Consider the following 70,170-nt stretch of genomic DNA (forward strand, 5'->3'; position numbering starts at 1 on the left):
CGTTGATTTATTTCTTCTGGGTTTCATGTTTTATTTTCTGCACGTTTGTTAGCAGCTAAAACCTTAAAACCACCTTTATACTGAATCATAAATGAGCTGAAGTACCTGTAACCTGTATATGAATATATATATATATATCAGGTTGAATCTTACTTTTTAATACCTTATTTATATTTAACACTTCACCTTCTTTCTTATTATTTAGTTAGTTTTTGACTTTGTCTAAAGTACAAACTGCTCTGCAACATGTTTTATTATATTCTCACAAAATAAAGTCTAAGGGTTTGGTGTCTTCCTCACAGGGCCAGAGCTCAGGAGAGGCCCTCATCAGTGCTAGATCCATCACCTACATCGTCGTAGCAACCGTCTCCTTCTTCCTCGTCGTCGTCAGCATCCTCGGCTTCCTGGTGTGGCGCCGGAGGCGGGGCTTCAACCTCAGCGGCAAGCTGGGACTGGCCAACGTGATCGCTCTGGAGGACCTGCAGGACCCGGAGAGGAACTGCGAGCTGCTGTCCTCCATCCGGCGCAGCAGGCGGCAGAACCTGCCGAGCTCCAGCTCCGAGCAGGACGTGACGGACGGCGTGTTCCTCATGGTCTACCTGCCCTCGCCGTACGAACAGACGCTCACCAGGATCGCCAGAGCCGCCAGCACCAGCAGCTCCAAGGACTTGGAGCTGCCGCCGAGTCCGGGGCCGGAGACGGGCAGCGGGGACGGAGACGAAGAGATGAGGAGGAACGGCAAGACGGTCGGAGAGGAAGAAGTCATGGACTGAATCAGCGGGAGAGAGGAGAAAAGATATCCAGCTGTTTCCAGCTGATGAAACCGTAATCTGTCCTTCTTACCGACCGAGACGAGAACGAACATCAATCAAGAGTTCAAGAGATGCAAAAAATCTGAAAGAAACCTCAACCGTAATGAGAAGAGACCCCGCCCTCTCCTGCTGCACCAACATCTTTTTATACATGTGATTTGCTTGACTGGAATCCAGAAGACGTTGTCCGTCTTTCAAACCTCCGTCTGGATGAATCCTCCGTCAACCTCCTTCTAACGTTTCAAACCGCCGAACGCTCACGACTCCGACGCAGAAAGGTTGTTTTCAGTTTGTCCTCTTCACAGCGATGGTCCCCGCTGCCTCGCCACCGCATTACACTTCAAAATAAAGACCGAATAAAAGGAGCACAATCAACTGAAGTTAACACGAGGTGTGATTTTTAAATTGTAAAAAATGTACATTTGTATTGAAAACACTATTTTTTACTCTTCTTGTTATCTTCTTGTATTTTACCCATGTCGTCCTTTAACAGTCGTATTTTCCCAAGTGAGCGTCAACAATAGCTTCACCTCCCTTTATAATAACAAGTCTTTGATTATTTGTATTCATTTTTACTGTGATACTTGCAGTATATTTTTGTCTCATTGTTTGATTTCTGAATACAATGACTGACAATAAAGTGGGGAGTTCTTTAATAGTGTCCCACAGTATTTTTTTTTTATCCTTAAATGTTGTGCAATCAAAGTTAAAAGAAGATTTAAAGAACTGTTGTTTTTTTTTTAATATAAATGTGGGTTAATGTAATCTCTAATAATTCCTTCATGACCACAGCCAGAGCTGAAATAATCTGCTCTAATTCGAGTGTTTAACATTTCTGAACTACAGACACACAAAAATCATGTAACAGGGTTTTTATCCTTTGCAATTCATACAAGATATTCCAATAGAAAATGTGCATTAATACCAGGTAGAAATGGAGCAGAATCACAATCAGTGGCTGTTGAATTGTTATTGATCAGTAGTTTGACTGTTTCTTAATGTAACGTGGGCGATAAAGATCAACAGACTGAAGCAGAGACTTCAGAATGAATCTGGACCATCTGGTTTTGTGGAGTTTTGTTGATCTAAACTGATGAAAGAAAAACATGAACTGACTTGTTTTTTTAGACACGTTCAATGCAGCGAAACGTGTTTCACCAAACACAACTGAACAAACAAAAGCTCCAGAAACTCCAGCATTCAAAGGATGATGGGCATGTAACAACAAGGATGTAAAAATAGAAAACAGGTTCTTGATCACTTATGAGAGAGGCAGTCATTTTTTGTTGTTGTTATTGGTGCTTGGAACTCAAGACGATTTTTCAATAGGTAGGTATGTATGTGTGTATATATGTTGATATATATATACAGTTGAAACCAGAAGTTTACATACACCGTGCAAAAAGATACATAACACTTTTTTTCTCACTGTCTGAAGTTAAATCAGACTAAACCTCTCCTGTTTCAGGTCCGTTAGGATTACCAAAATTATTTAACTTTTGCTAAATGTCACAATAATGAGAAAGATAATTTCTTAGAGAATTTTATATTACTTTCTTTGAGGTCAAAAGTTTACATACACCAAAAGTATTATGTCTTTAAATAACGTGGGCAAGCCCAGATGATGATGTCATGGCTTTTGAAGCTCCTGATAGGTTAACTGACAACATGTGAGTTAATTGAAGGCACACCTGGGGATGTATTTTAAGGCCACACCTCAAACACTCTGCTTCCTTGTTTGAAATCATGGGAAAGTCAAAAGAAATCAGCAAAGAAATCAGGGAAAGAATCGTGGCGCTCCACAAGTCTGGTTCATCCTTGGGTGCAATTTCCAGATGCTTGAAGGTGCCACGTTCATCTGTGCAAACAATTATACGCAAGTATAAACATGGGAATGTCCAGCCATCACACCGCTCAGGAAGGAGACGGGCTCTGTGTCCCAGAGATGAACGTGTTTTGGTTCGACATGTGCAAATCAACCCCAGAACAAAAGCTAAAGACCTTGTGAAGATGATGGCTGAAGCTGGTAAGAAAGTGTCATTATCCACAGTAAAATGAGTCCTGCACCGACATGGGCTGAAAGGCTACTCAGCAAGAAAGAAGCCATTACTCCTAAAGAAACATAAAAAAAAACCAGATTACAGTTTGCAAAAAGACACCAAGACAAAGACCTTAACTTCTGGAGACATATCCTGTGGTCTGATGAAACTAAAGTGGAGCTGTTTGGCCATAATGACCACCGTTACATTTGGAGGAAAAAGGGGGAAGCTTGTAGACCTGAAAACACCATCCCAACTGTGAAGCATGGAGGTGGCAGCATCATGTTGTGGGGCTGTTTTGCTGCAGCAGGAACTGGAGCTCTTCATAAAATAGACAGCATCATGAAGAAAGAACATTACCTGGAAATATTAAGGCAACATCTCAGGACATCAGCCAGGAAGCTAAAACTTGGGCGCAAATGGGTCTTCCAAATGGACAATGACCCTAAGCATACTGCCAAAATAGTTAAAAAGTGGCTTGAGGACAACAAAGTCAATGTCTTGGAGTGGCCATCACAAAGCCCTGACCTGAATCCCATCGAAAATTTGTGGGCAGATCTGAAAAGGCGTGTGCGAGCGAGGCGGCCAACAAACCTGACTCAGTTCCACCAGTTCTGTCAGGAGGAATGGGCCAGAATTCCAGCAGAGTACTGTAAGAAGCTGGTGGAAGGATACCCAAAACGTTTGACCCAAGTCATGCAGTTCAAAGGCAACGCTACTAAATACTAAGGAACTGGATGTAAACTTTTGACCTTGAAGAAAGTAATGAAAAATTCTCTAAAATATTCTCTTTCTCATTATTGTGACATTTAGCAAAAGTTAAATAATTTTGGTAATCCTAACGGACCTGAAACAGGAGAGGTAAGTCTGATTTAACTTCAGACAGTGAGAAAAAAAGTGTTATGTGTCTTTTTGCACAGTGTATGTAAACTTCTGGTTTCAACTGTACATATATGTGTGTATGTGTCTACATGAACAGTGTCTGTGTAGAGTGGTGCAGCTGCAGCCCGGTGATGTCAGGGAGGTCCTTTAACCCCGCCTCCTTTTTCCTGCTTTGTGCTGGCGGTAGTGCAGACTCCACAGAATCCTTAGGAAGTAGCAGCCCGGCCTGAGGTCGCCACAGCAGCCACAGAGCAGCCACACCCACTCTGCTTAACGACAATGGGCGTGATACCAGTGATTGAGGTTGAGCAAATATCAATTGCAGCCTGCACTCTGCTGCTCTCCTGAGAACCGTCTGCATGGCTCTCAACATCCCCGGGCTGGTAGCCACCATCATATTCTACCTGCTGGTGCTCGGCATCGGCATCTGGGCGTCCATCAAAGCCAAGAGGGATGAAAGCAGGACACGGGCGGACCACGCGGACATGGCGCTGCTGGGAGACAGGAAGATCAGCTTGGTGGTGGGCATCTTCACCACAACAGGTCGGTCCTTTATTCACATCAGTCTGCAGCATTTTTTTTTGTGCAAATTTATTACAAATAGAAAACAGAAATATCTCATTTCAAACAGTTTTTTTTTCATGAAACCTTTTTGACAGCATGGATTCTTGTCTGCTGGATTTTGGCAATTTATCCTCTCGGGCTCCATCAGGGGAAAAAACACTCATTTTATTCATTTAAAATAAGAATCACAGACAACAACTGGTGAACGGGTCTGTGTTCTTTCTGCAGTGACTATGTGATTATTATATTAGTTTGATTTCCTTTGTTATATATATATATATATATATATATATATATATATATATATATATATATATATATAACCTGTGTGAGGTCAGCATACAACACCACTCACCAAGAGATATCCCGTTTCTGTGCGTTTTGTCCTGATTTGGCACAAAGGCACAGCTCCCTTAACGCAGGTCACGCGGTCGTTATTGTTGTCGTCCCACTGCCGTTGATCAATAATGCATTTCCCTCCCTCTGCTTGATATTGCCCGATGTGCTCCGTGCAGCCACGTGGGTCGGCGGGACCTTCATCATCGGTACTGCAGAGACGGTGTACGACCCGAAGCTGGGGCTGATCTGGGCCGTGATGCCGCTGGCGGCCACGTTGGCCTTTGGCCTCGGTAACAAATGATGTTTGAAGGGAGCTGCTTCCTGCCTGCTGTCAAACCTCCACTGATACTTCAACTCCTCCAACAGAATACAAATGTTTTGCTATTTTTCTAACCCCCCCCCCCTCCAAAAAAAAAACAAAACAGGTTTCATACTACAGAATGGCAAAATTCATGAACAACACCTCACAGGACCAAAGCTACAACTACGGAACCACCACCAGCTTTTACGAAGATGATCATATCGACGACATCGATCAAAACCAAGGATTCTTCTGTTATACAGTCGAACTTGGATACATCAGATATGTGCTGGTATGGTTCATCGTGAGCGTCGGCTTTCCTTTGATCCTTGTGGCCATCTTCGCAGTTTATTCTCTGGTGTGTGCATTCAATTTATTTTTTATATTGTATGTGTTGTGTACAGCCTTCCCTTAAACTGTTAATGGCACTTAATTATGAAGTTATTTTTGTGTCTTTATTATGCAAGCAAAAATTTTTTTTGTATCATCTAATATTTTTGTCAGCACCAAGTAGTTTCATGAAAAATGCACAACTCCTTTTGCACTTTCCAAGCAGAGCAAGATGGCATGTATTGAAGAGAAGTTCAGTGGATGTTAAAACCTCTTTGTCCTGGTTTTCCTGCAGGTGCGCGATCACGTCGCTCCGATCTACGTCATCAACCTTCTCGTTTCCGACCTCCTTCAGCTCTGCTGCATGCTTGTTTGGGTGGCGACCAGTTACCAGACGCTCTGTCAAATATCCACTTACCTTTACACTGTCGGTGTGATGGCCAGCGTTGGCTTCATGGTCTGCATCTCCCTGGAAAGGTAACGATCTGTCTCACCCAGTTTGTGCGTAGATACTTATGTGTCTTACCCTTTTTTATTGGTACACAAACTGGTTCTCCTCAGAGACCATTAAGCAAGTCTCATCTTTTCAGGTATTTGGTCGTGGCCTGGCCCTTGTGGTACCGCTTCAGACGACCCTACAAGGTTTGTTTGGCAGTCTGTGCCGTGGTCTGGACCCTTCCTCTCTTCTATCTCCTCACTTTCTACTTCTCGATTGACTTTAACATCACGGAAACTATTGGTATCGTCTTTATCCTCCTTCCCCTCCCACTTCTCACGTGCTTTCTGTGTGGGACGGTTAAAGCCCTGTCCACCACCCGCAGTGTCTCCCTGGATGAAAAACGCAGAATCGTGGCCATCTTGGTCACAGTGCTGCTTATTTACATCCTGCTCTTCCTGCCCCGTGTTATTTGGTCCCTGGTAGATGGAAAGAAAGTCTTCCTAGATGTGAGTTTAATTTTTGTGAACTTCAGTCCTCTTGTGGATGTGGCTCTCTATGTGTTCATCAGGAAAGGGACTGTGGACAAGTTTCTGGCCTCTCTGTGTCGCTGCGCAATGGGCAGCGATGATGTCAGCACATCAACAGTATGAAACATTACAGCATATACATGGAGATGCATTTTGTTCAACTTCAATAAAAAAATAAAGTGTAAATAAAGTGCCCATCGCTACTTTGTCTCTTTCCCTTTTCTTGGTTGTCGTGCTGCAGTTCCCACTTCAGGGACATTTTTGGGGGCCGGTCCAGGATACATTTTTCTTGTGCTGCAAGGTAACCAATATTACTGAAACAATGTAATGTAAACATGCCTTTTTTCTATCACATACTACAGTGATAGTGGAAAAATTAAATGAGTTAAAGGTCCATACCTATAAGCCTGATGTATCTTTTGAAAATGCTCATGATTGATGTGTGTTTCCCCTGTTTTGGGTGACATTGATGAGATTACATCTCTTGCAGGTTATAATTAAACTCTTGAGTCTTCGTTTTGGAGTCACGAGGGCACACACTGTAAATGAATGCCTGTTTTTGTTTTAATTTTAAGTGTTTTATGTCATTCAGGGCATTAATGAGGAAAACATCTTTCACTGAGGCCCTTATTCAAGCTTAATGGTGAAACAGTTTTGTTCATATTCAGTGGAAATATCAGAGGAAGAGCTGGGTGTGATGAAACCACACGTCAACTGACCATTAAAAGCAGGAAATGTACATCATATTTCCCCAAAAAACTTGAACTCTGATAACACTTGTCTCAATATAGATCAAATATTATGTGATGTTTTCACATTGGGGATAAATACACATTATTTCTAACACAGTTTTTTAAGTTTTCATTACTGGAAACCGTCACTGTGGCCACTACACCAATAAAAGGAAGACGAATAAGTCCTCATTGGAATTTTGGTTTATTTTCAGAATTAAGGTAAATTAGTTTCAAACAACAACTAGTCCAGTCTGCTGCAACACAGAAATAGCATATGAAAACTTACAGTCACAGTACGTAGATATATAAAACACCTTGAGTATGAAAACTAATTGACTCGCCTCAGATACAAAAAATAAGTGTTAATTGTGGAGAGGAATGGGAAGAGGGAGAGGAAGCTGAGTTGAGCAATGTTTGTCCCCGTCACAGCTGTTCGGGGCTGTTTGAAAGATGATGATGATATGATGCAATCACTTTGCACAGCAACACCGAACTGGTACGTTTTATTGTTTTATTACTTTACTTTGTAGCATCAATGATGCTTGTAATTTAACCTCTGCAGGTGATGTTTACATATCCTGCGTAGAAATAAAACCTTGTTTCTATGTTCCACTTATAAGTAAATATGTAATTTGATCTGTTCCACGGATGACAGTAATTTAGTGTACATGTGTCGTTTTGCTTTCTATGTATTTCCACTCAAAGTGCATGTTTTCTTCTGTTTTAGTGTCACGTCTGCTGCTCTTTGTTACGGTGTAAATAGTGATTTAGGTAAAAAGGAAAAAAGGGTGACACACCTGCTCTTTTGTTTTCTATAGGTTACCCTGAGAGGAATGGATAACTCCAGCGACGACATCTACTTCTGGAATGACACCTTTTACTATGATTACAACGACTATTATGATTATGAATATTATACCATCTTCCAAAAGTTTAACATTTACGGTTTGACGAATGATCTTCCAGCCTTCTCATACGTGATTGCATGGACTGTGATCTGCGTTGGTTGCCCGTTGACCTTTTTGGCCATCTATGCTCTGGGCTCACTGGTAAGTAAAGAATGAATCATCTTTCCTGTATGTAGAAATCTGCATCAGAGCAGTAACTGTTGCCGTTCACTCGCCGAAAACTCTGTGTGGAAAATGTTTGAGGATGATAGACAAATCACTCTGCATGCAACCGAGTATCACGGCAAAACGTGAAATAGGCACACGGGTCCACTACAGAAAAACATGAAATAACCACGCTTTGACCTGTCTGAGCTACCCGTCCTCCCTCCTAATACCGCCCAAAGAAACTCTTTTGTTTCCTCTGTTCTTTGGTAGAAAATGTGCAACTACCACGTGTGTCTATTTCACATTTTGCTATAGTTTACCTGCGTGTCTATTTCACGCTTTACCATGATATGATGTGGCTTTATACTCCCTGCTGCTTTTTTTTTCTCATCAACTGCAGGTACGCAACGACCATGTTGCACCGGTCTACGTCATCAATCTCCTGATGTCCGACTTCATCCAGATTTTCTGCAATGGGATCTTCTTGGCAAAGCCCAGCAACCTTGTTCTGATCCTTGTCACTTCACTTATCCACTACTTGGGTGTGATGGCCAGTGTGGCCTTCATGGTGTGTGTCGCCCTGGAAAGGTAAATGTGCAAGGACGCCTCTAAACAACAACAACAAAAAAAAAAACCATTGTAAAATTATATTCTGACTGTCCTTTGTTGCAGGTATTTGGTGATCGCCTGGCCGCTGTGGTACCGCTTCCGACGAAGCATCATGCAATCTGTGTTGGTCTCCGTTACAGTCTGGGCCTTATGTTTCATCCATTTCCTCGTTACACTGCTAAACTCTGACTTGCTCTACAGATGTATTAGCAGCTTGGTCTTCTTCCTCCTGCCCTTCCCCTTGCTCCTCTTCTCCTTAGCCGGGACCCTCAAAGCTTTATCTGCTGCCATTTCCGTCTCTGTGAAAGAAAAACGCAGAATTGTGGGAACTTTAGTGGTGGTGCTGTTCTTACCCACGGTCCTTTTCCTCCTGCACGTGTTACGCACACCTAGAGATTTATTTTTTATATTAGAACACGCTAACAAATTAGCCTTATCGTTCCTTCAGTTCAGCCCTCTTGTGAATTTGGTTCTGTATGTTTTCATGAAGAAAGGGGTTGCAGACAAGCTGCTCGCCTGCCTGCGTTGTTGCATTACGGCAAAAAAGGACGAAAACGTCAAAGTCCGCACCGACACGAAAAGAAACACTGAAGACGTCAGCTCGGTGTGAATACTCTGCCTCTCATTTTACGTGTATTTAAAAAAAAAAAAAAATTAGATCCACAATATCCATTTCATGTTTACATCCATTGTTCGAACATTGCAGTGAGGTAAACAAACTCCCACCTGTGTTCCCTCATATAATGCGATCATGAGAATCCTTGAGTCCTTCGGACCGAGTGAACGTTGGTGCCAAACTTGAAGAAACGAAGGTGTCACTGAGATATCGCATTTTACAGAAATAGGATGGAACGTAAGGCTTTGGCTATCGCCGTCACGCTGACATAAAAATATGTGAAAAGAGTTATAATGGAAGAACCTCCTATTGGAAGAATGGAAGAGACGACATCCCTCTTAAATTTCACTGCACAGCTACGTCTGTAATTTTGCAATTTTAAATTAAAACTAATATCAACAAGGAATCTAACAATTCATATTTGTCAGTGTCCTTATTCTATAACCATATTTTTCTATCGAAAGTAAAATCACCGCCTCAGTGGTGGAACGATGGAGTCGAAGAGGCCGAGAAGTTCAAAGAAATATTAGACGTTTATTTTCTATCTTTAGTTGCACGACAGATACAACGGTCTTCATTTTTTTACTGCAGTTGATGATAAACGACAGGATGTTTTTTATACATTATATATAATGTGCACAGATGTGGTTCAGCTGCTGCTACTGGAGACTTAATAGAAGAAGGGGATGTCATTCATGCAGAAGTCGGGCTGCAGGCTCTCGAAGGTGCAGTCGGACGTGTCCATGGCGCAGCGCCCGCAGTGGCAGCTCGTGGCCACCGGGTAGGTGACGCTCGGGTCCACGCCAGGCGGACAGTCGGGCAGCTCAAACGTCTTGTAGTGCACGTCGCGGTACGTGCACACATGCTGGTACACGTTGCTGAACGGTATCTTGAAGATCGGGTCCTGCAGAGGAAGCCCAAAATAACGAGGTTTCCGAAACGTGATTGATATCGTGCGATACTGCGATACGAAGAGTGGGCAACATCAGGCCTCAAAAAGGCCAAATATTTGGCCAAACGTCAAATGAACCCAAGAAAAATGTCATTAAATGAGAATGTCAAAGCCAAAACAGAACTTTATAAATAACATGGATTAAATGATGGCTGAATATTGTAGGGTGAGTTTTTTTTTTGGTAAATCCGCAGTGGTGCATTGTCGCTGGACGGTTGCTATAGCAACACAAACTCATCTGACAGATTTTACCGATGCCGATAAAAAAAAAAAAACAGGAAACCAGACTGCTGCTTATCTTTTCACTGAGAACTGAAAGTGTGAAAATACAATGACATAATAAACGTGTGAATAATAGCACGATTTATTAGATATATTAGGTTTAATTAACATTCAGCCCATTAAATAAAGTGTTTTTATTTGGTTAATATTTCTATAATGTTCTTATCATTCAGAGGAAATACAGACTTTACAAACAGCATCAATATTTCTTTATCAAGTGTAAAAAACTCTTAATGCTCTTAATGTGTTATCAACAATAATACTTCCCCACACAGTCGAATATTTTATTTTGTGTGTCATTACCCACAATACCTTGGTGATGCAGTGTCCGCTGCAGATGGTTGTCTCCACCGGGTGACACCTGGGGCAGCCCTCCTTCTCCAGAGACACCGTCTGGTTGATGAGCTGGCAGGGCGGCAGCTGGAAGGCAGCTGGACACGAAGGTGTTGATGGTTAATATTCAACATTCAGAGTCCCTGGTGACGAATTAGCTCCAGCTGAAGAGCTTCTGCTACTTTTTTTTTAATGCTTAATGTTTACTTGCATTTCTTCTTTCAATGTCATTTCACATTTTTGATATTATAGTTCATACACAACATGAAAAGAAGCTATTTATTTCACATTTAGGAAAATTAAATATCTTAAACATTTTTAAAAGTGGCTTTTCTTTAATAACAAACGGCCCTTTTTGCCATAACTTTCCATTAAAGTTGGAGATTTATTTTTTCAAGAAAATGTTAAATGATTTGTGAAAAATCGGTTTTCTTTTATGGGAAAATCAAACTTTTTTTTAAATTTTTAGATCAACTGTTCTCTTACCTGCTGGAGCCGAAAGCCAGAGGAAAGATGAGGCTCCCAGAAACAAACTCAGCATCAGGACCAGCTCCATCGTCCTGCAGGGTCACAAAGTGGGTGTGATAGTCCTTTAATCTGTTACTTCATTTAGCACGTTCTTCATTTAGAAAATATTTAATAAAACAGTTAAATAATAAAACTTAAACTAAGGAGACTGAATAAGAAACTATATTTTTTTTATACATATATATATATATATGTACATATATATATATAAGTATAAATACAAAGAAATAAAAAAAGGCTCTAAAGAAGTGTTTGACCCCTGACCTTCTGGAAGAATCTGAGCCAATTACACACATAGACATAAGTAAAAAAAACACACAACCTGTAAACCCATGTATAACACATTAATATACCTATTAACCATTAATGAAGTCAATAAGGGAACCTGTAAACCCTTAAAAAATAGAGCTCAGTTGTTAAATTTATAACTCTGAATTAAAAAAAAACTAAAACAGTTTAAAAGATAGTTTATTTTATTTACTTAAATGTAAATAATAAATAAATGCATCTGAGATAATTCATGATTTAAAGCAGCCTGACTTACCTCTGTGGTGTGTTGCAGGCGGTGTGCTGAGGTCAGCTGACCTGCTCAGTCTTTATACAGCTGACAGGAGTCTGGTGTCCAGGACGGATGTAATGTCACACCGCTTCAACCCTGAAAGGAGGAAACACAGTTAAATCTTTATTTACCCAGAAGGATTAAATCTGGGTCTGAGTAATTTTGCACATCCTGTTACACTCATGTCACCTGTCAGGAAGACAGATGGATAAAAGAAGACCTTCTTTTTCCATTTCTTTTTTTCCCGGAGCTGACATCACCTGTTTCCAGGTCCCATATGGTCTAGCGGTTAGGATTCCTGGTTTTCACCCAGGCGGCCCGGGTTCGACTCCCGGTATGGGAACTAAGGTTTTCCATCAGGCAAATCATTGTTCAATGAAACACCACCTGTGCTTCACCATCATCTCTGCAGTTTATATAAAATGCACCAGAAGTCCTCTCTGTGTAATATCCCTCAAAATTAAATATATCAGTTTAGATGGTTTTCCTAAAATTAAGCAGTATTTATTTGTTTTACTCCCCCCCCCCCCCACCCTCCCTCCCCTTTTTAAAAACAAATATAATACCTATATTTGACATTATCTTAAAGGAGCTGTTCATAATCTATGGCTTATCAAGTCTTCACTCTTTTCACATTATATTGTATATTGTCAAATTTTTATTGTAATACTCAAACTAACTCTAAAAACTGATGTCATTTTGTTTATCAGAAGAGCTTGTTGTGGAAAAACATACTTGCCATCACAACAGGATGAAGACTATCAGGTAGTTATTCTGCTGTTCTCCGTGAAATAATCTTGTTTTTATCAAAAAGGGATCACTGTGACATGCTGGCTTCCTGTCGGACATTGTTCATTTTATACTTTGATCCTGTCCTCTGCCACATTAATTCCTGTGAGGATTATTGTTTCAGTGGGTTAAGATGACAAAGTATGACTCAGGTTTACTTGAGTTTCAACCGTGGATGTCATTAATTAACTCCTTCTTTTCCTTTAAAAAAAATAATCTGGTTCATCCCTTAGTGCACACACAAATAATTTGAATAAAAGAAAAGACAAAATGAGAACAGTCTTCCATCCAAGTAACTTAATTTTATGACTTTTATTTATTTTTTTAAATGATAAGTTTAGTATACATAGATTTCTACTGATCTCTGCCGGAACTACACATCGTCCGTATCTTCTTTTCGAGTCGGCTGTTATTTAACGGAAGGACTCAATCGGCGCGTAACTGCGCATGCGCAGAGGCGTCGCGGATCTGAAAATGTTTGTTCGGGAGGATTTTTCCTCCAGAAATTCAGTTTAAATTTTCACAGAAGGGAAACAAACGCAGCGGAGAAATGTCGGGAGAAGAGGGGGCGAGTCAGAAGAAGGTAAGAGCTGCGAGTCACTTCACGTTGTTTGAATGGAAACACAAGTAGGAAGTGTTTCAGAAGGTCAACATGGTTCGCTCAAGGTTTAACACACTTTAAATATCGCGAGAATTAACGGTGTTCTCAGTTAACACGAGACCAATTGGAGTGACGTAGCCAGCGGTTCCATTAGTGAGTCAACTGGTTAAATAGCGGATGTTCTCAATCAGACCAGATCTCGCTCCAAAGTATGAAACTTAAAGAGTGAATTTGGGTACAGACACGAAACACGCAGCTGATTTTAGCGAAAACATTTTTTCCTAAAACTCGACTTCGTCCTGAAAAATTCGGCTGATAGAAATTTCACCATAAACTCCAAAAAGTGTCAGTAAATCATTGACCCTGTTATTTGTTTCATTTTTACATGGATCAGCTTATTTTTGCCATCCAGCTGCAGATGTTTTCACCTTATTGAAAGGAGTTTGTTCCACATGTAAACGTCGAGTTCACTTCCTCCATTCACACATTTCTGAAGCTTGATTTTTTTTTTTTTTTTTAAATCTCCAAACTTGTATTTGTTAATTATTTTAATATGGATTTAATGTTTGTCCGTTCTTTCAGGGTTTCAGGCTGTTGGGGATCCTGGACGTCCAGAGCACTCCCTGCGCCCGAGAGGCCGTCCTGCACGGAGCCGGAGGCTCTCTGGCCGTCGGCCTGCTTCACTTTCTGGCCACCAGTGAGTCTGTGTTCACGTCTGTGGATTTCAAAGGCTCGTTTAATGATTAAGTGTGAAATCATTTTTATTTGATCCCAGTTTTGTTGTTGTACGGTAAATCATTTAAAACCTCCTGCTGTGTCTTAACTGATCTGTCCTGTCGTCCTCAGGTCGGGTGAAGAGGTCCTTCGACGTGGGGTTTGCAGGCTTTATGTTCACCACGCTCGGGTCCTGGTACGTCTTTTCATTGGACACTCGTCTCCTTTTTTTTGTTGTTGTTGTTGTCGTCTGAACAAACACTTGTATTGTTTTTGACCGGAAACCTTCTGGCGTTTCCTCCTTCAGGTTTTACTGCAGGATGAACAACGCTAAGCTGCGTGCGGAGCAGCGGCTGATCCAGGAAGGCATCAAGAAGAAAGTCGTGTACGAGGGAACTTCTCTCGACCCGACAAACAAACCGAGAGCTGAAGCTCCTTCAGGTCCGTCGTGATCTTCTTCATCAGAGAGGACAAGAGAGGACAAGAGAGGACGCCGTCAAAAGTTTTCTGACTGAACTGACTCTGAGAAGATTGTTGAACATATTATAATATATATATATTTATATATATTATGTATAATATTTTATGGGTTTGTTTTTATTTTTTTGGTGTTGTTTTGGGTTTTTGTTCAGAAACTCTTGCTCTCAATCATCCTCCAGCTCCTCCCGCACATTTAAACAGTTTACACTGAAAGTAAAAAGCTTCTCAGTGGAATCATGTTCTTAATTACAAAACAAAAAGAAAAGAAGTCATAAATATCGATCCTGTGAATTCCCTCAAACTTCTGTGATTTTATTGACGTCGTTCTACCGCCTAAAAGTTTCGTCGACTCATCAGCTTCTGTAATATTAAAGAAGTCGCTGCAGGTGTGCGTCCAGATGTGCGGTGTACTTGTTGTGTCCCACGGCGAGCCGAGCAGCAGGCGGTCATTCAGCGTGAAAACAGTTTGTTGAAATTCACATGTAACTGATGATCTGACTGTTTGTGTGCAAGTTAAATAAAATTTGGAAAATCACTTTCAAAAACAGTAAAAAAAAAAATAAATTGGTTTATTAATTGTAATTTTTGATCAATATTTTCTATTCATGATGAATCAGGTTTTTTTTTTTTTTTGAGCAGAAATCAGCAGAAATCATCAAGATGTGAAAGACCTAAAAATCACGGCAGTCTCCAGGTAGGAAACATGACACTTTATATAAAGACTCTGAACTGTTTACGGTTTTATTTATAACTACAATACTTCCAGTATTGTTGTAAATCAAATGAAGTCATTCATGTTTAATGCTTTTTTTCTTCTTTCTGCTGTGAACGTAACATTTTGGACCTCCTGAGTCGTCATTGATGTTTGTGTCTAAAATGTCTCAGGTTTTTGGGCGGAGGCTGTTGTACAACCAGTTGGCCAGCAGGTGTCACTACATCCTTCCTGTGAGTATTTCCCTGCATGAACTTACAGCACCAGTCCTTCACTGTGATGACATGAGACACGTGAAAAATGATCCTGTAGAAGTCAGATGTGTTTCCTACAGACAGTTTTATTGCTGTATGTGCTGAATTTTGCAGATTTTTGCACTTATTTGATTAAATCATATCTTATATAGTCACATAAAACTGTAGCTGATTGTTAAATTTGCTCCTTCGGTGTTTTTTTTGTTTTACTGCCACCTTTCCCACATTAACTCTGAAGTTTTAATGACAACCTGCAGGAATATTGTTCACCTCCTGCTGATTCATGAACATGTTTCTGTTTTTGATCGTGCTTGTGCCCCAAAAAAAAAAAAAAAAAAAAAATAGTCGACAAGAATTCTTGTCAGGATTTAAAAAAAAAAAAAAAAATTTAATTTTTTTTTTTTTTAAATCTCCCCGGAGCATCATTTTAAAACACCATAAAACATTAAAAAAAAAAAAAAAATGCTCTACTGGAGTCGGACTCTGGAAAGAAGTGTGACGAGCACCCCTCCCTCCCCTCTTGCCCCGCCCCCGCATGCTTCTCATTCTGAACTTGATCTCCGACTGTAACCCATCAAAGGACACTGCGGCCGCTTCCTGTGTCCTCTGACAGCAACGTGTGCTCTTATTATAGCAGGTCTTTATCTTTAGTCCGGAGGGACGAGTGTTCCACCGGAGCTGCTGGCGGACGAGTCGACAGCGAGATGCCACCTCGGTACCTCCCTCATATATTTTCTCTGGGGTCAGATTGACACGGTCATCAGGGAGGAGGAGGAGGAGGAGGAGCAGGAGGAGGAGGTTCGGGCATGAAGTTGTGAGGCACGGCGTGGTTATTTTAGTGTCGTGTTACATGCAGGCTTTAAAGCAAAGGATTTTTAATCCTAACAATGTTTTAAATCCACATCCGGCTAAAAAAAAATTCAAAATTATGATATTTTAAAAGCCTTGATCCTCACAAAATCTAATTATTTGAAACCTTCTCGTCTATTTGATAATTAAATAGACCCTGTAAACCTTTGTTTGATATGATTTGTGCAGAGTTGATATTTATGGGAGAGATGTGGGAGTCTCTGACTTCTTAACAGTTCTCACGTCGATCCAGATGTTGTTTCTTTTAAATATTATTTGTCGTCTTCTTTTCTTTAATATCGAACACGTTCGTTTTGATGAGGCAAAAGTGAAAAAGCCTTTTTTTTTTATTCTCTCCATCTGGGGTTTTAAAATCATCAGTGATGTAAACGGAGACATCACACGGATGGTGTTGCATTTCAAGTGTGATTTAAAAATAAAAAAATAAGTGACCGCCATCTAACAGGACTTAAATTCTTCTTTAACTAAATCTCTCATCAGAGCCTCAGTTTTTACATTAGGAATAATTCACTGATGATACGTAGGTCGCTTTGTAAATCAGGATACTAACCGGAGTCTCCTTCATGAGAGCTCAGTGAAAAGTAGGGACGCCTCATCCATGTTGGTTCTCTTCAATATTCACCGTCTGCACACACAAAGTCTGACCTCACGTTTCAGTGTATCCGTTTATTTTTTGTTCAACATCTTAGAGCCGTGTATTTGAGCTCCAGTGACTTTACATCGAAACAAGTCGTTTCTGTTCGACAGCAGAGGGAGAATAATCTGCACCACACACATTTTTTATTGTTTTTATGCTTCACAACAGTTTTTTTTTTTTTGTATTCCTATAGTAAGTGTAATATTAATGTGCATCAGAGGCTCTTGAGAAGCAACGCTTCTTCTCCTTCAAACAAAATATTAAAATGAGAGGTTCAACCAAACATCAGCACCTACGACATTTCAAACGACAGTTAGAATAAAACCTGTAAAATGAGTGTTTCTTGCTGTGGTGGGCGGAGCTTCTTTTTCGCTCCTGTCCGTCACCGCTGCATAAAATTGCAGAAAGATGCTTCTAACAAAGAGCGTAGGTATGATGTTTCCCATTGATGTTGCATATAAACGTATACAAAAAATTCAAAATATACTGTACTATAATTAAAAGTGTCACATTATTCGCTATTTAATCAGTCCAAAGAAATGCAAAATGTATAAAAATGTGTCTTACCTAAAAGGTTGATTCTATCATTGGCTCACACACTTCATTGTTCTCGTTTTGTTCTCTAAAGTCGTAGTTCTTGGCGTCAGATTTGGCGCCCCCTTGTGTTTGCGTCAAGCTCTGCGCCTTGACGTTGAAAACGTCCCACTTCTCCGGGATCAGGCCGCGGCTGAAGAGCAGCGCGGCCAGATAGGAGAACAGCAAGATGGCCACCAGGGCGGACAGCATGCAGATGGTCCGGACCGGGGAGCGCTGGATGTACACGCCGTTCACCAGAGTGCACCCTGGGAAGAAGATGACGGGCGGTATGCCGAGCAGCGGCTCCCCGCACAGCGCCCTCAGCAGGATGCCGACGATGCAGCCCAGGACGGCGCCGTAACCGTTGGAGACGCTGAAGAAGAGGACGCAGACGAGCTGCGGCAGCATGAGCGTGTAGGTGAGGTCGGAGCGCAGCATCCAGATCATCAGCACGCTGTTGTCCAGGAAGGTGAGGGACGTCCCGGCCAGACCCACCACCACCACCGACGCCCGGATCACCCACTGGATCTCCCGCTCGGACGCCTGCCGGGAAGGAAAACACCCGTCAGGGTTTGGACTTTTCATCCGCTAAATATTCAGAAGAGGAGTCGTCGTCCTCCCTCACCCGTGTCCTCAGGATGTTCTTGTAGATGTTGGAGGTGAAGATGGAGGCGGCGGACAGCAGCGCCGAGTCGGTGGAGGACATGACGGCGGCCGCCACCGCCCCGATGCCGATGATGGAGATGTAGGTCGGGGTGAGGTGCTGCAGGACGAGAGGCAGGACGAGTCCCGTCTGGCCGCGCTCGAACGGGGACGGAGAGCCGTAGGAGGTCAGGTTCCAGTCTGAGGAAAAACAATAGTTTAAATTCTCATTTTAAAAGTTTCCTGATGATTTTGTTTCTTTGACTCGTACTCGTGGAGGCGGCCGCCGCTCCGAGGAGGATCGGAGGGATCCCCAGCGTGGGAACGATGAACGCAGCGGCGAAGCAGGTGATCTTAGCCGTCGCCGACGAGGCGGCGGACAGCGTCCTCTGGTGGAAATTCTGCAGACCCAAGTTCCCCAAACCCTGAGAGACGAAAGACACGGAGACGAGACGAGAAGTCAGGAAAATAAAAAACCCCGAAGGAGGCGGATGTTCGCTCTCGCAGCACGATGTGTGTTTTGGCAGAAGTGACGGAACAAAAGCGGAGGTGGAGCTGCTCGGATGTCCGTCGGTCCTGCAGCTCCTGAGGAGCTCTCAGGTGTGCTGGGAAACGCAGCCCGGCGGGATGATGATAAGAATAATAATCAACTTTCACACGAGAAATCCAGCTCAGAGCAAAAAAAGTCTTCCAGTCAATAACAGCTGACGTGACATTAGCGGGTTACAGAAGAAGAGCGTTCACTTTACAAGAGATCATCTGCAGAACAAAACAAAAGGTTTTCATGGGAAACCGTTTTAGAGTCTCACCAGAAGCAGAAAGTTATCGATCCACCTCCAGGCTCGGTCCGGCTCCAGAGTGCCGACCCACGGCGACAGGAAGGTGGAGTTGTAGGCCGTCTCCGTGATGTCCTGGACGGCCGGGTTCACCAGGGCGAAGGGGACGCACATCCACTACAGAGGACAAAGACAAGGTCATCTTTAAACAACACCTTCTTCACTCAAGTGTGTAGATTTATCTGTTATATAATATATCTATATATAGATATAGATATAGATATATATATATATGTATATATATATATAAAATATACAGATATATATAAATCTATATATATATATAAAGATACACATATATCTTTGTCTTTATATATATATATATAAAGATATATATTTATATATATCTATATATTTTATATATATATCTTTATATATTTATAGATATCTTTATGTATCTATATATGTATTTATATATATATATCTATATCTATATATATAAAGAAAGAAGCAGCATCCACTTCCTGTTAATAATCTGCCCGTTTCTCCCGTTTTACAGGAGGAGAACGATGGTGAGTTTACAGAGTGCATAATTGAGAGTTGTTATATACGGACATGTACTTATATCGTTGGGTGTGTAATTTAAATTAAAGGTTTCCACTGTAAACGTAAACGACCTCCTTCAGGTCCTTCAGAAAGTCAGCGGCTGTAATTTACCAACAGATGTTTTTTTTTTTTAATTGAGCGTGAATTCAACTTTTCCAATTTGTAAAATAGGGAAATTAATTGATTTGTTCTTTTCTTTTTTTTTTTAAGTTGCAGTTTGACTATAAGGGGGTCGTTAGCCTAGCTTAGCATTGGAGAGAGAGAGAGAGGAAGTAGGCGGGAAAACAACAAGCGAGGCTCTCGGACCAGAGCTTCAAAAATAACCTCCAGGAACGACTCGTAACTGGTGTTTTCAGTTATATAAAAAGATAAAATTGCAGTTTGATGGGAGAGTTGTGTGCTGCTGTAACCACGGCAACCACTAAAAGACACGGGCACAGTTTAAAAATAGATGAACTGGTGCAGCATGTAAATCCCACTAAAACCATGAAGCATTTTCTTTTTCAGCACTGATTATTTTCCTCTGTGCTTCCTGTCTTGATGCTAAGCTACGCTAATCACGTCCGAACCAACCACACGGACACAATTTATTTAGTAAAAAAAAAGCAAAACATTTAATTTCCTAAATATTGATCTATTTGTGTAATATATTTATTTTTTTCAAACAGTCAGATCATAAAAACAACAGGACGAGAGGAACCCACCAGGCTGATGAAGATGAGGATGAGCTGGATGATGTCGGTGTACGCCACCGAGTAGAGGCCTCCCAGCAGGGTGTAGGTGATCGCCACGGCAGCAGAGATCCAGATGCTCACGGTGTAGGACAAGTCCAGGATCACACTCATGGTGACGCCTGACACACACACACACACACACACACACACACACACACACACACTAGTGTTTTAAACATCCACTCTGGGTACAATCAAACCTGATGTTGAGCGACCAAAACAACAAAACCTCGATAATACAAACACAGATGTTGATTTTTTTTTTTTTATATATATATATTCTTATTTGGACATTTAGTACCAAACTCTTCCTTCAGATGCACATTATTATTATTATTATTATTATTATTATTATTATTATTATTGTAAAATCAGCAGTAATGTGGAGCTCCTCTGAGAGTCACCGGTTGGTTTTAAGTTTGGTAACTTCATCCTCATTGGAAGCGTCGTTTCACATCGATGGAGTTTGTTTGGATGTCGTTGCTCTTTTTAAACAGCTGCGGTATTAAATTACACGAGCTGTTGATGTCGCTATTACTGAGACCATATTTCGATTTCCTGTAGCTGTCGCCGGCGAAATAAATCTTTACACCCAAGTCTGTCGGCGCTCGTGTCATATATGCAGCTCGGTCTTTGTGCTCAGTTGTTGCCGCGGCAACAGACGACGCTTCGAATCCAGATGTTGCTGCGAAGAAGCTTCCGTATAATGTCACCACTTCATCCTATTATCCTGCTAGACATGGTGGTGGGTGAGGTCACAGTCACCTTGACCTTTGACCTTTGACCGGCAAACTCTAATGAGATCATCTTTGAATGTATTTAAATTTCTAATAAAAGTTCCTGAGATTTTTGCATTCACAAAAATGGGACTGACAACCTAAAAAAAAAAAAAAAATGCCTTCAGACATTAAAGCATAAAATCATACAATCATTAAAAAAATGTAAACATTAAAAGGAAATTGATTTCTGAAATATGATATAACGGTGTGAGTGTTCACGTATACAATTTCACATTTAAATTTGTACATATGTTTAAACAACACTTAAAGCAGGAGGTAGACATCTTTCACCAAAAATACCAGAACAATAATCCTTCAACATACTCAGGTGGTCTGAGAGCTTTCACTAATGAGCCGACTTGGCTTTAAAACGGCACAATATAAAACCAAAAACGTCCGACCTTTGACCTTACGTTCCCAGATTTATGTCACTGCAACTGAAGCGCCTGCAGATTTAATTTTCTAACACCTGATCGTGTTACGAAGAAAAGATTTTCTTTTCTGCCTCCCTCACTTATGACAGTTTGCTTGTTTGTTTGTTTGTTTGTTTACCACCATCTGTATATCTGCTGCTGCCAGCGCAACAGACCTGTCCCCCCCCTCCTCCCCCCTCCTCCCCCCTCTGACGGGAGTTATTTCAGACCTGACTGTACGGTATAGACAAAGGCTTGTGTTTCACCCGGCACCTCGGCCGAGAGCCACGATCAACAGCTGCTCCGCTGCCTGACTCGCTCCACATGCGAGGATCAAATGCATCACACACACACACACACACACACACACACACACACACACACACACACACACACACACACACACACACACGCTGGAGGTGTTGCATATATACACATTCTTACCTAATCCTATGAGTGTTCCCGTCACCCACATAATCTCTGATATAAGTGAAGCCACCGACAGCGCGGCGGTCGGTACTTTTCCGTACTTGATCTGGAAAGGATCCATCATGGTCACGTATTTATTGTCCCGCATCGGCTCGGCGAAGAAGAGGCCACCTCGAAGAGAGAGAGAGAGAGAGAGAGAGAGAGAGAGAGAGAGAGAGAGAGAGAGAAAAGGAAATTTTAAACATTTTAGATGCACAGCTTTTGAATTAGAAAACATTTTCCAACTTTTTAAATCCTGCTATTCTCCCTTTTTAGTAGCTTTTAAAAAATGTGGATTATGTGATTTTTTTTTTAATGTTATTTCATATCATATGAACACCACACGCCCCCCCCCCCCTCCCTCTCCCTTTCAATAAAACACACAAAAAAAACAACCTGCTGGACGTTGGACATTTATAATCTGCAGTAACGGCAAAATATTGTGTCACCGCTGCCATGAGCCACGGTTACGTCAGTGTGTACTGAAACGGGCTGTAAGAGGATAAATCTTTTGTTTCCCATGTGACTTCCATGTGGAAGCAGAATGTTGCTAATCTCCACAAATAAGCAAAGTTGTGTAACCTGTTGTGTTTCTGTTCGTCGAGTCATCACAAAAAAAACCAACCTGAACGCTATCATAACTCAAGGAGGTAACTGACGATCCAGAGGTGTTCAAGTTTCCAACGACTACGCCGTCGGTAGGATTGGATATAAAAAGGCTCTCTGCTGTGTCAAAGGTCATCCGTACACCTGATTATTATTATTATTATTATTATTATTATTATTATTATTATTATTATTATCCAGAACGTCCGTTATGAATCCTCCAGTTCAGATTCTGTCCGTCACCATCTTTACTAGTTCGGAGCAGGAAGTGACCATATTTAGACGAGCTGGGGGAGGAGCCAGCGGTGGATCTGACCAATCTGATCGGAAACCTGACGATACTACGTCCCGCCCACCGATAGCTGTAACCTGAATGCACCACAGGCCTGTCAATCAAACAGACACGCCCCCCAAAAACAGGTCTTCTTGAATCTTCTTTTCTAATGAATGAGGGATTATTTTCAGATGGACCTCCAGAAAACTAATAAGAAGGAGTGACTTTAGCTAACAACACCGAGATAACTGATGGACACATTTTATTCACTTTGGATTTGATGAGAGAAGTTGAATGGGAGTCTATGGAGCCGGAGGCTTTTTGGAGCCGACCTCTAGTGGCACTCACTGGTATTGCAGCTGAAGACACTTCTGCATCGGAACCATTTTACAGACCTGAAGCTACGAACACTTTTATAAACAATCTGTGATCACATCATGTAAATTAACAGATAAATAGGAGAGGAGCTGAAACAACGAGCCACTGGACCAGATGTCCGGTCTAAATCTGTCCTCTGGACGTCCTTAGGTGCGTTCACACCTTTAACTTTCAACTGACCACGCATGATCCGATCAAACCGGGATGGACGTTAAAGCCAAGTGTGCCAAAGGTCAAAGTCAAGACACTTTATCTTCCTTCAGCGGTTCATCGAGGTTACAACAACATTTTCTTTCCTCTGCTCGACTCTCATAAAGAAACTGCTCACCCGTATTTTTAGTTTTTCTCCTCCTGATTTGACCGAATAACGCAGCGTTTTACAGCGTGGAGGAGCAGGGATAGGAAACCCTGCCCTGTCCGTTTACCCGGCACTGAGTGATGGCCGCTGGTTATGTCACTCTGAGCCGCAGACTAACTCTTGCCTCTACATGGTCTGGATTCATGCTTGACCTCCTTTTGACTTCGGCTCTGATCTCTAAAAAAGCTGGATTTGTCTTCACTTCTCCAGGCTTCTGCCTCTTCTGCCTTTTTTTTTTTTTTTTTTTTGCAAGCTTTATTAACGTGGTTATAAAAATGCTGTTAAAACCATAAAATCATGAGGAATTTATTTTGTATTTTTTTTGTCCATCTAATGTTGTTAGTGTGATAGTTTCCTCCCTTAATTATTGAAAATGAAACCACTGACCTTGAAGAGCTCTACCAGCTACTACAGGCCCTTTTTTTTTTTTTTTTTTTTTTTCCATTGGATAGCTTACCAATGATGAAGCACATGGTGGCTGCGATGGGCATCACGGCCCAGATCAGCCCCATCGACGGATTGTACACCGCCTCTGCTGTTCCCACGATGAATCCACCCCCCACCCACGTAGCTGTATGACACACACACACATACATAGACTCATATCCAGCACAGAGGACAGTACCAGGAAGGCTGGCCGGCTGCACCTGCCTGCAACCTGATAACAGGAACCAGCCGGTCTACTGTAACTTTAATACGAAATTAAATTTACATAGGGATTAACTGTAAATTTAATGACCAATTGTTTTGAAACACCCATGTTATTTAATCACCATTTGGACCGAAAATCATCACGTGCATGATGATAAAGCGGAAGAAAAAAAAAAAAGATAATTAAAGACCAATTCAAATGAATATAATTTCTAGTTTTTGGGAGACGTGCATTCACGAGTCAAGACTAGTCATTACACCGAAACAGTGTTGGACTGCACGTGCACATTTTTGTTCTATTTAATTCTAACCTGAGAAAATCAGGTTAATGTTATGTAACTGAGGAGCGCAAACGCACACAAAAAAATAAACCCCACTGAAAACGCCGCAAACACACCTTGAACTGAACCGCACGATCACGCAATCTTTTGTTTAAGCACAACCTGACGGGATGAAACCCCCCCAGCCCACCGCCGCCACCCTCCCCGTCTCTCTCCCCTTCTCTCTCTCCGTCCTCCGTTCATTTCCGCAGTCTACTCGCCTGTCATGGTGAAGATGCCGACCACCAGGTTGATGCCCCGGTTGCCCAGCAGAGCCATCTCCGTGACGTCCCCGCTGCCCTTTTTGGCTTCCCTCTTGGACTTGATGGACGCCCAGATGCCGATGGCGAGCACCAGCAGGTAGAAGAGCATCATCACGGCCACACCGAGGATGTTGAGAGCCATGATGGAGCGGCGGGACTCCGACTGAAGCACTGAGCGTCTGTCGGCCTGCCCGGATGATACAACACATCGCTCCCCGCTGCTGCATGAACACGGTAATGGAAGAAATGCCCCGAGACGCAGTGGAGGCGTCCGGTACTGCACGGAGCCCGCCGCAAGGTGAAACACACCTCCAGACACACAAATCCCAACGTTAGATTACAATCAGTGAGGAATTAAGACTTTTATTTTTTTGTGGCGTTTTTTTTTTTTTTTTCTTCACACTGATTTTTTTCTTTTCCTACCAGAGCTTTTTTTGGTGGTGAGGTCTGTCATTACACATTCAAAGATAAAGAGGTGCGTAGTACAGTTTTACTGCTTTAATTAAATCCCCCATCATGTGCTGCTGCTGCTTCCCGTGGATTTACCTCCAACTGGAGACACATAGTCGGACTTTTAATGTGAAAAACCACAGGAAGTGTGCTTTCTGCCAAAGTTAGAGATTTCATGTTCATCTAAGAGTAATTTGTGGAATGTATTTTGTCAGTGGTTTAATTTAGTTTCAAGAGAGTAATGATTAGGCACAATAATAAAAAAATAGAAGAGCATGATAGTTTGAAAATAACAGTTTTACCCAGAATCCTAACTCAAAATCCCCTTAATGCTTTTCTAGGCCTTTCAGTCGTATCTCCTGATCTTCATCAGTGGGAGAGACTGTCTTTAAACAGAGCAAACAAAGACTTGAATTCCCCCCTGATATAAAACCACCTGTATCATCAGCTAAGTTCACAGTTAACATTTTTTTTAATTTTAATACAAAATAATAAATACAAAAACATAAATACACATAAGAACTGAATGAAAAGGCTAGATATTGATAATTAAATAAGAAAAAAAACTATTAAACCGGCCTAATTCCATATTATTCTTATTTGCCGTTTAATATAATAATTCTGACCTGTATTTAACAACTTAAAGTATTAGTGACACCAGTATTTCAAAAAAAAAAAAACACACTGTGTCTCTGGTATTATCTTATAAAAATGCCTACCTGCATCAGTATCCAGTAAAAACTCTGCTCCTTTAAGTGCTGAAAAAATACCTCATAAAGCCCTCTCATACCCAGACTGTGCGTCACCAAATATAAAAAACGACTTTGAGTGCTTCATTTTCAGCACACAGACCTGCTGCTTTGGTTTTGATTACGACGTGCGAAGGTGTTAATTTTTTGGTCACTGTGGAGGGACAGATGTTGCGCTCGCTCAGCTGCAGATTATTGAACTGCGTCAGTAGTTCTGCAGAATAAAGGCTCGAAACTTCAGACAGGACTTTTATCGGATAATTGTGGCGTTTAATAACATAACAGGCCGTTAATACAAAAAAAAAGGATATCAGTTAACACAAACACATTTGAGGACACGGAGTCTGCAGGATTTGTTTTGTTAGCAGGTTATTCCGACCTCACCACCGCCAGAGTCCTGCTGTTTTTCCCACAATGCAATTGAACATGCGCGGGTCTTTTCACAGAAACAATATCTGCATTTGCGGTATCCCTGAGCACCAAGCTGGTCACAGGTCAACTGTACCGAGACCTCAAGCGTATCATTGCTTAAAGACGGGCTGGAAAGAGCCCGGGGGGTGGGGGGGGTGGGTGGGGGGCTCAACGGACTTTAAAGGTTCACTCTGTAGCTTTGACCTGTTTCTACATGAATTTGAATGGCCGATGTCTTCACTATTCTTCTGCCCAGTATGGGTGCTGTCAGTTAAATTTGTACAGTTTTGGTTGATTTATATTGATTTTTTTACGACTTTGCCCAAGTTTTATTGACACATTATTACTCTCATTATATATAAAAATCCAGAAATTCAAAATTCTCACACCAGAAACAGACAGTTTTTAAATACATACTCCCACAGACTTCTGGGGAGGGGGAGCGAGGCTGACTTTAGCAGATAATTTTGATTTTGTGAGGTTTGAGGCTAAAAACAGACACAAAATCTGGAGAGGAAATCATTGCATGGGCTCAGGAACACTTCTAAAAAAAACCAATTTCGTCTTTACGTCCACAAATGCAGGTTAAAACTCTGCCATGCAAAGAAGAAACCAGATATAAACATGATACCAGACGCGACGCCATCTTCTTAAGGCCCCACGAGCTCATTTAAGATGGACAGAGGCAAAGTGTAAAATTGTCCCGTGGTCTGAAAAATCTAAATTTGTTCATTCTTTGTGGAAATCACGGAAGCTGCGTCCTTTCGGGAGAGGGACCACCCAGTCTGTTATCGGCGCACAATTCAAAAGCCAGCATCCGTGATGGTTTGCTATTGTCTACCTTCCATCAAACAAGGGTTTATATGGTTTGTAATTCACCACACTCCGTTCTTTGGAACTGTGCCACCGCAGGAAGCGGTGTTCAGCGATTCAGATGTCAAATCCTGCAGCGGACACCTTCGGCACTCAACCAGCCGGACGCCACACTCAAGTCTCCTATCGCATTCTCCAGATTACAAAGAGCTTCAGATTATAAAACCAGCATCCCGCCGGCACACGTGGTTTCGAATGTGGATCTGCGTGTGTCCAATTCGAGTCACACAGCCGTCAGACAGTGCCGGTCTTTGTTTTTTTTCTTGTAAACAAACAAAGGTTCTGCTTACATCCAACATTTCTTGCTATGCTGGAGGCCCCAACCAAATGCATTTCATTTGGAAATCTGTGTTTGCCTTTAATGTTTGCCAGTTTTGCAATCTCCCCACCGCCGTCCACTGTCAGTCAGTTGAAATTGCGAAAGCAATGCGTATCGAGTCAGCTGCAATCAAGCCTCTGCTTATGCATCATCTTCAAATTTCGCAGAGTGAAACACATTTAAATTTAAACTACCTTGGCAGCTCCCTCCTGCCCTGTCTCGTTTACATACTGGAGTTGTTCCTGCCACGCAAGTAAACGGAAAATTCAAGAAAATACGTCGCCCGAGTTTAAAAAGGCAGCTCAGACGTATCAGATGAAATGTGCTGCAGCTCAGTGTACGGTTCAGACAAACTCATAGATGCCTATCTGTCTGCATTTAGACCAAAAATACATCAAGGCCTCATTTGGGTTCACAGCCGGGCCATGTAAGTGAGCAGTGTTTATTTTGGTCACACAAAGGATTGATTTTTTTTTGCGCTTGTCTGTTTAGTTTTTTTTTTTTTTTTTTTTTGCTCACGAGGTGGTCACGACAACCTTCTGCATTCACCGCATCAGCTGAGAGAGGACATGACTCCGAGGACGTCGGCGCTAATCTAAACAGCTGAACGCATAAATAGCAACCGCTTGGCCTCTTATGGCCGACGGAGAAACGCAGTGACGACAACTGTTCCCCCCGACCTCGACCGCGCCGCCGCCGCCGCCTCGCGACACCCCGCGACACCTCGCGACACCTGCCGCGGACCAGGTAGCCAAGGTGATCGAGCCCGGTCGACCTTCAGCTTTACACCCTCTAAAATCCTGCCCAAAGGTTTGTCTTCTCATACCGTTTATATCTGAACATGCAAATAAAGGATATATCTTTTTTGGGGGGTTTTGAGGGATTGTACAGGTCAGAAGACATCTGTAGACTTTCAGGTTAAAGCACTACTACAGTAAAAGTTCAAACACACGTAGACAACATTTTAACCTCCAAATAATCAAAAGCACTGCTTAATGGCTCGTGTTGATATCTGGAACAGCTGTCTGCAAGGCTAAAACATCTGGTTTTGTCTTGCACAAGTGCGTAAGCTAGCTCGCTAGCTTATGTCGATACTACAGAATCTGACTTTTTTTCCGGTTCATTCCTTAGTTGGTATGATTTCATCACCTTCCTCATGTGTGCAGCATCACTAAGTTTCCCCTGTAGGTAAAGGTTTTAGTATGAGTAGCTTCAGGCACCAGTATTTATAGTACCCGTGTGATTTGTCATCTGCAAGTGGACAAGAGAACTTAGCGCCTCCAGATATAGCTTCATCGGTTGTAGAAGTAGCACCTGTATGTGATTATAACAACGTGGTGTTAATTCACTACAACTGTCCTGGCTGACACTGAACCCGGGAAACCTTCCAAGTCGTTCCCCGCACAGAGGGCTCGAGTTTCACAGACCGGGGAGCTAGCACGGAGGCTAACGGCTAAGGAAGATAAACAAACAAAACAAAAGCGTTCCTTCGTTGGTAAAATTCAGCCGCATGCGGAAAAAGCACCGATCTTACAGAAGAATAACATGTTGGAAATCGATGAGGAACAAAGTCAGTGCAGTGAGGGTTTTTTTTTTTTCTCATAGAATGCGGGAAATTCAGGACGAAACAAAAAGCTCAAAAGGTCAAAAGGTCACCTTGAAACAAAGGAAACTCAGATGGACCCAGAACCTTGAAATCCAGACATCATCGCAGCAGCATAGGAAGAGCAGCAAGTCACAACAGAGCTGGAAGTCCCAGAGGAAAACCTTCAGCCTCGAAGGCTGCAGAACAGATTTAAAATGCCTTCAGAGACGACGGAGGAAAATGTCCCAGAAAAAAAACCGAAAGTAGAAAACAACCGAACCAACACCAGAAAAAAATCAAAAACAAACGAGGAGCAGCGCTGAACACCTGTTCAACCCACAAACCTCTGAAGCTCGTTGGCTCTGCTGTTCCACACGGAACGAGACGGAAATCAAGTCAAACATAAAACCATCAAATGAGTTGTTTTGTTGGTGCGAACAAGATTTTAAGGAGCTTTTTTTGTGGCCTAAATAAACGAGGAACGCAAACTTATATCAGTAAACCGATCGCATGCACAGGGAATTTTTGTTTTGACTTTATTTTCAACTATATAAGGGTCCATATGATTTTATTGACTATTTACGCAGCGTCCCGACTTCTTTGGAAACGTGGTTGTACGTAGTTTTCTGTTGTCAAGTCAATGGGACGAGCATGAAAAGGCCCATTTTTCCAAAATTCAGATTTCCTAACTGCGATATCACCTGACAAAATCCCCACACTCATAATTTAAAGACAACAGCTGTTCTGGGATTTCGGCTGCATTTCCACATAGAATGATCGGTTAGATAGAAAGTTAGAAACTGACTGAATATCTTTCTTCCTGCCTGCAGAGAGCAGCTGCTGTTTGAATCGGGTGCAGCGACATTTCGGTCAACGGTTGCATTTAATATCGTGCTCCGCAGATGATCTGGCAGCTTTTGGTCACGTCAGACAAACACGCAAAACGTATGGATCTGTGCGTGATGAGGAAGTTTGACGGGTTGCAAATTACAGGAGATTATCAGTGAAATGTAGGAACGCCGTGAGACGACCTTAAAATACGGAGAAACACTCGGGAGTGTTGGCCGGCATCGACCCTCAATTGCACAACGACCTTGAGGTTCTCCGATAAGAAGCAGCTGTGCGGAGTCAGAAGAAAATATGAAGAAGCAAAACATTCGAGCTGTAACACAGCTGATGTGCCCGGCCGTCTCCGGCGGACTGACGAGAGAGCGTGACGGGGAACAAGGACACTGGCCAATCATCTCCTCCGAACTGCCCGGGATCTCGTTGGCGCGCAGCAGCCGTCATTATCACCTCCTAAGGCTGCAGGACAGGCCGCCTGCCATGGATGGGGCCCCTCTTATTAATCTGTTAAACCCTCCTCCTGTATTGTAAAGCTGTACAGGAGGCGTTTGAGTTTTTACATTTAACTGAAACGAGGTTGGATCGAGCCAGCGATGTCAGTGCCGCTAAAATGGGCCAAAAAACGTCTAATGCACGACTTGATACCTTCAGCCGAACACGGCATGTTCAGACGCCGCCTCGCTCTGTTGGACCATTTCTGTGTGTCCTTTGTTGTCTTTATGTCCCAACAACATTCAGAACACATCTATGATGATAGGCATAAGGTCATTTCAGACTTTGTAGATTATTTGCCGAATAATTTAAATTCCCAAAAACTGCAAATATTAAGAATGACATTACTCAAGCAAAAGTTAAAGCAGCCATCAACAAATAAGAAAGTATCATGGAAATAAAATCCAGCTGTTAAGCTCCTGAAAAGAGAGTGTAGGAAGGAAATACAAACACCAGACCCGGCAGCATCTCCATAAACAGATGCTTTGCACATGTAATTCGGAAATATGTAAAGCAGGAAGGTCTTAGTTAGTTAGTAAGCGCAGCCAGTTTGTAACTTTTTTTTCCCAAATTCAAATTAATAAAATAAGGCACAACATAATTACTACCAGCTCAAAATTTGGAATTGCCAGCAACAAACCGATGGAAACTCAACAACTCTAAGCTGCATAAATGGGTATTTTGATGACTTTGTCAGGCCTCTGTCTTAATCAAAGCACTGAAACAGCTCTCAAAGTCAAAGGTTAGATTATACCTACAAAACAGGAGCTTCTGTGTTGCCAGTAGAAACTGTACATCAACACCAGCGTGGTGTCCCTCAGGATTCGATCTTAGTACCTTTTATTATTCAACTTTTATATGATCCAGTTTTGATCTTTAAATCATTAAAGAAAATAAGATTTCTTATCTTTACTTATCGTAGCTTTACTTTGGCTTTCCAACTGATAACTCTGGTGCCCGGGAATCTCTTTGTTAATACATCGACCGAATGAGCAGCTGGAACAGATAAACAAGTAAACAGCATTATTTCCAGCACGATTGATTATTGCAGTAATCTTTTCACAGACCACCTATAAAACAAGAAGACAAAAAAAACCACACCAAACAGTTTCAGTTTGTATAAAATGCAGCTGATAGAGCTCTTACAAAAACCACATTACGATACTGAACTTGTTACACTGGCTATTGCTGAGTCACAGAATTGATTTTAAAGCACTGCTGCTTGTCTATAAATCCCTAAATGGAGCAGTGACTAAAATATCCCTCAGATATGTGTCAGCAGACACACCTTCCCAGAGACAAATCTGTTGGTAAAACCTTCAGTGAGGCAGCTTTTAGCTGCAGGACTCCGCGATGACATCAGAGGTGGTCAAACTAGCCGGTGTCACATCTAACGTCCAACAGAGATGCTTTTTACTGGTCGAGTGCACTCTGCCTCATTATATCTGTTCGTTTAGCTTATATAACGCACTCTTACTCTTTTTTTTTTTTTTTTATCTATTATTCTTCTGCGGTTTTTTTGTCAACTGTTTTAAATGCACTTAACCAACCTCTTATTTTTTTTTTTCATAGATTTCTATCTTCTCACGCCACCTTCATCCATCACCAGTTTCTCATGTAGATCAGGACATGAAGCCCGGATCCCTCTTTTCCTCTGATACCAGCGACTTCATTTTCTATTTTGGTGTAGTTTGCACCGTCACCCTCACGCTGTTCACGGCCCAGGAATGCCATCTGGTGGCGGCCGACCCACGAGCTGCTGCAGCAGCACCACAGAGACTCCTCCAAAGAGTTATCAAACAATCTGATTAGAAACAGCTCAAACGCCGGTTAGATTTCTGGAGCAGGTGCAAAAACCAATACTTCATAAACTTTATTTAACAAACACACATCTTTTGTTGCTCTTATCTTTTCAAGCACTCGTACATTTTAATGTTTATACATGCAGGGCAGAACTTTTGTCACCGCGCTCACGTCGTAGGCTTAAATTTCTTCGGTAAAATGGTGGATAAATGAAATAAAACATGTCACACCCTCCACAGAATGACGCATTTCCTAATCAGAAATTGATTGATTTGGTCTGATTACATTTAGAGAGTCTGGAGGAGCCACATGATTGAATTATTTGAGCCAGATGATTGAATTATTTGAGCCAGATGATTCAATTACTTTATCTCCATTCAAGATAGTGGCAGGCTAAACTGGAAGTCTCTCCTGCTCCCTCTCATGACCGGTTTACATTCATCCTACAAGTTCAGGAATGTCTCACCAGACAGCCAATTTAAAAACTGTTAACAGTGAAATACAGAGATTTATCTGGTTTAATCAGCAGTCTGTGATCTCACTTGACTTCAATGTAACAGACGCACAGTTATAAAAGCCTCACAGTATAATTTCAATGTTTTTTTCTCAATGATTTTCTGTTTTATTTTGATGGTATATTAGAGTTATCTTCTAGTGTTTAAGAAATAATATTTAATTTGAACTAACTTTGTAAATTTAGCAAATTATTATATTGTTTTATTTGTTGTCAGATTTTGCGGAAGCGAGATTACAGGGAATCCGATTGGGCTGAAATCATTTTAAAGAGTCACTGGAGACAAAAGTCCTCACTAAGGAAAAGTTTTCTGAAACAGAAAAGTTTTATATAATAAATAACACACACAAGTTTTTCAATATTTAATCAGATTATTTCATTATTTCTCAGTCAGTGTTGACCGAAAAGCCACATTTATTCAGTCTGTACAATACAAATAAATTACCTTTAATAATTGATTTTGTCGACGTCAAAGATTTTGACCTGGATTTTTCTTACAAACAGCAGAGAAGACAGGATGTTCTGAACCTGATAAGCGTGTTCACTTCCACAGTAAACTACGTTCACGTTTCCATCCTTTCTTCACCGCTGATCTCCTGTCGTGCTTTGTGATTCCAGGAAATGGCCTGAAGACTCCTTCAACTGAGACGAAGCATCTTTAAATCTGAAATGACACAAAACGACATAGAAATGATTTAGAATATTTCCACAAATAATCTGAGCTGAAGAACAACTTGCAACAAACACACGACGTTAGTCTACGGCTTTTAAAAAGTGAGTGAATCAACACGTATCAGACTCCGGTTAGAATTTATATTAAAATTAATTGATTTAGATTAAAGGTTTGTATTTTATATAATTGTGTATTTTTTTTATCCAATTTAATTAGATCTCTTAATGTAAATTAAAACAAAATCTCAAATTTATTATTACTTTTTTTTAAATCAAACGAGTTTGTACACTATAAATAATGAAATTAAAACTTTTAATATCACTTTTTTTTTAGTTTGACCATAAATAATCGATGTAATTCTCACATTCACCATTAGGTGACACCAAAGTGATTTAAAAAAAACAGCAACAATTTGCTAACTTTGGCTTTTCTATGTCATCGACCGTCTCTGGCAGCCTCTTGTTCAGAGTTTCCGGGAGCAGCAGAGACACGAGGCCGGATACGACGGCCAAGGAGCAGATGATGATCTGAGGGAGGAGAGTCCACATGTCCTCCAGCAGCAGGATGAGCGGTGCCACCGAGACTCCCAGACGACTCACGAAGCTGGTGTAGCCCAGACCCTTCTGCCTGGTGAGACAGGAGGGACATCACAACGTACTTGTGGGCACGCAGCAAAATAAACTCTAAACTTCACCATAATCACATCAAAACTGAAACAAATGTGCTCTGAAATATTTTTGAGACTCTACGTCACAGAGAGAGAAGTGAAGCACCGACCTGATGACTGTGGGGTAAAACTCCGTCGTGTAGAGGAAGATGGTCGTGAAGGAAGCTTCTGAGAAACCTTTTCCCAGAATGGCCACAACAGTGCGAACATACCACACGTCTGTAAAAAGTTACAGCAAAGAACTTTGCAAAAGATCAGCAGGTAAAACATTCAGTTCACTTCAAAAAAAAATGGAAAATGTTGATTCATTTTTAATAGTTGAACATTTCAGGTGGATCAGCTGAAGCGTTTTTGTGTGTTTTGAGAAACTCGGACCGACCTGGATGGACGAAGATGTTGACGGCGATGCAGAGTCCCGTCAGCAGCAGCGTGCCCGACTGACACTTCCTCCGTCCAAAGATGTTGAGACAACAATAAGTCAGCAGCTTGGCGGGAACCTCGATGGCCGCGTAGATGAAGTGCGTGAGGTAGATGTTCAAACCGAATCCTTTGATGTTCAGACTGATCCCGTAGTACGTCAAGGCAACTCCGTACCTGCAGAGCACAACGAGGAATATCTTCATCTTTATATTCTAGTGAAGCAGATTCAACCTGACACGGCAACTTAAAATACAAATACTCGGATTAATTCCCAGGATATTTATGATATATATATAGATATATATATCTATATATATATAGATATATATATAGATATATATATATATATTGAGGTGATACCCACCACACAATCCCAGACAGAAAAGTCAACCGTCTCATCTCCGGGGTTCTGATCAGGTCGAGGTACGAGTAGTTTCTGTCCTCCTCTTCTTCGTTATTAGAGAAAGTCTGAATGGAGGCCGAGGAATAATATCAGGTGATATGTAGAAATACAAAAACAAAAAAAACACAGATTTTTGGTACATCTGAAGCTAAAACTCACCTCCATTATGAATTTGGATGACAGTTTCTGTCTTTTGTTGAACTTTGCACACCTGTCCAGGTAAAACTGAGCCCTCTCCAGTCGACCTTTGGTGAGAAGCCATCGAGCAGATTCAGGAATCCACCTACAAATTAAAAAAATATTCTAAGTAATCAACAATATCATTGAAACAAATTGAAAAAAAACTGCCAACTTCTGAAGTAGTAAGATGACTTTTGCAGACATGTTAGTGGATCAAATGAATTTTCCAAATTTGAATTAAATTTAAACTTATTAAGATGCACGATGAATCTTTATTTGCTCATTTTATGCGTTTCTCTTACCACCAGGACAAAACTGCGAATCCCAGCGGGGCCGTGACGGTCATGATGAGCGACCGCCAGTCGTTGACCAGGAAGGCGAACCCGGCCAGCATCATGTTCCCCACCGACCAGGACAGCCCGCCAATCACACCGATGAACGACCTGTGCTCTGTGTCCACCCACTCGATGGCTGCGAGGTGAGGAAAACAAATGACAACAAAAAAAAACAACAACTGAATTAATTCATCTTCCTTCAAACCTTCAACCTGCTCCGATCGGTTGAGTCGGCGTCGCCAACTCACGGAGAACGAGCGTGTTGATGCTGATTCCTACCAACGCGAAGCCGGTGAAGAACCTGAGCGCCAAATACAACCCGTAGACGTTGGCGAACGCGCTGGAGAAGCCGAACACGATGCTCATGATGTACGAGGCCAGCAGAGTGTTTCTCCTCCCGTACCTGAATTAAAAAAAGACCCACGTGTAATAAAATACGAGATCAGTTGCAGGTTCGCAATCAAAACAAATGAGAGCAGTTTTTGCTGCTGATGAATAAACGGCATCTCGTTGAAGACGTTTCCGTACTTATCGCTGAGGAATCCGATCACCACGGCTCCCAGCGTCACTCCGGCAAAGAAAATGGTGCCGGTGGTTTTCGTCAGACTCTTTCTGTCACAGACAAGATCCCACTGAAAAAAAAATCACATCCCAGAGAGAAGACCAGAAGATGATTCATCTATTATCCGTTGGCCCTCAGAAGGAGGACGCATGCTGTAGTTGAAATTGCAGCTTCAAGTCAGCATTGACTTTTATTAAACTAACTTTACTAAAGCAAAGCCCGAAACACGCTTTCAGACTCTTTAAATACAACCATTAAATATATTACGGCCTTTAAAGAAGCGGTTCAAAGAGTAACTGCTCGTGTACCTTCATCAAACATTACTGGTTTCAAATGAAGATGTATTGAACATTAATGAAGTGACGGGGAATCATTTCTGGATATGTTGCTTAGTGTGCTGCTTTTGTTGGTTAAAAAATATCGATGTTTATTAGAATAAATTCCAGGTTGGGTTGAAACGTAAAAAGGCATACAGGATGAGGACATAAAAGCAGCAGCTGTTCACTCTGTACATTTAAACTCTGGATTTCTTCATGCAATTTAGGTAAGAAAATATATTATTGAGGCACATTAGAGGAAACATTTGATTTCTCTTACATCCCTGCATCATATTCTCTGAACTCTATCGCAGCATATCGTGTTGCAAAAATGTGATTGTACCTCCGTCGCCACGGTGGAGGTGAAGGTGGAGTTGTCGTACGCCCAGCCGCTGGGACACGGCACCGTGTGCAGGTCGGCGCCGCCGGAGCTGTTGGACAGCAGCTGGAACTGCGGCTCCGAGAACATCTCGCAGGACCGCGGCGCTCCGTCGACTCCTGCGGGGACGCTGACGGTCAGTCGCTGCGCCGCGGTCAAGTTGCTGAAGGGTCCCCCGTCTGCAAGCAGCGTGCCGAGGTCGCAGTGATGAGCCGGCACCGCGGCGATGAAGTTATTCAGTAAGAAGTGACAGGGCAGAACTATCCGAGGGGTGGCCAGCAGGACCATGATGAGGATCTGGTACGGTCCAAAACCGCCGGTTTCCTCCAGGATTCGCTCGAACTTCATCTTCGCTGTGCTGACGGCTGCCGGAGGAATAGTTTTAGTTTGAGACATGAAAATCAACAATTTGGATCCCAAGCAGTCGCTCACCTGCATGTGAAAGGATGATCTGCACTGTCAGGTTGCTGCTGTGGTCTCTGGTCACCATGTGGTCTTCTTTTTGCACCCGAGCCCGGACATGACCTTTTTTCTACCAAACCGACTTGATCATTAACTTCCATATCAGCTTTGGACTCTGTAGAGGGATGAAATATTACAAGTTGAAAGCTGTTAAAGGGATTATACATTGGACATGTGATTACACCGTCAGCATGCAGAGGCCTCCTCCACTGAGCTCCTCCTCTCTCTGAGGCGTTTAAAGCATCAAACCACATTGAAAGTAATCGTGTAATCTCTCATCTCTTGTGCTACGCTGACAAAGTTACACATTACCACGACCCCGTCCAAATGCTTAAGACAAAGATTTAAATTGAACCTTGGTTAAAGGAAAACTCTCGTAGGGCGGGAGGTTTCTGGTTGTGACCCACAAAGGAGGGTTTGGAAGTCTTACCAAGCTGTCATGTCTTAAAGTTTCATTTTAAAAGTGGAGGTTGACAGCTCATTATAACTTTCAGAAACAGCATTTGACAATTTAAGCAGAGTTTGTTAATGAGGCTACAGAAATGTCATTTTGCATACTGAACTGAGATATAGTGATTATATCCATTTTTTAAAATTCTAATTGTAAATGTCTGTGCAGCCATGACAGGTATCATCGGTAATACTTCATCTTTCAGGAATTACAGTCTGGTTGTAGTTTTGATAAATATTATATTTCACTTAAACCCACAATCCCCAGCTGTTGGGAGCTGCTGACGTCACTCGCCGCCATATTTGATTCACTGCCCGCCTGGAACAAAAGAGGAAAACACCTGCCGGCACGATCTCCGCATTTATGACCCAGTAAGTCATTTTTGATGAATGAAAAAGTTCAAAATAAATAATTATATTTCATGTGTGTTTACTTTACACTGTTTAATGATATTAAATCATTTTGTCAGTCTTTTTCTAAGACTCCTGATCATGTAGGTCAAGATTTTGTCCCAAAGGGGATTCGAACCTGTGCTCAGTGAATATTTAGGCCACAGCTGAGCCTGGTTCAGCACCTTGGACAGCAGCAGAGATGCTGCAGTTCTATTGACTGCAGAACAAAGCAAATAAAGACTGATTACAGTTTGTTTTTATTTATCTGTAAAGTGTTTGGAGGCGTCCTCGTGCTCAGACCGTTTGGTTTGTTTGTTTGTGTGACAGATTTACAGCCCTGTCGTCGGCGTTTTATACCCGGGAAATAAAAGCTGGAGGGTTTACGTCGAGGGGCGAGTCAGAGAGGAGCGAGTCGATCCCCCACGAGACCCCGAGCAGGAAGATATGGAGAAGGGGGTCGGAGTCCAGCAGATACCGGTGAGTCAAACAGTAACATCCACGTTTCCTGCAGCTTTACTTCTTCCTTTACTTTCTGTTTCTTCTCCTGACATTAAAATACTCTCAAAAGCCTTTTGAAAAACAAACCTCCTCGACCCCCCGCTGTTAAGATGCACTCAGTGTTTCTTTATTTGTACTCCTTCTGTGGCTCTGTGTCGAGCTCAGGCAGCAATAATGTTCCGGGGTGAAATCGGGTCGATGCAAACATCCACTGGGTCAATGGATGTTTAACAAGTAGTTTTTAAAAAAAACCAAACTTTAAACTAGTCCTTTTCAATCATTACACTCGATTTCATGCTCCAAGAAATGATTAAAAAAAGCATTTTCTTGAATCTTTAAACTTTTGAAACGTGTCAATGACCCGCGACATATCAGAAATAGTTCATCAAAAGATGTGCACTGCTGCAGTACGCGTTTGCCCACTAGATGGTGCCGAAGCCTCATCTTCAAAAAATGAAATGATGTGTTTGCAGCTGCATTCACACCTACTTGTTTTCCATAATTGTTGTTATTGTTTCATAATCTCAGGTTGCTGTGTGTACTGGTCAGGAATGTGTCATATCCTTCAAAATAAAAGTGTGAAATAGCAGAAATGCTTACATGTTATATATTAATATTTCACGTCATGAGGTCATCACCTTGTTTCCAAGGAAACATTTTAGCCTCGTCAGAAGTTAACTGGTAGGATTTCTCTTTTCGGACACATCTCAGCATCAGCTATTGGAGGAGAGACTGTGAATCAGGACAAATATCAGACATCCCGCCCACTGCCAGCTGTAACCTTACTGCACCACAGGCCTGTCAATCAAGCAGACACGCCCCCAAAAACAGGTCTTCTTGAATCTTCTTTTCTAATGAATGAGGGATTATTTTCAGATGGACCTCCAGAAAACTAATAAGAAGGAGTGACTTTAGCTAACAACACCGAGATAACTGATGGACACATTTTATTCACTTTGGATTTGATGAGAGAAGTTGAATGGGAGTCTATGGAGCCGGAGGCTTTTTGGAGCCGACCTCTAGTGGCACTCGCTGGTATTGCAGCTGAAGACACTTCTAGATCAGAACCATTTTACAGACCCTGAAGCTACGAACTCTTTTTTTTTTTATCCAGTTTATGGTTAAGACACATACATTTAACAGATCTATGAGTAGCTTGCAAAACCCTCTGAATATAAATATCTCAGTAATTTAACACACACTGAAATAACCTGAGCTGTTAAGAGAAAAACGTTCTCATGAGAAAGCTGATGTTTACCCTCCGGATGCTACACAGCCTGTGGCTTTCACTTTCACACACACACACACACACACACACACACACACACACACACACACACACACACACACACACACACACACATGCACACATACACACACACACACACACACACACACACACACACTCACACACATGCACACGCACACACATACACACACACACACACACACACACACACACACACACACACACACACACACACACACACACTCTCACACACATGCACACGCACACACATACACACGCACACACACACACACACACACTGAAGGATGAAACGCGGTTTCTGCCATATGTTTGCGTGCTTCCCTTCCACACAGGAAGTGCCCTTGAGGTCAGTGACAGGTCAGAGAAGGCAGACAGACACAAGGCAAGTTTAAAGTGATTTAAATTTCAGTTTAATTAAGATTTATATTAATATAGAGCATCGAATCGTAACATCTCAGGGCACTTTACATAGTTAGGTTTTACAGGTACTTATAGAGACAAAGCCAACAAATCCCCGTTGATCATCACTTGGTCTCAGGGGGAGGAAGACGAGTAGAAAGCTCCGACTCGGAGGTGGGACAGCCGTCTGCCTCGGCACGATGGTCAAAAGGTCACTCAGAGGTCAGACAACGTAGCCTGGTGTGAAAAATGTTGCTCATGTTTTCACAGCTGAGCTCAGAAATGCTGCTGCTTGTAACTTTTTTATGAACCTAAAATTAGATTAAAGGAAATTGTCCATTTTAAATTAAATTGAAAACAAGAATTCCCCTTTTATGGTCAGTGAAACCAAAGAACATATTTTCTAAAGTAAACTCACTGCAGATATGATCAGTAATGAATGCTGACAATTTACTCAACTTTCCGTTCAACCACAGAATTATAAGAAGTTTCAGCTCAAACGGCAGATAGACCAAGTTAGGAACTAGTTGAACGCACTGAAGCAGCTAAAGATGAAGATGTTTCCACCCGGAGACCAAAAACAGAGCAAAAAGGAGGAAATTGGACTTTAATTTTCTGTGTGGCCACAAACACAAAAAAACAAATGTTTGACAACTTAACTTGTGGATCTGCTGAAGTTGTAAAGATGCAACATTTTACCATGATGACGTGTCACTGCTGTTTTACAAACAAAACATCAGTAAAAACTTGTTTTTGTTGCCTCCAAACCTTTTTGTTGTTGTAGATCTGAGCAGACAGAGAAAAAAAAAAAAGTGTTTTGTCTCTTAAATCTATTATGAAATCACAAAAAATTGACTAAAAAAAAAAAAATCTATTTTATCAGCTAAAGAAACAACTTGAATCTAGCTATGTTTTTACTTCTTTACTGGAGTATTCTTGTTGCACGTTTTATTCATTTTACAGCAGATCAAAAAGGCTTCACAGCTACATTTATTCTACTGACTGCATTACCATAAATAAAGGTCCATGAATATGAGCATCTGGTGTGTTATACTGTATGTGATGATGAGTTCGAGTTCTCTCCGTCTCATCCAGGATGAGTCCGTCACCGTTTCACGCTGCGGTCGAGCAGTTCTTACGTAACCGAGGAACTGGAACACAAGAAATAAACGAGTTGCCTCCGTCTCTGTATTTCCTGCCGAGATTTCATTATTGAGAAGGAACTTTTATATTTGCATCTGCGAAGGATGTTCTCTGTATATACTGTTATTTTATTTATTAACGGGGGAATAATCGGTGAACTTTTCACCACCTCGTCCCATCAAAAGGTTTATTTCTGGCTCTTTTCCTGACCGAGCCGAGCTGAGCCGCGTCGGGGTCGGACGGCAGAAGGATTGAGTAATCGTTGCATAAGCTCTTTTGTCTTCGTGCTCCCCCCCACACCCGATCAGAACAATTGCTGAAAACACAACTCTGGGCTGGAAAGGCTCGATTTGGCTGAACATTGTATTTTTGATCGTATTCCCACAGAACACAAAGACCGAAAACAAGACGCAGGACAATCAGTTCATGTGATGTCAGATAGTCATTGTGGGACAGAATAATCGGGTTCCAGTAGCCAACGTCTCAGATTTGGTTGACTTGTTCATAAAGGCCTGGTATTGCTTCATCGGGCGGCCACGTTGGTAGAAAAACAACCAAATTAGTTTGAGTTGAAGCTTCAACTTCCTGCTTCTTCTTCTACGTGCATGTAAATGTCTGCTGTTAATCTTGAAGGACTTTCACATTGCTGGTTGTTGATATTTGGACTGAGGTTGTCGGGTGCAAGACTCTTGTTTTATTTCTTGGGATGCTATATATAGTAATTCTATTAGTCTCGTTTTTAATGTTACTTGTTCACATTGATTTGTGCTTCCGACTGTCTCGGCCAAGATTCCCACGAAGAACAGATTTTTAATCTCAATGGGATTTTTCCTGGTAAATTAAAGGTTAAATAAAAGCAAAATAAAATAGTTGAAATAGTAGCCTCTGATTCTAACATGGGAAACTGCGTGTTTGTTTACGCTGAGATTGGAGCTGCGCTGGAGGGTCAGTTCCAGTCGGACCGGCTCGGTGTCTTGGGATCGGACCCCAGAGTAAACAAACTGTCCCTGGACCGGCCCGTTGGACAACTGTCCTCCGACACACTGAGGTCCCAGAGGACAGACGGACGTCCTCGTGGAGGGTTGGACGGAGAAAAAGGACTCGGTCAGATCTCAGCGTGACGCAGCAGAGGAGGACTTATTCTGTTTCTGTCTCTCAGCTGGATGGTTGGTGTTTCTCAGCAGTAACGCAGCAGGTGTTTAAAGAAGTGATTAGAAGCTCGTCTTCTTGGAAAGTGTTGAAAGAGTTCATAAAAAAAGAGCCCTTTCATAAAAAAGATGGGTGTGATCATGTAGCTTTAGTTGTCTTAACGACGGTGCGGTCACTTGATCCAAACGTTATATTCTTAGATGGGAGATGGCTTCAGCAGGCAGCTCATGCTAACCATGTTTTGATGTGTGATGTTCTGATGAACCACTGCAGCTCTTCGTCTGTCATCTGCTGGCTGTTTCTGAACACTGGTTTGCTGGTGGAAAAGTTTTATATTTTTAAAGTAACATGACATTTTCATTTTCATTTGGACCCTGGATTATGATCAGTAATCAATCACCGCTAAACAGTAAACAGTATAAAAGCCTTTATTTGAAAGAATAGACATGATGTGTTGAGTCAGTGTCTCTTTGAATCATCTCTCTTGCTTTTCATTCTTCAAAAGCTGCTGCAGGTTTTGCGCCAGGCTGATGTTTGTGTTTCTGCACGTGTGGATGCACAAGTTTGACATCAGACTGATGTAGTTTAATACTATAAACCACCAGTAGCGGTTGTTGCTCCAGCGGTGAGATTTTCTATTTGGAAAGTTTTGGTGTCACATGAATTGTTCTGCAGCAGCTGCTGCAGAAAGAGTCGCCTTGGAAACCTAAAACGGGAGGAAGCTGGTCGGCCAAAGTCGCCGGTTCCTCCCATTTCACCTCCACCGGGTTTTCCTGACTCCCTACCTGAAGGAAACAAAAGGCTGTGAGTCAGCTGGAACAAAGGGATGCAACGTGTGTGTGTGTGTTGTTTACCTTGCAATTGCAGTCGCATCTAGAATTAAAGACCCAGCAAACCCGCTAAAAACACATCAGTTCACATGTTTCACGCTACAGTAACCAGCAGTACAAAACTAACAAAGGACTGAAAACACCAATAAAATATAAAATATGAATATATCTGTAATACATCAACAGTAAACCTTTATCAACTGTAAACGTGCTCTTTGCCAATTCACAGAGGCTTCTTCTTTCTTTTTTCTTTTTTACAAGTTGAAGTCAAGGTCATAGGTAAACATCTCCAACGTGCATGTTTTTGCGTGCCGGTAAACTTTGGGTTCCGGTCTTCGTGCAGAGGAAGGCTGGAGGGCAAAGCCGGACTTGTCAGGATGTGCTGGCACAACACTTCACGACAGCCTCCGTGTTGCTTTTGGTTTCAGTCTTAACCAAAAGCAATCAAGAGTTTCCTTTTATTGTTATTTTTAATCTTGAAATATGGAAAATATTGTTTGGATTTAGCCAAACTCTTCATTCTATGTACCATATATAAACGCTGGCAGTGCATTATTTCTGTGTTCCCAACAACAGTTGGCTGAGCATGACAAGTTTTTAAAATAAAAAAGACTATCTTGTGCTGATTCATCTGATTTAATTCCCTTCCTGAAAATTAGAGCAATTTTGGACATCAAACTGCCAAAAGCAGCAGCAGCTGAGACACAGACGGTGGAGACACCGAGTCTATAAATGATCTGTGCCAGTTTTGGCCTATTTGTGTCGACCTGTCTGTCCAAGTCAAATAGAGGACATGCGTCACAACACAACACAAAAACCACATCGAGCACATCAACAAAAGTGGAGCTAAAGCTTTAAAATAAGTTTTCCATTCAACAGAGAGACAGACAAGACTTCCTTCAAAGAGTTTGTAATAACTGATTCAGTCTTAGATTAGAGAAAATTAAATGTCTCAATGTAGCTTACATGACCTTGTTTTCATATTTCAGACGACATGCTATAGTGTGACTTTTTTTTTTTATCATAATTTGGATGACACGCTATAGTGACTTTTTTTAATCATATTTTAGATGACATGCTACAGTATGACTTTTTCTTTCATATTTGGGAGGACATTCTACAAGTATGACTTTCGTTCATTTTCTGAAAGCCAGCACAATGGTGCAGTTGTCAGCGTTGTCGTCTCTCAGTCTAAAGGTCCTGGGTTCGATCCACGCCTGGGGCTTTCTGTGTGGAATTTTCATGTTCCTGCATAAATAATAATCTATTTCATCTTTAATATGGATGACTAAGTTATGCATGTAGTTTATCATGTAAAACAAATGCCATGCAATGTAATCATGCATGTTAGTTGTAAATGTGACAGAGTCACACCATAAGCAAGAACATGCAATCCTCCACACACAAACCTCCCCAGGTCCCTGATCAGATCCACAACCTTGTGACACACTATAGCATGTCATCCAAAATTTTAAAAAAAAGTCATACTATAGCATGTCGTCCAAAATCTTTTTATAAAGTCATACTATAGCACATCGTCTAAAATATGATAAAAAGTCATACTACAGCATGTCGTCCAAATTATGATAAAAAAGTCATACTATAGCATGTCGTCTAAAATATGATAAAAAAAAGTCACGCTATAACATGTCGTCCAAATTATGATAAAAAAAGTCATACTATAACATGTCGTCTAAAATATGACAAAAAAGTCACACTATAACATGTCGTCCAAATTACAATAAAAAAGTCATACTATAGCATGTCGTCTAAAATATGATAAAAAAAAGTCACACTATAACATGTCGTCCAAATTATGATAAAAAAGTCACACTATAACATGTCGTCCAAATTACAATAAAAAAGTCATACTATAGCATGTCGTCTAAAATATGATAAAAAAAAGTCACACTATAACATGTCGTCCAAATTATGATAAAAAAGTCATACTATAGCATGTCGTCTAAAATATGATAAAAAAAAGTCACACTATAACATGTCGTCCAAATTATGATAAAAAAGTCACACTATAACATGTCGTCCAAATTACAATAAAAAAGTCATACTATAGCGTGTCGTCTAAAATATGATAAAAAAAAGTCACACTATAACATGTCGTCCAAATTATGATAAAAAAGTCATACTATGACATGTCGTCCAAAATCTTTTTATAAAGTCATACTATAAGCACATCGTCTAAAATATGATAAAAAGTCATACTACAGCATGTCGTCCAAATTATGATAAAAAAGTCATACTATAACATGTCGTCCAAATTGTGATAAAAAAGTCATACTATAACATGTCGTCTAAAATATGATAAAAAAGTCACACTATAGCATGTCGTCCAAATTATGATAAAAAAGTCATACTATAACATGTCGTCCAAATTGTGATAAAAAAGTCATACTATAACATGTCGTCTAAAATATGATAAAAAAGTCACGCTATAACATGTCGTCCAAATTATGATAAAAAAGTCATACTATAACATGTCGTCCAAATTGTGATAAAAAAGTCATACTATAACATGTCGTCTAAAATATGATAAAAAAGTCACGCTATAACATGTCGTCCAAATTATGATAAAAAAGTCATACTATAGCATGTCGTCTAAAATATGATAAAAAAGTCACGCTATAACATGTCGTCCAAATTATGATAAAAAAGTCACACTATAACATGTCGTCCAAATTACAATAAAAAAGTCATACTATAACATGTCGTCCAAATTATGATAAAAAAGTCATACTATAACATGTCGTCTAAAATATGATAAAAAAGTCATACTATAGCATGTCGTCCAAATTATGATAAAAAAGTCATACTATAACATGTCGTCCAAATTATGATAAAAAAGTCATACTATAGCATGTCGTCTAAAATATGATAAAAAAGTCACGCTATAACATGTCGTCCAAATTATGATAAAAAAGTCACACTATAACATGTCGTCCAAATTACAATAAAAAAGTCATACTATAACATGTCGTCCAAATTATGATAAAAAAGTCATACTATAACATGTCGTCTAAAATATGATAAAAAAGTCACGCTATAACATGTCGTCCAAATTACAATAAAAAAGTCATACTATAACATGTCGTCCAAATTATGATAAAAAAGTCATACTATAACATGTCGTCCAAATTATGATAAAAAAGTCATACTATAACATGTCGTCTAAAATATGACAAAAAAGTCACACTATAACATGTCGTCCAAATTACAATAAAAAAGTCACGCTATAACATGTCGTCCAAATTACAATAAAAAAGTCATACTATAACATGTCGTCCAAATTAGGATAAAAAAGTCACGCTATAACATGTCGTCCAAATTACAATAAAAAAGTCATACTATAACATGTCGTCTAAAATATGATAAAAAAGTCACGCTACAACATGTCGTCCAAATTACAATAAAAAAGTCATACTATAACATGTCGTCTAAAATATGATAAAAAAAAAAGTCATACTATAGCATGTCGTCTAAAATATGATAAAAAAGTCATACTTTAACATGTCGTCTAAAATATGATCAAAAAGTCACACTATAACATGTCGTCCAAATTATGATAAAAAAGTCATACTATAACATGTCGTCTAAAATATGATAAAAAAGTCATACTATAACATGTCGTCTAAAATATGATAAAAAAGTCATACTATAGCACGTCGTCTAAAATATGATAAAAAAGTCATACTATAGCACATCGTCTAAAATATGATAAAAAAGTCATACTATAGCACGTCGTCTAAAATATGATAAAAAAGTCATACTATAGCATGTCGTCTAAAATATGATAAAAAAGTCACGCTACAACATGTCGTCCAAATTACAATAAAAAAGTCATACTATAACATGTCGTCTAAAATATGATAAAAAAAAGTCATACTATAGCATGTCGTCTAAAATATGATAAAAAAGTCATACTATAGCATGTCGTCCAAATTATGATAAAAAAGTCATACTATAACATGTCGTCCAAATTATGATAAAAAAGTCACACTATAGCATGTCGTCCAAATTATGATAAAAAAGTCATACTATAACATGTCGTCCAAATTGTGATAAAAAAGTCATACTATAACATGTCGTCTAAAATATGATAAAAAAGTCACGCTATAACATGTCGTCCAAATTATGATAAAAAAGTCATACTATAACATGTCGTCCAAAATATGATAAAAAAGTCACACTATAGCATGTCGTCCAAATTATGATAAAAAAGTCACACTATAACATGTCGTCCAAATTATGATAAAAAAGTCACACTATAACATGTCGTCCAAATTATGATAAAAAAGTCACACTATAACATGTCGTCCAAATTATGATAAAAAAGTCATACTATAACATGTCGTCCAAATTGTGATAAAAAAGTCATACTATAACATGTCGTCTAAAATATGATAAAAAAGTCACACTATAGCATGTCGTCCAAATTATAATAGAAAAGTCATACTATAACATGTCGTCCAAATTGTGATAAAAAAGTCATACTATAACATGTCGTCTAAAATATGATAAAAAAAAGTCACGCTATAACATGTCGTCCAAATTATGATAAAAAAGTCATACTATAACATGTCGTCTAAAATATGATAAAAAAGTCACGCTACAACATGTCGTCCAAATTACAATAAAAAAGTCATACTATAACATGTCGTCTAAAATATGATAAAAAAAAGTCATACTATAGCATGTCGTCTAAAATATGATAAAAAAGTCATACTTTAACATGTTGTCTAAAATATGATAAAAAAGTCACACTATAACATGTCATCCAAATTATGATAAAAAAAGTCACACTATAACATGTCGTCCAAATTATGATAAAAAAGTCATACTATAACATGTCGTCTAAAATATGATAAAAAAGTCATACTATAACATGTCGTCTAAAATATGATAAAAAAAGTCATACTATAGCACGTCGTCTAAAATATGATAAAAAAGTCATACTATAGCACATCGTCTAAAATATGATAAAAAAGTCATACTATAGCACGTCGTCTAAAATATGATAAAAAAGTCATACTATAGCATGTCGTCTAAAATATGATAAAAAAGTCACGGTACAACATGTCGTCCAAATTACAATAAAAAAGTCATACTATAGCATGTCGTCTAAAATATGATAAAAAAGTCATACTATAGCATGTCGTCCAAATTATGATAAAAAAGTCATACTATAACATGTCGTCCAAATTATGATAAAAAAGTCACACTATAGCATGTCGTCCAAATTATGATAAAAAAGTCATACTATAACATGTCGTCCAAATTGTGATAAAAAAGTCATACTATAGCATGTCGTCTAAAATATGATAAAAAAGTCATACTATAACATGTCGTCTAAAATATGATAAAAAAAGTCACACTATAACATGTCGTCCAAATTGTGATAAAAAAGTCATACTATAGCATGTCGTCTAAAATATGATAAAAAAGTCATACTATAGCATGTCGTCCAAATTGTGATAAAAAAGTCATACTATAACATGTCGTCCAAATTGTGATAAAAAAGTCATACTATAGCATGTCGTCCAAATTGTGATAAAAAAGTCATACTATAGCATGTCGTCTAAAATATGATAAAAAAGTCATACTATAGCATGTCGTCTAAAATATGATAAAAAAGTCATACTATAACATGTCGTCCAAAATATGATAAAAAAGTCACACTATAACATGTCGTCCAAATTATGATAAAAAAGTCATACTATAACATGTCGTCCAAATTGTGATAAAAAAGTCATACTATAACATGTCGTCTAAAATATGATAAAAAAGTCACACTATAGCATGTCGTCCAAATTATAATAGAAAAGTCATACTATAACATGTCGTCCAAATTGTGATAAAAAAGTCATACTATAACATGTCGTCTAAAATATGATAAAAAAAAGTCACGCTATAACATGTCGTCCAAATTATGATAAAAAAGTCATACTATAACATGTCGTCTAAAATATGATAAAAAAGTCACGCTACAACATGTCGTCCAAATTACAATAAAAAAGTCATACTATAGCATGTCGTCTAAAATATGATAAAAAAAAGTCATACTATAGCATGTCGTCTAAAATATGATAAAAAAGTCATACTTTAACATGTCGTCTAAAATATGATAAAAAAGTCACACTATAACATGTCATCCAAATTATGATAAAAAAAAGTCACACTATAACATGTCGTCCAAATTATGATAAAAAAGTCATACTATAACATGTCGTCTAAAATATGATAAAAAAGTCATACTATAACATGTCGTCTAAAATATGATAAAAAAAAGTCATACTATAGCATGTCGTCTAAAATATGATAAAAAAGTCATACTTTAACATGTCGTCTAAAATATGATAAAAAAAAGTCATACTATAGCATGTCGTCTAAAATATGATAAAAAAGTCATACTTTAACATGTCGTCTAAAATATGATAAAAAAGTCACACTATAACATGTCATCCAAATTATGATAAAAAAAGTCACACTATAACATGTCGTCCAAATTATGATAAAAAAGTCATACTATAACATGTCGTCTAAAATATGATAAAAAAGTCATACTATAACATGTCGTCTAAAATATGATAAAAAAAGTCATACTATAGCACGTCGTCTAAAATATGATAAAAAAGTCATACTATAGCACATCGTCTAAAATATGATAAAAAAGTCATACTATAGCACGTCGTCTAAAATATGATAAAAAAGTCATACTATAGCATGTCGTCTAAAATATGATAAAAAAGTCACGGTACAACATGTCGTCCAAATTACAATAAAAAAGTCATACTATAACATGTCGTCTAAAATATGATAAAAAAAAGTCATACTATAGCATGTCGTCTAAAATATGATAAAAAAGTCACACTATAACATGTCGTCTAAAATATGATAAAAAAGTCACACTATAGCATGTCGTCCAAATTATGATAAAAAAGTCATACTATAACATGTCGTCCAAATTGTGATAAAAAAGTCATACTATAGCATGTCGTCCAAATTATGATAAAAAAGTCATACTATAACATGTCGTCCAAATTATGATAAAAAAGTCACACTATAGCATGTCGTCCAAATTATGATAAAAAAGTCATACTATAACATGTCGTCCAAATTGTGATAAAAAAGTCATACTATAGCATGTCGTCTAAAATATGATAAAAAAGTCATACTATAACATGTCGTCTAAAATATGATAAAAAAGTCATACTATAACATGTCGTCTAAAATATGATAAAAAAGTCACACTATAGCACGTCGTCTAAAATATGATAAAAAAGTCATACTTTAACATGTCGTCTAAAATATGATAAAAAAGTCATACTATAGCATGTCGTCTAAAATATGATAAAAAAGTCATACTATAACATGTCGTCTAAAATATGATAAAAAAGTCATACTATAACATGTCGTCTAAAATATGATAAAAAAGTCATACTTTAACATGTCGTCTAAAATATGATAAAAAAGTCATACTATAGCATGTCGTCTAAAATATGATAAAAAAGTCATACTTTAACATGTCGTCTAAAATATGATAAAAAAGTCACACTATAACATGTCGTCTAAAATATGATAAAAAAGTCATACTATAACATGTCGTCTAAAATATGATAAAAAAGTCATACTTTAACATGTCGTCTAAAATATGATAAAAAAGTCATACTTTAACATGTCGTCTAAAATATGATAAAAAAGTCATACTATAGCATGTCGTCTAAAATATGATAAAAAAGTCACACTATAGCACGTCGTCTAAAATATGATAAAAAAAAGTCATACTATAGCATGTCGTCCAAATTATGATAAAAAAGTCATACTATAACATGTCGTCTAAAATATGATAAAAAAAAGTCATACTATAGCATGTCGTCTAAAATATGATAAAAAAAGTCACACTATAACATGTCGTCTAAAATATGATAAAAAAGTCACACTATAACATGTCGTCTAAAATATGATAAAAAAGTCACACTATAACATGTCGTCTAAAATATGATAAAAAAGTCACACTATAACATGTCTAAAATATGATAAAAAAGTCATACTATAACATGTCGTCTAAAATATGATAAAAAAGTCACACTATAGCACGTCGTCTAAAATATGATAAAAAAGTCATACTTTAACATGTCGTCTAAAATATGATAAAAAAGTCATACTATAGCATGTCGTCTAAAATATGATAAAAAAGTCATACTATAACATGTCGTCTAAAATATGATAAAAAAGTCATACTATAACATGTCGTCTAAAATATGATAAAAAAGTCATACTTTAACATGTCGTCTAAAATATGATAAAAAAGTCATACTATAGCATGTCGTCTAAAATATGATAAAAAAGTCATACTATAGCATGTCGTCTAAAATATGATAAAAAAGTCACACTATAGCACGTCGTCTAAAATATGATAAAAAAAAGTCATACTATAGCATGTCGTCCAAATTATGATAAAAAAGTCATACTATAGCATGTCGTCTAAAATATGATAAAAAAAGTCATACTTTAACATGTCGTCTAAAATATGATAAAAAAGTCATACTATAGCACGTCGTCTAAAATATGATAAAAAAGTCACACTATAACACGTCGTCTAAATTATGATAAAAAAGTCATACTATAGCATGTCGTCTAAAATATGATAAAAAAGTCACACTATAACACGTCGTCTAAAATATGATAAAAAAGTCATACTATAGCATGTCGTCTAAAATATGATAAAAAAGTCACACTATAACATGTCGTCTAAAATATGATAAAAAAGTCACACTATAGCATGTCGTCTAAAATATGATAAAAAAGTCATACTATAGCATGTCGTCCAAATTATGATAAAAAAGTCATACTATAACATGTCGTCTAAAATATGATAAAAAAGTCATACTTTAACATGTCGTCTAAAATATGATAAAAAAGTCATACTATAGCATGTCGTCTAAAATATGATAAAAAAGTCATACTATAACATGTCGTCTAAAATATGATAAAAAAGTCATACTATAGCATGTCGTCTAAAATATGATAAAAAAGTCATACTATAACATGTCGTCTAAAATATGATAAAAAAGTCATACTATAGCACGTCGTCTAAAATATGATAAAAAAGTCACACTATAACATGTCGTCTAAATTATGATAAAAAAGTCATACTATAGCATGTCGTCTAAAATATGATAAAAAAGTCACAGTATAACATGTCGTCCAAATTATGATAAAAAAGTCATACTATAGCATGTCGTCCAAATTATGATAAAAAAGTCATACTATAACATGTCGTCTAAAATGTGATAAAAAAGTCACGCTATAACATGTCGTCCAAATTATGATAAAAAAGTCATTCTATAGCATGTCGTCTAAAATATGATAAAAAAAGTCACGCTATAACATGTCGTCCAAATTATGATAAAAAAGTCATACTATAACATGTCGTCTAAAATATGATAAAAAAGTCATACTATAGCATGTCGTCCAAATTATGATAAAAAAGTCATACTATAACATGTCGTCCAAATTATGATAAAAAAAGTCATACTATAACATGTCGTCTAAAATATGATAAAAAAGTCATACTATAGCATGTCGTCCAAATTGTGATAAAAAAGTCATACTATAACATGTCGTCCAAATTATGATAAAAAAGTCATACTATAACATGTCGTCTAAAATATGATAAAAAAGTCACGCTATAACATGTCGTCCAAATTACAATAAAAAAGTCATACTATAACATGTCGTCCAAATTATGATAAAAAAGTCATACTATAGCATGTCGTCTAAAATATGATAAAAAAGTCACGCTATAACATGTCGTCCAAATTATGATAAAAAAGTCATACTATAACATGTCGTCTAAAATATGACAAAAAAGTCACACTATAACATGTCGTCCAAATTACAATAAAAAAGTCACGCTATAACATGTCGTCCAAATTACAATAAAAAAGTCATACTATAACATGTCGTCCAAATTATGATAAAAAAGTCATACTATAACATGTCGTCTAAAATATGATAAAAAAGTCACACTATAACATGTCGTCCAAATTACAATAAAAAAGTCACGCTATAACATGTCGTCCAAATTACAATAAAAAAGTCACACTATAACATGTCGTCTAAAATATGATAAAAAAGTCACACTATAACATGTCGTCTAAAATATGATAAAAAAGTCATACTATAACATGTCGTCTAAAATATGATAAAAAAGTCACACTATAGCACGTCGTCTAAAATATGATAAAAAAGTCATACTTTAACATGTCGTCTAAAATATGATAAAAAAGTCATACTATAGCATGTCGTCTAAAATATGATAAAAAAGTCATACTATAACATGTCGTCTAAAATATGATAAAAAAGTCATACTATAACATGTCGTCTAAAATATGATAAAAAAGTCATACTTTAACATGTCGTCTAAAATATGATAAAAAAGTCATACTATAGCATGTCGTCTAAAATATGATAAAAAAGTCATACTATAGCATGTCGTCTAAAATATGATAAAAAAGTCACACTATAGCACGTCGTCTAAAATATGATAAAAAAAAGTCATACTATAGCATGTCGTCCAAATTATGATAAAAAAGTCACACTATAGCATGTCGTCCAAATTATGATAAAAACGTCATACTATAGCATGTCGTCTAAAATATGATAAAAAAAGTCATACTATAGCACGTCGTCTAAAATATGATAAAAAAGTCACACTATAACACGTCGTCTAAATTATGATAAAAAAGTCACACTATAGCATGTCGTCTAAAATATGATAAAAAAGTCACACTATAACACGTCGTCTAAAATATGATAAAAAAGTCATACTATAGCATGTCGTCTAAAATATGATAAAAAAGTCACACTATAGCATGTCGTCTAAAATATGATAAAAAAGTCATACTATAGCATGTCGTCCAAATTATGATAAAAAAGTCATACTATAACATGTCGTCTAAAATATGATAAAAAAGTCACACTATAACACGTCGTCTAAAATATGATAAAAAAGTCATACTATAGCATGTCGTCTAAAATATGATAAAAAAGTCACACTATAGCATGTCGTCTAAAATATGATAAAAAAGTCATACTATAGCATGTCGTCCAAATTATGATAAAAAAGTCATACTATAGCATGTCGTCTAAAATATGATAAAAAAGTCACACTATAACACGTCGTCTAAAATATGATAAAAAAGTCATACTATAGCATGTCGTCTAAAATATGATAAAAAAGTCACACTATAGCATGTCGTCTAAAATATGATAAAAAAGTCATACTATAGCATGTCGTCCAAATTATGATAAAAAAGTCATACTATAACATGTCGTCTAAAATATGATAAAAAAGTCATACTTTAACATGTCGTCTAAAATATGATAAAAAAGTCATACTATAGCATGTCGTCTAAAATATGATAAAAAAGTCATACTATAACATGTCGTCTAAAATATGATAAAAAAGTCATACTATAGCATGTCGTCTAAAATATGATAAAAAAGTCATACTATAACATGTCGTCTAAAATATGATAAAAAAGTCATACTATAGCATGTCGTCCAAATTATGATAAAAAAGTCATACTATAACATGTCGTCTAAAATATGATAAAAAAGTCATACTATAGCATGTCGTCTAAAATATGATAAAAAAGTCACACTATAGCATGTCTTCTAAAATATGATAAAAAAGTCACACTATAACATGTCGTCTAAATTATGATAAAAAAGTCATACTATAACATGTCGTCTAAAATATGATAAAAAAGTCATACTATAGCATGTCGTCTAAAATATGATAAAAAAGTCATACTATAGCATGTCGTCTAAAATATGATAAAAAGTCATACTATAGCATGTCGTACCCCCTGGAAGGGAGAACATTATCAGCTAAGATGAAAATCAACATCCTGGGCAAGAATCAAAACCGGAACCTTCTGACTGGGAGGCAACAATGCTAACCACTGCACCACTGTCCCTTGTTACATAACAAGAACCGAAGTCGTATAAGTCATATAAAATCAGACATGAATGAAATGAAAGCAGCACAGTTGTGCAGTTCCAAGCCAACGTTGTTATCTCACAGTCACAAGGTTGTGGATCTGATCAGGGACCTGGGGAGGTTTGTGTGTGGAGGATTGCATGTTCTTGCTTATAGTGTGACTCTGTCACATTTACAACTAACATGCATGATTACATTGCATGGCATTTGTTTGACATGCATAACTTAGTCATCCATATTAAGGATGAAATAGATTATTACTTATGCAGGAACATGAAAATTCCACAAAGAAAGCCCCAGGCGTGGATCGAACCCAGGACCTTTAGACTGAGAGACGACAACGCTGACAACTGCACCATTGTGCTGGCTTTCAGAAAATGAACGAAAGTCATACTTGTAGAATGTCCTCCCAAATATGAAAGAAAAAGTCATACTGTAGCATGTCGTCCAAATTATGATAAAAAAGTCATACCGTAGCATGTCATCTGAAATATCAAAAATATTTTTAAAAAATTCACAATTTTGACAGATTTGTATCAATAATCTTTTACAGATTGACTGTTTTACTTTTAATAATTTAAATGTTTATTTTCCCATGAGTGAGATGCAAACCGTTTTGTTTTTTTATGGAAAATACTTAAGTGAATTATTTCCTCACTCACAATTAATTCTTAAATGCCGTTAATATTTCAGTCAGACAAAAAACGTCATGTAGAATAAAATTCAATAAACACACTAAGGCAACGAGGGAGGGTAAGATCAGTATGCTTTAATGAGATATCAGTGCAGAAACTTATCGGGTTAAATTCCCCATGTAGTAATAACAATGATAACAATAACATAATAAGATCAATATTAATTTTTACCATATTAAACAAATTCTGAATTAGCAAATATAACTGTAATGTATGACATTGACACACAACAAAATACACGTAGCTGAACATGGATCCCATAAGGAAAATATAAACCCTGTTACACGAGACGAAAGACAAAATGCTGATATTGTCTTTAAAGAGGAAGCGCAAAGAGTGGTTTCACTTCTGAATGATTTGTCACTTTAGTTTTGGGGAGAACCCTTCAAGCAGCACAGTATGTTGAGCACTAGCACTGGTGATAAGCCTTCTAGACTTAAAATACAGAGTTGAAGCCCCGCCCATTTTGGGGGGAGGGGTTAGCTTCTCCCCACCCATTTTTGGGGGTTAGCATCGGTTTCACTAGCGTTAACTTACATTTCCTGAATAGCTGATACCTGCTGACATTAAAATTTTCACATTTCTTATCGCAAAGATAAAACAATACGAGCACTGAAAAACTATACTTCTTAAGAAGCTTTGAGACTCAATAACGGTGTAGTTCCTGAATGCCAGCAAAATTGGTCTTGGGTAAATTTATTGGATCGAATGATTTACATTTTCCAACAATTTAACATTTTTCTGGCTGAAACTAGTGAAGTAGAAGCTATCTTAAAACAGAGGCGGGGCTTCTTTTCTGTCTAGATTTTTTAGTTTAAAAACGACTTACACCGAGCCAACTCTGTCCACATACATTATCGCAATTTATTTCTTATCTCTTGAGATGCTAAAAAAGCCTTGTAAGGTGCTGTTTTTCTTCCATTGAATATTCAGTCCTCAATAATCTTTGGTCTCTAAAAATTAACTTTGCACGAGGACTTTTTTTCAAAACTTGAAATTCGGGGTGAAAACCATTATAAAGATTTAAAAACATGCTTTTAACATGCTGTAAGGTGCTTCTCGTTTCCACAACTCTAAGGTCTTTAAATACTGTACACGATACCACAAATAAGAATTTCTTCCTTGACAGGCTTTTACTTTGAAATATGAAGAATCTGCACTTTGACCAAGAATAAAAACGCCCTCCTGTGTAAAGTTTAAAGAGAATTGAAGTGATTTTTGAGGAAGGGAAGTGAGTGGGAGGAGAAACAATGTAGAGTGGACAAGTGCAGAAATGTGCATCAGTGGGCAGGCGGAGCAGGAAGTTATCTCTTTTCATGCATCACTCAACTTAATATCTTTTCGTTATTACGTACTTCAGAGCTGTTCTCCCACTCAGGAAAATGCTCATCCCCAATCCCAAAATATATTTATATTTTAAAGCTATACTTGTTTAAAACAAATGGAGCACACTCTTTTTATGTCTCATATGTGGGAGTGTTGCTCTGGGTTTAATTTTATTTGGCTTGTCTCAATGTAAACAAAGGAAAATTGGAAATTGAATATATTTAATTCAACTGAAGTTAACAATCTATTGGAGATTTAGGCAACTGAACTCAGAATTTTAAGTTTGGGCTTAAAAAGGAAAAATATATCTAAATACTTGAAATTAATGAGACAAATTTCACATTTGAAGAGTAGAAAGGAATGACAGTTGGATTTCCTGCATTCCCCAAATAACTCTTTTACTCTGTGATGGACGACAAATTAAACTTCAAAGTTATCAGGACTTTACTTTTACAGAAGAGCTTGAATTGTCGGCACAACTTCAATAAATACTTTAAGCTTTTATAATGTAAATTAAGGCCTTAACAACTTAAGATTTATTTTAATGCTCAGGATATGAAGCTGATCATGTACTGGGGCCTCAAACTGAGAAAGGAAGTAGTTCCTGTTTGGTTTTATAGATTTGATTATATTCAGCTTGTAACCTTCACGTAAGCCACCTTTAGTTTCATCCATATCGCTGCATTCGCGTCACATACCCGTTTAACTATGTGCAGCATGTTGAGACGCTATTTATCAAAATAAAAGAGCCTCAGCTTTAAATCTCTTTCTCAGCTACTCCTAAAAAAACCCCGAGCAGCTTCATCAGCAAACAGACTGTCAGGTCATTTGATGAGCTGGGGAATCCATTTCCTTCGAAAACCTTTCACAAAAAAGTTTGACTCCTCATCACCAGAAAGATCTACGAATTGTTCTACATGAAGCTAAGAGGCTTCTATGGCGTGGTCCAGCACTGCTGATGTAGTAGGATCTAAACTATGGGACGCTATGAGGGAGGAGTTAACTAGAAAGCATGAGGGGTTATTATCAAAAAAACATCCCAACTTTGAAAATGCTTTCCAATTATTACAAAAAGATACTCGACAATATTTGGTCCTGCTAGCTAGCCGTTAACATCGGAGGACATGACAACTCAAATTTAACCAAACAAATAAAATAAAGCTGCAAACTAAAGGGAGGATTTGGACTAGTCTGAAGGAAAACAGGATTTGAACACATTTAACTTTAAGATAAGACGCTACTTCAAGTTAAGATCTCATTCAATAATAACCCCCAGAGTGGAAGGACGCCATCTACAGGTCGGAGGGAACAAACTGTGCACTTGAAGGGTGAAGTCGTAATAAGGCACATTATATCGATCAAAATGAACTTTAAAGAAAACTTCAGCACAACATCAAAATACAGTGTTAGTGGATTCAAGAGATGCAATACACGTCTGAAAAATGACACATACATGATCTATGAAGCACCATTGCTTGTTATATATGCAACTGGAAAACTATGGGAATTAATTGTGGCAACTTCACCTTCTTATATTTTAAAATGCTACATATCTGAAAAGTGAAACTTAGAAAACTGATATTTACCTTTTTTTTTTTTTTTAATCTGAACTTTTTTTTTTTTTTTTTTTTTTCAGGTTACTTTTTAAAGTGAGAACAACAACAGTACTGGCCAGCCAACAGATTCAATAGACATTTTAAGAGATAAAACTCTAGACAGAAAAAAATAAAAATAATAATAATAATAAAATGCCACCACAACACAGAAAGAGCACAAAAAGGAAACAGCACTGCAAGGGCTCCGATCTTAATGCATCTACACGGGTAGATAAGGACAAAGTACCAGGACACATAAACACTAAAAACACTATCTTGAACATTAGTTCTGTTTTTTTTGTTTGTTTTCTTTTTAAATACATAACGTAGATGTGTACAAAGATCTATAATCCATTTTTTTTTTTTTTTTTTTTTTTTTTTAAAGTGGTCACCACACAAAGACAATTACCTCGAAAAAAAAAAAAAAAACAAGAGTGTAAGAAAAGTATAGTTTGAGAGCGGAGAAAAAAAAAATTCACTGAAGACATACTGACAGTGATGTTACTGTTTCTAGACTGTTTAGTGTATCATATATAGGACGAGTAATAATACTCAAAGCATCCTGGCAGCCACTCTTTGTTTTGTAAGTTAGAAGAAAAACTGGCCTTGTCCTAATCATAAAGAATAATACGTAAACTCCACTTTCAAGTCACTTCACAGGCTGCTATGCTTGCTGCTGCTATGTACATACTGGGTATACTCTGCAGGAATACGAGAGTATGCATTTTGTCTTCTGACCTTTCTCCGCCTGCTGTGCAGTGGTGTGTACAGAGGCTCGAGGAAGTGACCTCTATTGTCTTTTTTTTCTTTTTTTTTTTAATTAGTTTGCCACCTAAAAACACCAAACAGGCGACTGGAGCGACCTCGTTTCTTTTTGGCTTTACAGGGAATCAAAACACCATTTAACTGCCCGTCTATACGGCTGCTTTTAAATCCCTCCTTCTGATCACATATGTCATAACAGGCATTTTTCACTACAGTCCAACTTTTATAGACAAAACAGCCAAAGAAAATACTTAATTAACTTGAAAGTCAAAGTATTCGTTAGTGGCAGTCTGATAGCGTTACGATGCATTTTAAATAAACCATTAAATTCAATCAGATTATATAATTCAGACTTTTTCAAATCTGGTTGCAATTATCATGCAAGATAACATCACATTGGAAAAAAAATTTGTACTCTAACTGATTACACAGCAAAAAGTCAGCAAAACAAGCAAACATTTATGTAATCTGGAGCAGAAATTTAACCTAAAAAATGAAGCTCTTTGACTTCTGTATGTATGTAATACCTGTAATACACGTGTGCAGAAGGTCGAGACCTAAAACCAAAAAAGTTATTTTCATCTTACTCACGCTGACCCCGACCGAGTCTGTGCACACCACTGCTTTTATTTATAGCTTTCTGTACAGCGTGAAGTTCAAGCTCCTAACATATGAACTCTTACAGTGTGTGCAAGTCACATTCCTTTTTGCAAGCTAGTAATTCGGTGAAAAAAAACAAAAACACAAAAAAAAACCGGCGAGCTTTGTTACTGACTATAAGCTTTAACTCCATGAAATAATTGCACAATAAGAAAAAAAAACCCTGTTGTCACACGAGCTACTTACCTGACTGAGAGACACCAGAGTGAGAAGAAAAAATAACAAAACGTATTCAACACACTGTCGAGTACATGTATTGCAGTATATGTTTTATTATCTGGTAGGTTGAGTAAGAACTTAAAATAAATGAGAAAGAAGTATTGATATGGTAAGGTGTCCTGTCGATTTAGATGAATTAAAGTGTGTGTGGGGGGGGAAATGGATCAAATCTAAAATGTCTCAGTTTAGTAACAGAAGTATAGACTTATTACAATATAGTAAAATAACAAAATAAAGGCATATGTCGTTAAAATTGACCCGAACAGATCCAATGCTGCTGTGAACCGGAAGGCACTGTTTAAACAGAGCGCAGGGATGGAGGCTGGTAGCCTTTTATTTTGAAAAGACCTGAAGCGCAGGGCTGGGTATCATCACACCGACGCCGAGTCGGTTCTTCTTACCCGAACTAAACAAAACAAAACTAAATACGAGACAAAGATCTCATCGTCAGCAGACTTTCTATTTACAGCGAAGTGTTTTATTATATAATTAAAATAGAGCTATTCTAAATACTGTTTTTACTTGAGTTGAATAGCATCTTTTTAGTCATCTCATATCAGAATGTATCACAAGAAGCGTTACAAGATGATGATAAGGATGGGAAAAAAATTATTGTGTAAATTTTTGTCATATGAATTAATAGTTTTATCTCAAAATTTCAACTATTTGAAGTAATCACAGGCAAAACAAAAAAGGAAATTAATGCTACTAATTAATCATATTGGCAACATTCAGCCACACTATAAAGTGCTCCAGTCCAGCATATTGCACCACAGTGATTAAAAAAAAGTAATCTTTGGGAATCGATTATTCATTTATTTTTAAAATGACTAGAGTTCAGAAGCTGCTCGTGATACCCAGCTCCTGCTTGAGGTTTTAACTGGAACTACATGGATGTGTCTACGAGCTGCTGGTTCGAATATACAAAGTAAAAAGAGCACCGTGTCTCTGTTAATATGTAGGTAGTATCATATCTTCTCTGAGCTACGTGGATTGGCTGACACAGAGGAGGCGGGGCTGAGATTTGAGCTGCATAGACTCCGTATCTGGCAGTCGGCGGGTGTACGGCTGCAGATGTTTGGGCAGGTTGTATGTTTAAATCCCTCGTCATTAAACACCAGGGGTCAGAGGTCAGCCCCGTGTGTCTGAGCGTTTACACCAAACCTGGTGAAAGCAGTGAAAATCCCAGTGTGAAGACTCTTTAATACCAGACACATCTGTTAAATGTCCTGCACCTTTTCTTTTTTTTCTTTTTTCTTTTTTTACCCACTGACCCGTGTTACTCTCATACATGTGGGTCATATAGGCGGTCGGCTCTCTGCAGGGCGACTCTGGGGGTCAAAGAGTGTGAGTGGGTGGACCCTGATATCTGGGCTTGTTTCGTTGGTCTGAGTAGAGAGGTAACGGCGGGGAGCAGAGTGGGGGGGGGTCGGGGGTCGGGGGGGCAGGATGTGGTCATGAATACCGCTTCTCGATTGGTAGCTCAGCTCTCAGGGATCTCGGAGGGCCCGGAGGTAAAGAAGGACTTTAGTCTCGGGCTACTGGGAGAAAAGTCCAGATCTACGTTGGGGTGTGTGTGTGTGTGTGTGTGTGTGTGTGTGTGTGTGTGTGTGTGTGTGTGTGTGTGGGAGGAGGGGGGTGTTGGTTTGGATCCGGGGCTCTAGGTGGCCTGGTCCAGGGCTCTCAGCAGGTCACAGCCCTGGAGGAGGTGCAGGTTGCCCTGCAGCGGCACGTTGACCTCGCAGTCGTAACGGGTCAACTCCGGCAAACAGGAGGGCTCGAACGACGGGCCGAGCAGACGGCTGGCTATCCCTGGAGAAGGACAAGAAACGAAACGGTCAAAAGATACGACCTGTCAGTCTACGTGAAATAGCTTCAAATGAAAACAGAAAACAAGCTTGAAATCTTACTGCACAGGCCGATTCCTTCACTCATTTTAAGAGAACAGGAATTTAAGGACTTCATTGAAATCCTAAAATAACCTATTTGTGGTTTTGCGATCGCAATAATTAACCAAATTCATGCAATTCTCCACAATATTTACGGGAGCTTGCAAATCTTTTTAAAATTCCTCAAAACATTTCGTCAGCAGAAGCTGTGCTGAAAGTATTAACGGCATGAAGTAAGTCTGTATTTAAACAAAACTAGGAGGTTTTTTTTGTAACTTTTAGCCACAAGTTTAATAAAAGATTAAATAAAAAGTTTAAATTTAAATATTTCTGTGATGTGCAGCATGATTATTATCACAGGAATTGATTACATATCATTGTTTATCAGGTAGTACTTAAACAGAAATCAAATTTAAAATTTTACTGCCCAAAAAAAAAAATCACCTCCGCCATCAAAATTTGTAATAATTTTTTTTTTTTAATCACAAAAAAAACCTTGAAATCCTGGAGAGGCTGAATACTTCAGCCGTTCATACGGCGAGTTTTGAGGCATTTTAAAACGCTGGATGGAGAACATGAACGGGACCAGAGCTCACCCTCCGTCTCGTTAGAAGACAGCATGTTATACTCAGCGTAGCTGCAGCTCTTTTGGGGAAAGGATTTTTCATTTGTACCACTTATCCCGTTTCCTGGATACTGAGACTTCCTGTGTTGTAGCAGGGAGCTGAAACACGACGGCATCATCGTCGTCCCCGTCCCTGAGAGCACAGAGCCAGAGGTTAAAGGTTTCGGCCGATCGGGAGGACGAGGAGACGACGACGGCGCGGCGGACGCTTTCCTCTCAGGTTTACTGACCTGCCAGAGATCCAGCGCTGAGGGAACGGTCCATGCAGGCGTCGCCTCGCATCTTCTTCCACAGCATTTCTGACCGCTTACTTTCCCCCTGAAAGACGGTCACGCGGTCACTTCATGAACCAGCTGATCAGAGCTGCAACGTGCACGTTATCGCGCCGCACTTCGTTCGTATCCGACGAGTTCAGTCTCTGAACTTAATATATTCATATTTTTTCCCGACAACGTTATCAGTAAAAACTCACCACAACCATCTGGTTGAAGGAGCGCTTGATGCTGTTGGCCACCGCCACTCTGGCTGGACTCATGTCTCTGTAAGCTTGTACAAAATTGTCAATGGACCTGCACACACACACACACACACACACACACACACACACACACACACACACACACACACACACACACACACAATATTCGTCAAAATAGATAGAAAATTATATTTATGAACAGAATCCATCATTTGTACTTACTGAATAAAAATGATATGTTTCGATATTTGTATTCCTCCTCTCAAGGTTTTCTGTCTCTTTTAAACATGATTATGTATTTAAAGGTAAATAAAGTTTTTGTTTGTGCGCTCCATCACCTCTGTTTCTGCATGACGTGCTGCTGGCAGGACGGACGCTCCTCTCCTGACAACGGGTCCCTCGGGTAGGCCTTGTTGGCCCGTTGCTGCTGTTGTTGTTGTTGTTGTCGTTGTTGTTGGTAGGTTAACAGCGGGTCCGGTGGCCACTGCAGGTTCTGCCTGCCACCCATGGAGGACAGAGGGGTGCTGGCCGGGGCCGGGTACACGGGGCACTGCAGGTGGCCCATCATGTACGACCTGGCTCGGGGGTCCACGGCGCCCCGGCCGGAGCATCTCTCGTCCCCGGCGGCCCAGGAGGCCGACGGCTGCGGCTGGTAGCGGCCCTGCGGCTGCGGGGGCGAAGACAGCGGCTGGAAGAGGCTGACGAGGCTGCCGAAGCCCTGCGGGGGGGCCTGGTGGGTTTGCGGCAGGCCGCCGTTGCCCCCCATGGAGCCCGCCGGCGCCGTCTCCCGGGGCTTCGACTCGGGAATGATGGGATTGAGCTGGAAGTCCTCTCCGTCCATCGGGATGTAAGGAGCCAGCGTCTCCAGGTCGAGGTCACTCAGGTCCCTCTGGACGAGGAAACGTCAAATAGAGCATTTTTATAGGACTAATATGTTCACATCCAAAGTGATTGATGTTAAACAAAAGATAACAAATATGCAGATTTTTAGAGGAAAGTAAATAAACTAACGTTCAAGACAATTTGATTCTGTGTCTGAGGTCAGTCTGTAAAATATCAGGTTTAAATACTTTTATTTTCAGCATCATAACGCCGTAAGAGTCTAAACTCTTCAGCACTTTAAAATGCACTCTGCTTTATTCTATATTCTAACTCTTTTTCTATCATATTAATTTGATCAGTTCTTATGCATTTTATTTTTTGCCTACTTTTATTTAATTTGCATAATCATAGTTTTTATAAGTTGGGAGAAATATTCATAAAATGTGACTTAAAACTGGAAGAATTCCTGCCAGATTAACGACCAAAAGGCCTTTAAGAGATCGTTACAGTAACACGATGCAGCTTAGAAACGTACTTCAACATTGAACCAGAAGAAGACTCGTCTCACACACCTCGTTGTTTTCAGAACCGTCTTCCTCCGTGTCCAGAGCGAACAGCTTCTCGGTGAGCTCCACCTTCAGGTCGCTCTCCACAGAGTTGTAGTAGTCCGCGGGGCTGCTGGGCTGCAGGAGGTGGAGGACGAACACGGAGAGGACGAGGGACGACGAGACACAACGTAAGAGAAAAGAAACGACGAGTTCTGACAAAGAAATCGGTCTCTTGAGTCGCGGGCCTTTTTCTCACCGTGGAGCAGCTGCTGAGGCTCGGGGTGGAGCTGCCCGGCGGAGGCTTCTGCTGCACGGTGAAGGCACCGGCCAGGTTCGCCATGTCGCCTGGACCCACGGGCTCAGCAGCAGCAGGAGGAAGAGGAGGAAGAGGAGGAAGAGGAGGAGACTTGTGGCTCTCGCTGGCCCAGGACGGAGGTCCCGGAGGGGGCATGGCTGCCTGGGCGTAAGGAGCCGGCTGCTGGGGCTCCTCGAAGGGAGAGCGACCTGCGGGACGTTTAGACGAATATTAGACGCAAATTTAGACAAACAATAAAAGTGTGACGAAGAAAACTACAGACAGTAACAGCTGATAGTAATAAAAGTAGCTCATATTTAAAGTGTTTTTATTCTTTCAGGGATCTAATTTTGTATCATCACGTGACTGTAAAGATATTTAAAGACATGCCAGCCCAGGTGCATGTTAACCTGCAGGTAACCGTAGCAACAACACTGATGCTTCACGTACGAGTGTCAGCGTACGAGTTAACTGCACGACATTTTTTATTTATTTATTTTTTTAAAGTGGGATTATCGTGGATGTTTTTCTAACGCGGCGAGCGACGCTGACCGAAGTCGAGGGAGACGATCGTGTCTCCGGCCGTCGGCGCCAGCTGAGTCAGGTCCTCCGGCTCCTCCTTCAGCTCGCCGTAGAGGGCGTCTCCCGGCTCTCCGGTCGCGCCCGCGCCTCCCGCGGCGAAGAAGCTGCTCATGTGTCGCGGCTTGAAGAGAGACTCGGTCTGCTCCAGCGAGAGAATCATCGACTTCTCCTCGATGTCGCTGCGAGACGGACGGGAGAAGAAAAAACAAAAAAAAACACGACTCTATAAACACTTTTCACGCCGATTTGAAGTCGTTTTATTTTCCAGAAGCTTCTTCACCGGGACGCCGATTCTCACCTCAGGACGTAGTTGACGCACACGATGCACTGAGGCTGAGAGTTGCGGCTGTTGTAGATCACCGTTCCCTGAGTCTCCACCCAGACGTAGCCGCCGTTCTTCGCCAGCATGCGGTACTGACTGCTCACGGCCTGACCTTTGGTGCACACTGCAGGGACACCAACACCACCAACTTTAGAGCTTATTGATCTTAATATTCACACGTCTCTTCGACCTCTGGAGAGAAAACCCCGTATCTCCAGCTGAAGAACACTCAGCTACGCTCACGTGACTTTTGAATAATGTCAGAAGTTTCCTGCTTCGACACAAACTATGAAGAATTCATGAAAACTGAGAGTAAAAATGCTCTTCAGCCTTTCAACGATGCTTTTTTTTTTTTTTAAATGGTCTGTTGGTCAAACTTGTTGAATTTTTTGTGCTTCATTTTTATGGTTTATTTACGGCTTAAATCCAACATTGTTTAATTATTTGTTAAATATTCAAAACATTAAAGTTCGCAGGACAGATTGAGATGTTTGACTTTGAGCAGCGGAGGAGATGTTCTGGCTTCGCTCCAAAGTTCAGAGCTGGCGTGGGAACGGAGCAGGACCGGTCCAAGTGTACATAAGGCCACTGACTCTGTGTGTGTGTGTGTGTGTGTGTGTGTGTGTGTGTGTGTGTGTGTGTGGCGGAAGCTTCGGACGGCGTTAGCATGTGCTGATCGACATGCTGGTCACGTTGGCCATGAGAGCAGTTCGTCTGTCTGTCTGTCCGTGTGTGTGTGTGTGTGTGTGTGTGTGTGTGTGTGTGTGTGTGTGTCACACAGATAGATAGAGAGGCCTTTATCTCAACAAATTTCAGCCAACTAAGGACTGCAGACGCAGATGACTAAAACCAGAGAAGGAAATCATCACTGAACGTTGTTTGTGTGCGCACACGCACACACACACACACACACACACACACACACACGTATATTAAGAGTACACACACACACACACACACACACGTATATTAAGACACACACACACACACACACACACACACACACACACACACACACACACACACACACATTCATCCATTATGTTGCAGAGGCTGTTTTAAGGAACTAAATTACCACTTCTCTTCTTCTACTGTCACTGCTGTTTATATCTTCTAACGATACACTACTGTCAGTGGAGAGAATAGCCATGACACACACACACACACACACACACACACACACACACACACACACACACACACACACACACACACACACACACAAAGTGTCATTAGGTTGTAATAGAGGCCACCTGGTCCTCTTGTGTTTCTGTTTGTGGCAGCAGATGTGCAAACCTCATCAGACCACCGGCGGCTACACTAAATTTGATCAAAAAAGCATCTTAATACCAGACGAGTGCGCCGCACACACAATTACACACAAAGAAACACACACACGGTACATGTATACAAAAGGTGTACTACAGCATGTATACATGGAAACTAAAAATAATGACAGAAAAAAATGAGAAAGAACCTGATATCTGAACTCTAACTAATAATAATAATAATAATAATAATAATAATAATAATAATAATCAGCTAGTTGGCTAATATTAGCCTCTGAGTGTGTAGTTAGTGTACTTACAGTTGTGGTGACTCTTGGTGACGTTGTCTGCGTCCAGGGCGTGATAGAAGTCGTACACCGAGCGGCCCAGCAGATCGTCAGGGGTGTAACCCATCAACTCTGTCACCCTGCAACACACACACACACACACACACACACACACACACACACACACACACACACACACACACACACACACACACACACACACACACACACACACACATTTCATCTTATTAACTTTTCTGTAATTCCCTTCTTGTGTGCAATAACTCAGAAGACAAGTCTCGCCTCCCGTTCCTGAACTTTGTGAAACTTCAGACGGCATCACGGCCGGTTTTTGGAGATCAAACCGAGTCGTCCAAAACTAAGAATTGTTCACATTCTCGCTCTCTGCGAACTCCCCGAGCTTCTGGGAACAGCTAATCTCCCTCGTCACGAGTTCACTTTGTTAATGAGGATTTTGAGTTTAAAAAAAAAAGAAAAGAAATGCCCCCTTTTATTTCTCTCCAGCTCTCTTTACAGAAAAAGCTTCAATATGCAGATTAAATTACAGGATTAAAGTGATCTGACCACCAAAAGTTAAAGTTAAAGTTGCGTGAATACAGACTTAAGTTTGGTGACTGAAACCATCAGTTAGTGAGTTCACGGAGCAGGAGAGAACAGAATCAGACGTCGAACAGGAAGTGACCCCGAACGCACCGATTAGTCCCGATGAAGGAGGCCGGTGTGGGTAAACTGGGACAAAGAACGTACACAGATTCATCTCGATTAACCCAAATTAAAGCGACTGGAATGAGATTTTATTTCGACTCGACCCGCCATCAAAATCTTTCAATCTGGTGAGGTGACAGTTTCAGAACAGTTTCTGTTTCAGAGTTTGTTTAAGAAAACAACAACAACAACAACAACAACAACAACAACAACAACGACACCGTAATGAACTTCTGCACTAAAGTTTGATGAAAAGTCTGTTTTGTTACACGATTAATGACAAATCCGTCCAATATTAATCAAAACGTACATTTCTAACTTTAAACCAGGACTTCTCCGACAGTAAGAACCCGTTTCACTTTTCACCACAAAGATCGTTTGAAAACATGCAAAAATTTAGCTTTCTGTCCAAATGTGCCCAAATATTTGCTGCCTAAACCAGAGAGCAGTTTCTAATGAGTATAAAGTTCCTACTCCACATTGTTCTCAAAGTTATGACGCACACATAACGAGCGCATTCAGTAACTATGATTGATTACATTAGTGACACCCTGCAGCTCTTTCTGCCCGTCAGACAAACACGAAGGCCTGAAAGGTCCCAGTTTCTCTCCATCGTCCGACACCGAGCTTGATTAAACATTCCCGGATCGGGATTCCCAGAATTTCTGTGGAAAACGTGACGATGCGTTCGTGAGATAACGAGCCGGAGGAGGAAGATTAACGGTCCGCGGACGATGTTTTGTGTGGATTTATTGTGAGAGAGAAAGAGCGAGAGGTCTGCTGATGCAGATTACATAACGCTGACAGCTGCAGGCCTCGGAGAGCAGAAAGAGAGGGAGGGAGGGGGAGGAGAGGGGGAGGAGGAGGGAGGGGGAGGAGGAGAGAGGGGGAGGAGGAGAGACGAGTCCTAAAGGGAAGAGGACCAATAGCCAATGAAAAAGAAGAGAGACCAAAGGACAAGTTCAGTTGAAGGACGGGAACACAGCAAAAGTAGAGAAGTAATGAAAAAGGAAATAAAACTAAATTTAAAAAAAAAAGCATCAAATTATAATAATGAAGACGATGATTTCTTTTATTTCCTCGTTGTGTCGTTTTCACCGTTTACTTCACATCAGATTTAACAAACAGACACAAATCCAACAAGCGTGGATCCGTTGGATCCGGACTGATCCGGACTGATCGACTGATCCGGACTGATCGACTGATCCGGACTGATCCGGACTGATCGACTGATCCGGACTGATCCGGACTGATCGACTGATCCGGACTGATCCGGACTGCAGCCGTCTCTGTCGGTCTTTTAGTCCGGATCGTCGTCTGAGGCTTCGTTCACACCTTCTTGGTTTCAACCAAACGGAAAAAGTCAGAAAGTCCGGAAGCAAAGAAGAATCTTAGTGTTTTGGACACTTTAGAAAGATCCCTTCGTATCTACCGTGAGGAGAAGGTCCTTCCCCACAGAGCACACGTGTTTCTACAGTAGCCCAGAAGGGACAAATCCAACACGGGATCTAAAGTACTTTCACCTTTTTCCTGCACCGCTCCTTTAACAGTGGCACGAATAAAATGACTTAGAGTGAGTTTTGTGTGAATCTGAGTTTGGACTCCCTCCCTCTCCCCTCTTTGTCTCCCTTTCCTCGACCTCTCGCTTATTGCCGGACATGAGCCGAAGAAA

General features: G+C 39.7%; 8 protein-coding genes, 1 long non-coding RNA gene and 1 other non-coding gene across 12 annotated transcripts in view; 6 read left to right on the forward strand and 4 right to left on the reverse strand.

Moving 5' to 3' along the window:
- Window positions 1-301: 301 nt before the first annotated feature.
- On the forward strand, window positions 302-1,471 carry LOC138194962 (uncharacterized; the record flags this gene model as incomplete). The annotated part of the gene is given in 1 exon segment (XM_069144015.1): window positions 302-1,471. A coding segment is annotated over 1 exon segment (472 nt), but the record flags the coding sequence as incomplete, so codon positions are not given.
- Window positions 1,472-4,073: 2,602 nt separating this feature from the next.
- Window positions 4,074-6,416, forward strand: LOC138194963 (G-protein coupled receptor 4-like). Its single transcript, XM_069144016.1, has 5 exons — window positions 4,074-4,276; window positions 4,813-4,926; window positions 5,062-5,295; window positions 5,563-5,744; window positions 5,858-6,416. The coding sequence occupies exons 3-5, from the start codon at window positions 5,077-5,079 to the stop codon at window positions 6,354-6,356; spliced, it is 900 nt and encodes a 299-aa protein (XP_069000117.1). The 5' UTR covers window positions 4,074-4,276; window positions 4,813-4,926; window positions 5,062-5,076; the 3' UTR covers window positions 6,357-6,416.
- A 1,384-nt stretch (window positions 6,417-7,800) lies between these two features.
- On the forward strand, window positions 7,801-9,241 carry LOC138195029 (G-protein coupled receptor 4-like). Its single transcript, XM_069144093.1, has 3 exons — window positions 7,801-8,016; window positions 8,423-8,610; window positions 8,695-9,241. The coding sequence occupies exons 1-3, from the start codon at window positions 7,801-7,803 to the stop codon at window positions 9,239-9,241; spliced, it is 951 nt and encodes a 316-aa protein (XP_069000194.1).
- Window positions 9,242-9,809: 568 nt separating this feature from the next.
- LOC138195076 (gonadotropin subunit beta-2) lies at window positions 9,810-11,370 on the reverse strand. The gene is made up of 3 exons (XM_069144139.1): window positions 11,301-11,370; window positions 10,794-10,912; window positions 9,810-10,151 (listed from the first exon to the last, which is right to left on the reverse strand). Exons 1-3 carry the CDS (start codon window positions 11,368-11,370, stop codon window positions 9,918-9,920), a joined length of 423 nt encoding a protein of 140 aa, XP_069000240.1. The 3' UTR covers window positions 9,810-9,917.
- Window positions 11,371-12,172: 802 nt separating this feature from the next.
- On the forward strand, window positions 12,173-12,244 carry trnae-uuc (transfer RNA glutamic acid (anticodon UUC)). Its single transcript has one exon. It is a non-coding gene; the product is annotated as a tRNA-Glu (tRNA).
- An 862-nt stretch (window positions 12,245-13,106) lies between these two features.
- cox20 (cytochrome c oxidase assembly factor COX20) lies at window positions 13,107-15,067 on the forward strand. Its single transcript, XM_069144140.1, has 4 exons — window positions 13,107-13,273; window positions 13,874-13,988; window positions 14,138-14,201; window positions 14,313-15,067. Exons 1-4 carry the CDS (start codon window positions 13,241-13,243, stop codon window positions 14,455-14,457), a joined length of 357 nt encoding a protein of 118 aa, XP_069000241.1. The 5' UTR covers window positions 13,107-13,240; the 3' UTR covers window positions 14,458-15,067.
- A 1,905-nt stretch (window positions 15,068-16,972) lies between these two features.
- Window positions 16,973-24,944, reverse strand: LOC138195075 (high-affinity choline transporter 1-like). Its single transcript, XM_069144138.1, has 8 exons — window positions 24,761-24,944; window positions 24,026-24,139; window positions 21,929-22,084; window positions 20,263-20,411; window positions 18,986-19,129; window positions 18,448-18,601; window positions 18,160-18,377; window positions 16,973-18,077 (listed from the first exon to the last, which is right to left on the reverse strand). Exons 1-8 carry the CDS (start codon window positions 24,942-24,944, stop codon window positions 17,526-17,528), a joined length of 1,671 nt encoding a protein of 556 aa, XP_069000239.1. The 3' UTR covers window positions 16,973-17,525.
- Window positions 24,945-25,025: 81 nt separating this feature from the next.
- LOC138195078 (uncharacterized) lies at window positions 25,026-32,961 on the forward strand. Its single transcript, XR_011177985.1, has 3 exons — window positions 25,026-25,100; window positions 28,127-28,414; window positions 32,100-32,961. It is a non-coding gene; the product is annotated as an uncharacterized lncRNA (long non-coding RNA).
- A 465-nt stretch (window positions 32,962-33,426) lies between these two features.
- On the reverse strand, window positions 33,427-37,128 carry LOC138195030 (solute carrier family 22 member 7-like). The gene is made up of 10 exons (XM_069144094.1): window positions 36,745-37,128; window positions 36,051-36,154; window positions 35,771-35,925; window positions 35,490-35,658; window positions 35,167-35,290; window positions 34,969-35,072; window positions 34,564-34,778; window positions 34,295-34,403; window positions 33,938-34,144; window positions 33,427-33,508 (listed from the first exon to the last, which is right to left on the reverse strand). The coding sequence occupies exons 1-10, from the start codon at window positions 37,126-37,128 to the stop codon at window positions 33,427-33,429; spliced, it is 1,653 nt and encodes a 550-aa protein (XP_069000195.1).
- A 19,017-nt stretch (window positions 37,129-56,145) lies between these two features.
- The window catches only part of epas1b (endothelial PAS domain protein 1b), a 40,597-nt gene continuing 26,572 nt past the window's right edge, over window positions 56,146-70,170 (reverse strand). The window contains exons 7-16 of one of the 3 annotated variants that reach the window (XM_069144135.1): window positions 67,806-67,912; window positions 66,194-66,341; window positions 65,866-66,074; window positions 65,275-65,522; window positions 65,043-65,153; window positions 63,987-64,537; window positions 63,643-63,739; window positions 63,401-63,488; window positions 63,220-63,303; window positions 56,146-62,468 (exon numbers count right to left, since the gene is read on the reverse strand). In XM_069144135.1, the coding sequence (XP_069000236.1) occupies window positions 62,317-62,468; window positions 63,220-63,303; window positions 63,401-63,488; window positions 63,643-63,739; window positions 63,987-64,537; window positions 65,043-65,153; window positions 65,275-65,522; window positions 65,866-66,074; window positions 66,194-66,341; window positions 67,806-67,912 (1,795 nt within the window). In that variant the 3' untranslated portion in view covers window positions 56,146-62,316. Of the gene's footprint in view, window positions 62,469-63,141; window positions 63,304-63,400; window positions 63,489-63,642; window positions 63,740-63,986; window positions 64,538-65,042; window positions 65,154-65,274; window positions 65,523-65,865; window positions 66,075-66,193; window positions 66,342-67,805; window positions 67,913-70,170 lie in introns of all 3 variants that reach the window. The other 2 variants (XM_069144134.1, XM_069144137.1) reach the window with 2 other exon arrangements.

Source organism: Embiotoca jacksoni, unplaced genomic scaffold, assembly GCF_022577435.1.
Source record: "Embiotoca jacksoni isolate LCO1_2020_lvr unplaced genomic scaffold, fEmbJac1.0.p SCAF_12, whole genome shotgun sequence".
In the NCBI taxonomy this organism is placed as follows: domain Eukaryota; kingdom Metazoa; phylum Chordata; class Actinopteri; family Embiotocidae; genus Embiotoca; species Embiotoca jacksoni.

Bases quoted from the DNA above. Each gene is read 5' to 3' on its own strand.
- LOC138195029 (XM_069144093.1), top strand. From the start codon at position 7,801: ATGGATAACTCCAGCGACGACATCTACTTCTGGAATGACACCTTTTAC. The intron at 8,017-8,422 runs GTAAGTAAAGAA...CATCAACTGCAG, and splicing joins TCTATGCTCTGGGCTCACTG to GTACGCAACGACCATGTTGC. The intron at 8,611-8,694 runs GTAAATGTGCAA...CCTTTGTTGCAG, and splicing joins GTGTGTGTCGCCCTGGAAAG to GTATTTGGTGATCGCCTGGC.
- LOC138195075 (XM_069144138.1), bottom strand. From the start codon at position 24,944: ATGGCTCTCAACATCCTCGGTGTGGCCGTGATGATGCTCTTCTACCTG. The intron at 24,140-24,760 runs GCGAGTAGACTG...TGTGTCATACAG, and splicing joins CGGCATCTTCACCATGACAG to CTACGTGGGTGGGGGGTGGA. The intron at 18,078-18,159 runs GTGAGGGAGGAC...CCTTCCCGGCAG, and splicing joins AGAACATCCTGAGGACACGG to GCGTCCGAGCGGGAGATCCA.
- LOC138195030 (XM_069144094.1), bottom strand. From the start codon at position 37,128: ATGAAGTTCGAGCGAATCCTGGAGGAAACCGGCGGTTTTGGACCGTAC. The intron at 35,659-35,770 runs GTGAGTTGGCGA...CTCACCTCGCAG, and splicing joins CATCAACACGCTCGTTCTCC to CCATCGAGTGGGTGGACACA. The intron at 35,291-35,489 runs GTAAGAGAAACG...TTTAATTTGTAG, and splicing joins TTCGCAGTTTTGTCCTGGTG to GTGGATTCCTGAATCTGCTC.
- LOC138194963 (XM_069144016.1), top strand. From the start codon at position 5,077: ATGGCAAAATTCATGAACAACACCTCACAGGACCAAAGCTACAACTAC. The intron at 5,296-5,562 runs GTGTGTGCATTC...GTTTTCCTGCAG, and splicing joins TCTTCGCAGTTTATTCTCTG to GTGCGCGATCACGTCGCTCC. The intron at 5,745-5,857 runs GTAACGATCTGT...TCATCTTTTCAG, and splicing joins GTCTGCATCTCCCTGGAAAG to GTATTTGGTCGTGGCCTGGC.
- cox20 (XM_069144140.1), top strand. From the start codon at position 13,241: ATGTCGGGAGAAGAGGGGGCGAGTCAGAAGAAG. The intron at 13,989-14,137 runs GTGAGTCTGTGT...TGTCGTCCTCAG, and splicing joins GCTTCACTTTCTGGCCACCA to GTCGGGTGAAGAGGTCCTTC. The intron at 14,202-14,312 runs GTACGTCTTTTC...TTCCTCCTTCAG, and splicing joins TTCACCACGCTCGGGTCCTG to GTTTTACTGCAGGATGAACA.
- LOC138195076 (XM_069144139.1), bottom strand. From the start codon at position 11,370: ATGGAGCTGGTCCTGATGCTGAGTTTGTTTCTGGGAGCCTCATCTTTC. The intron at 10,913-11,300 runs GTAAGAGAACAG...CTTCGTGTCCAG, and splicing joins CTGGCTTTCGGCTCCAGCAG to CTGCCTTCCAGCTGCCGCCC. The intron at 10,152-10,793 runs GTATTGTGGGTA...CTTCCTCTGCAG, and splicing joins GCGGACACTGCATCACCAAG to GACCCGATCTTCAAGATACC.